At 35.9% G+C, this 72,089-nt stretch overlaps 3 pseudogenes; all 3 read right to left on the bottom strand.

Annotated features, from left to right (window-relative positions):
- Window positions 1-16,110: 16,110 nt before the first annotated feature.
- Window positions 16,111-16,977, bottom strand: LOC149139978 (serine/threonine-protein kinase PBL27 pseudogene; annotated as a pseudogene).
- A 3,739-nt stretch (window positions 16,978-20,716) lies between these two features.
- LOC149139979 (serine/threonine-protein kinase PBL27 pseudogene) lies at window positions 20,717-21,859 on the bottom strand (annotated as a pseudogene).
- A 3,303-nt stretch (window positions 21,860-25,162) lies between these two features.
- LOC149139980 (putative serine/threonine-protein kinase PBL7 pseudogene) lies at window positions 25,163-26,598 on the bottom strand (annotated as a pseudogene).
- Between the last annotated feature and the right edge of the window lie 45,491 nt (window positions 26,599-72,089).

The following is a 72,089-nucleotide window of genomic DNA, read 5'->3' on the forward strand; positions in this document are numbered from 1 at the left end:
CTTCTTCATATCTTCAATAATGTTATATCCAATATTATAAGATATGGTTTCATCCTGTTGTCGTTGCGACAACGACCCTCCAAATTTTTTTTCCTAGATATTTTTGGAGCCTACACTAACAATCGTTTCAATCCCCCTTGTGACGTCATATCATTTGATTTGTTATTTGTGTGTTTTCTCCTAGTGTTGCATCCTCCTAATTCAATGTTTCTCAAGCATTTTCACTTAACAATTAGAAGTATTTCAGTTAGTAATTTTATGGTTAGGTGAACTCATGGTTCTTCTTTACTTAGAAACTTGCGTTCTCTCCATGAACATACTAAAAACGAACACAAAAGCAGAAAAAAAAAAGAAAAAAAAAGGAGTAAGAAAATCACTTGCAAAAGAAAAAGCGCACTTTAAATTGACGAAGACATCCAATTGAGTTGAGCGTACTCCTTTAGGCTGGAGGAGTGTGCCCTCCTTAAGTGCACTCCTTCATGTTGAGAAAGTGTGCCCTACCTATGCACACTCATTTATGTCAAAGACTTGTGCCCTGTCTAGTTGCATTCGTGTGCTAACTTGTTTCATGAGGGTGCACTCCTAGAAAATAGGAGCCCTCTTAACTTCTCTTAACTAATCCTTTCATGTGATGACAAGTGGTATTCATGCATTAATCAATTTTGCATGTTAATTTCTTTAAATAAGCTCAGTTAATCATTATTTGCATAATCATTTCAACTAAATTTCATGTACAACTGGATAATCAGTAATCTCTTCATCAACCAGTACATCAAGTAAGTTTGCATGCTCAATATTTTCATTACTTTGCATGATTTCACTGCCAAATCTTGCTTTTCTTACTTCTACCTCTTGTGTTTTAGTTTGTTTGCTAGTGTTTACGATGAATATTCATGTTGCAAGTGTTAATCCACTGTCACATGCCAGAAACTCTTCACATTCTTAAAACCTTCCATCTTCCACCATGCATGCAACAACAATTATTAAGCCTTGCAAATCGTTCTCTTCCTCATCTGATCATCGAATTCTACTATTCAAACTTTTTTTTGAGCTTCTAATAGACAGAGTACACTTCTTGAGCTCGAAGCTCCATCACTATGCCCTTATTGATCAAGTTTCTTCCTGGGCATATCAGTGCATCGTGAAGGCACGAAGCATAATTCATTCAACCCTACAATGCACCCTCCTTTGCCTAAGCACATGGGTGCATTGTGAAGGTCCAGAGCCTTATTTACCTCATTCTTCATCCCTTCGGAGTGTGATAGTGTGTCCTCCTTGTATCCTTGAGTCCATGGGCGCATAGGGAAGACTGAAAGGCCCATTTTTAAACCCCTTCGACCCTTCAGGGTGTGATAGTGCACCTTGGTTATATTTTTCCCTTTCTTGAGCACATGAGTGCACTACAAAGCCCCGAATGACCATGCATGTTCCCTTTGTGCTTCAAAAGCGTTCCCTATTAGGTTGCGTGTCCATTTTCTCATGCATGCAAGTTATTTTTCATTATCGTTCAAATATTTTCCTGTTCAATCACATGTGAGGGCTCTGTGTACATAATTTACAAGTATTGTTGCATAGTAAGTGTTTTAAGTTTATCTTGTCGTTATGAGTGTGATTCCACAAAAAAGTTTTCATGCCACAAGTATTGTCACCCTACCATCATCTATTGGAGACCTGCCACCTCATAAAGTAGCCTCTAAAGAACATTCAAAAGTAAGCATTGATGAACCTATGGAAGTTACAAGGCCAAATGTTCCCATATATGAAATACTAAGTGCTTCATTGAAAAGACTACAGAGTCACATGGAGCAAGATATAGAACACATTCATGCAGGAGAAGTTTCTAAGGACTTAGAAGATGTGCATGCATACATCAATATTAATAAGTCCAGGATGCACATGATCACATGCATATTCCCAGTCATCCCATGTGCAGAAGCTACTAAATCGATCATCACACATATAGATGACTCTTACCTTGAGCTTTGTAGTGAGAGTGGTGGTTAGCTTCCCGTCTATTATGGTCAGGATATGGAGACATATTATAAGATGTTAAAGCCCAATGAATATGAAAATGACAACTTCTACATGAGATGGGCTACCCTCGACACAAGAAATGTTATGAAATCATGGTTTCGAGAGCCTGCCAAGTTCTGCCATCGCCCATCTATAGTCTATCCAACAAATATTCTCAGAGATGTCTATAAATACATGATAGCTATATATTTTTAGTTATATGGGCTTAAGAACACTGAGGTGTTCCAAGATAATTGGATATATATGCTCAATCTGGCAGTGACATGAGGTAGAGCTTTCAAGTGAGCAGATATATTATCATATGAATTGCAGCGTCAGGTGGGGCAGGCCAAAGCATCTTTACGAGAAAAAAAAGAACCATAATTTTACATGTCTACATTTCTCCTGGGGAATTTTCACATGGTATGTGTTCCCAAAATTATATTGGAAATCGACTCCTGAAGAGAACTCCCTAGTTTATTTCCACTGCAAGGGGTTATAAGAAGGAATCTTCAAAGTCACATACGATAGATTGGCCGAACACCTCTTTGTAGTCATTTTTCATATGATATTCGAGACCAATCTACCATGCATGACTGATCAAGTGAAGGATTCACTTCAAGATATCATAGTTTAGTTTGCGTCTCCTAAGGGTATATATGCAAAATGCTTTGTATGTCAAAAAACCCCTCATCTTATGCTACGATATGTGACTAACAAGGTGGTCATGCAGGTAGTGGAAAATTAGTTGGATAAGGGATTGTCAGAATTATTCATAGGAGGAAGAAATACCCTTGCCATATCTTTCCATTAAGGATCATATTGTATGAATTAAAGAGTCACACGGAAGCAACAACCAAGATAAAAGAGTTGGATCCCCTACTCTTCACCACCAAATACTTCCATGGATATGATCCCAAAAAATTTTTTAGGCAACATTATCAAAGGATTGGTCATAATACGGGGTATTCATTATTGTCCAAAGTCGAGGACGAAAAGATAAAGAACTGGTACAATTCCAGAATGAAGACACATATAGCCATGAAGACTAGTTCACCTCATGATCCACCATCCACTACAAGAAAAAAGGTCATTGGTGAGGGTCATGCCTGTGACAAACCTTTAAGGTTCATCACCAATGTCGCATATGGTGACGGTCTTTAAAAAAGTGTTGTTGTAAGTGTATATAGTGATGGTCCTTTAAGTTTTGTCACCAAATCCATTTTCAATGACACTTTTGGTGAGGGTCGTTAAAGGCCCGTCACTAATTCTCTCTTTGGTGACACTTTTGGTGAGGGTCGTTAAAGGACCATCACTAATTCTCTCTTTGGTGACACTTCTAGTGACGATCTTTTATTGACCGTCACTAATGATGTTTTTGTTACTTTTGGTGACGGTCAATAAATGTTCATCATCATTGATCATTCCAATGAGTTTTTGATGACGTTTCAGGCCTGTGATGAATTTTTGATGACACTCATGCCTGTGACAGACCTTTAAGGTCCATCACCAATGTCACATATGATGACAGTCTTTAAATAGTCGTTGTTGTAAGTGTATATAGTGATGGTCCTTTAAGGTTTGTCACCAAAACCATTTTCAATGACACTTTTGGTGAGGGTCGTTAAAGGACTGTCACTAATTCTCTCTTTGGTGACACTTTTGATGAGGGTCGTTAAAGGCCCATCACTAATTTTCTCTTCAGTGACACTTCTAGTGACGATATTTTGTTGACCCTCACCAATGATCCTTTTGGTTACTTTTGGTGACGGTCAAAAAATGTTCGTCATCATTGATCATTATAATGATTTTTTGATGACGCTATGTACCTGTTACTATATTTTTTGTCAAAAGATAACGATTTAAGACCATTGTTGTGGAGTCTTTTTCATTATGTGTCCAAGGTCATAGTGATTATAATAGTCAGTCAGTTTGTTAAGAAGTAATTAACGTGTATCATTTCCCTCAAGTCATAAGAATATAGTTTTCCTATGAGTAAACACATGATTAATCTCTATTAGGTTTATTATCTAGCAAATTTCCTTTAAATAAAGTTCCACTAGTGTGTGTAGGAACTATATTATTTCATACATAATCAAGCTCTATCAATTCTATTAATGAGAGAGACCTAGCACTCCTAAACACTCATGGCACACCTTAACATGCTTTGGAATAGTACACTAACATTCCTTGGCACCTCTCATGTCTTGGAACATCTTTGTACCTAAAACATCTTTCCATAAGTAGGACGCCCAAGCACATGTTAGCATGTCGTAGCATAGCATAGCACTCCCCTATCATGTGTTAGCATGCCCTGTAGTCCCTAGCATGCCCTGGAACACCTTGGCATAATATTTCATTGACAAACATTAACACTTGGCACACGTTGGAACTTGGTATGTATGGGAACATATTATTAGTGTGTCTAGCATGCCCCTTTTGAAAAAGATAAAGTATCGACTTATTAACCCTCTTATGTGTTCATTTCCTTGCATTTTAGCTTGGTTATTCCTTTCGTTGCCTTGAAACTCATTGATGCATATTGGCATACTCTAGCACCCTGCACATCCTAGCATGTCTTAGCACCTAGCATGCCTTGGCACTATTTGGAACATTTTAGTACACCCCGGAACTACCTAGAACAAATACTATTCAGTCCATAAGGTATTCCTATCATGTTCAGTCCATAAGGTATTCCCTTAAGACTGTGACAAATAAGCGTATAAGAATAGGGGTCATGACCCTTAGAGTGACGTTTATCTCTGCAATATAAACTACAGATCTGGAAGATGGTTTGTAGAAGTATGTGTGGAGATAATAGATCCAAACAAGGGTGGAACCTGAGTAGAAATTTGAGCAAAATAAATGTGCCATATGAGGAATGGATTGACATGAAAAGGAGTTGATTTTAGTGGAATTTCCATAGAGTCTTGGATAGAGATCTGAAGCATCCTATAAATAGTTAGTAAATGGACTATTAGTGGATGATTTGTGACCCTAATTCAGTCATCTACATATTGTTAGAAGGATGATAAGAGGAGTAGTTCAAATTTGTTCATAGATTGGACAACAAAGAAATTGGTACACAAGAATAGTGATTTTGAGAGGACTCAAATCACTATTAGGTGGAATATTTGAGGAGCCCTAGTTGAGGGTAGTGTTGTGGGCCTTAGATCAATAAAATAATTGACTGTGGTTGGGTAAATTGATGGCAGTCTAAGTACAGTTGGAGGGTTGTTAGGTGACTATCAAAGAAGAGCCCTAAGTCTTTTAATTCTTAAGAACAACAAGACTGGTAGAAGTGTAGGTGTATTGGGCCTAAGGACGTGCAAACTTTGAAGGACTAAAGTATCAGTCAAGTGGGCTAGCAACTAGCCATAGTTCACTGTATTGTAGAGGATTGAGTCAGTGAGAAGAAGGGAAACCTCCATAGCCCTAGACTTGTCATCTTGGAGCAACAGTATGGCAAAAGTGGGTAGACCAAATAGGTGTTCACAAATAGAGTTATGAACAATTGATCAAATACCCTAAGTGTTGCAGACCTTGAAGGAAAAAGGAGGTAACTAGAGGGATTTTTTTTTAGTTGAGGTCAGTAACTTAAAGGAGTTGAGTTCATTGATAGAGGTAGATTGAGGAGTTGCAGAATGGGAGGCAAGAGGACCTTCTAAATGTGTTCAGGACACGTGGACTAAAAGGGTTGTGTGTGGCCACCATCAACAAGTAGGTCAAGTGTTGTCTTGTTCAAGGTATATTGGTTGTCAAAGGACTAACACCAAGCCCTAGTTGTATTCCTTGTATCAATGTGATTGTAAAAGGCCACGATCCCTGGTATGAGAGCTCTAGCTTGTTCTATTATAGTTTATAATATAATGAAGAAGGGTTTGAAAATTTAAAAGAAAAATCATGTGCACTAGTTGATTCCATGATGTGTGAAGATTTCTTTTTCCAAATTAGATGTGTTGTGGCACTTGAGTGTGTTTGCATCAAAGATTCTAATACCAAAATGATATTCTCATGTGCTGTGGAAATTAAACATATTCCTTGTTCACCTAAGAACTACCTATAACTCATCTTAGTCTACTCATTTCCAATCTCAACTCATCCCACTTAACAAGTTACCAAGACAAGGCTCATCACATCCAACCATGGTTGTAAAACAACTAAGCAACACATTTTACATCGTGACATGTCATAGTACCCGGCCTGTCTTAGAATGTCTTGGCACTATGTGGCATGTGTTAGCATCCCCTACATTCCTTGGCATGATTTGAAACTCCCTAGAACACCCTAGCACTTCCTGGCATGCCTTAGTAGTTTAGCATATCTTGGAACTACCTAACATATAACCTTGTCACTCCCTCCTTAACACACCTAGAACTTGTTGACACTCCCTGTCACACACTCTTATTCATTCATTTACATGCATTTTGACCTAGTGCTTCCTTATGTTTCCCTAACACTCCCTAATACTCCCTAGCATGCATTGGCACACCCTGGCACCTGACACATCTTGGCATGTTGCCCTCGCACTATAGCATTCCTTGGAACTACCTATCATGCCTTGTCACTCTCTCCTTAGCACACCTAGATCTCACTTACACTCCTGGTCGCAAACTCTTATTCATTCTTTTCCATGCATTTTGACCTAGTTCTCCCTTGTGTTTCCTTAGCACTCCTTAATACTCCTTAGCACATATTGGTACACCCTAGCATCTAGAACATCTTGGATTGTTGCCCTTGCCTCTAGCATGCCTTAACGTTGCCTAGCATACCTTGTCACTCCCTCCTTAGCACACCTGGAACTCACTGAAAATTCCAATCACAAACTCTTATTTGTTCATTTACATGCATTTTGACGTAGTTCTTCCTTTTTTTTCCTTGGAACTCCTAGCTAACACTTCCTTGCACGCATTGGCACATCTTTGTCGCATGTTGCCCTAACACTCTAGAATTTCTTAACACTACCAAGCATGCCTTGTCACTCCTCCTTAGCACACTTGTAACTCATTGACACTCCCTATCACACACTATTATTCATTCATTTCCATGCATTATGACCTAGTGCTCCCTTGTGTTTCCCTAGCACTCCCTAGCACTCCTTGGCACACCTAGAACTCACTAACACTCACTGTCACACATTCTTATTCATTCATTTACATGCATTTGAAACTAGTGCTCCCTTGTGTTTCCCTAGCACTTCATAACACTCCTTGGCATGAATTCACATACCCTAGCACCTGGCACATCTTGGCATGTTTCCCTGACCTCTAACATGCCTTAGCACTGCCTAGCATACCTTGTCAACCCCTCCTTAGCACGCTTGGATCTCACTGACACTTCATGTCATAAGCTCTTAATCGTTCATTTTCATGCATTATTTTGACCTAGTGATCCCTTATATTTTTGTGGCATGCCCTCATTTCCATGCATTTTGACCTAGTGCTCACTTCTGTTTCTTTGGCACTCCCTAACACTCAGCATGCATTGGCACACCTTGGCACTTGGGATGTCTTTGTATGCTTCCCTACCACTCTAGCATGCCTTGGAACTGTTTAGCATATCTTTTCACTCCCTCCTTAGCACACTTGAAACTCATTGACACTTCATTTCCATCAATTTGAAACTAGTACTCCCTTGTGTTTCCCTAGCACCTGGACAAAACACTCCCTCACATGTGTTCATGCCACACCCGAGCGCTTGGAACATCTTGGAAGGCCTTAGCACTTGGCATGTCTTAGCATGCCTAACATGCATTGGATCTATCTAGCATGTGTTAATACTTCTTTTCATTCCCTAGCACACCTTGGCACTTCATAGTTGTAATGCCCTCATAGATAACCTTAATTTTTTTGTGGCTTGGGAACCCAACCAAGGCATTGGAAAAACAATTTTGTGCCCAAACCAAAGTCTCCCTTTGTTTTAAACTGCTTTGTCTAGCCCCTTATCGCAACCATGTTTTTGCCTCCTACAAGTCCTATTATGAACTTCTCCTCACACACTTCGTCCTTGGGACACCTAGAATTTGTTGACACTCCTTGACACACACTCTCATTCGTTCATTTCCATGCATTTTGACCTAGTTCTCCGTTGTGATGCCCTGGCACTCCCTAACACTCCTCACTATGCATTGACTCTGTCTCGCATATGTTAGCATGAATTTTAATTCCTTGGCATGCCCTAGCACTCCTTAGCTATCATGCCCTCACAACTACCCTTACTTTTTTTTGGGACTTGGGAACCTAACCAAGTCCTTCATTAACTACAACAGCGTGACCAAGTTACGATTACTACAATTAGACTATTCCTTGTTCACCTAAGAACTAGCTATAACTCATCTTAGGCTACTTATGTCCAATTTCAACTTATCCCACTTAACAAGTTGCAAGTTATTAAGTAAAGGCTCACGTCCAACAATGGCCATAAAACAATTGAACAACATAGTTTACATCTTTACATGCCATAGCATGATTTGCACATTTAACAATCCATTGGCACTACGTGGCACATGTTAACATTTCCTACATTCCTTGGCATGCTTTGGCACTCCCTAGCACACCCCACCACTCCCTGACATGCCTTGACACTTCCTAACATATAACCTTGTCACTCCCTCCTTAGCACACCTAATACTCATTGACACTCCCTATCACACATTCTTATCTATTCATTTCCATGCATTTTGAACCCGTTCTCCCTTGTGTTTCCATGGAAATCCCCAACACTCCCTGACACACATTGACACTCCATAGCTATCATGCCCTTATAGATAGCCTTGCATTTTTACAACTTTAAAACCCAACCAAGTCATTGACAAAACAATGTTGTGCCCAACCCTAAGTCTCCCTTTTCTTGAAATTGCTTTGTCTAACTCCTTGTTGCAACCACATACTAGCCTCTTATCATTCTTATTTTGAACTTCTCTTAGGACACTCAATCCTTGACACACTTGGAACTCATTGACACTCCTTAGAAAACACTCTTATTCATTCATTTCTATGCATTTTGACCTAGCACTCCCTTATGTATCCCTAGCATGCACTAACAGTCTTTGACACACCTTCTCACTCCCTGACATGCCCTATCCACTCCATAGCATGCCCTATAACTCCCTGGAACATATTGGCTCTTGGCACTTGGTGGAACCTGACAATTCTTGGCATGTGTTGGAATTCCCTGGAATGCCTTGCCATGGTTTAAGATAAAATTTATTTGAGATCAATTATTCGCAATTAAGAGAGAAGTAATAGAGGATGATTTGGCACTTAAGACACACCAGCATTTGGCCCTTGGCATGTATTGGCACTAGTGTTGGTATGCCTAGCATGCCCCTCTTGAAAAGGTAAGGTCCTGACTTATTAACCCTCTTATCTGTTAATTTCTTTGCATTTTAACTTGGAGTTCCCTTTTATTGAGTTGACACTCCTTGACACACGTTCGCATACCTTAACACCTGGCACATCTTATCATGCCTCAGCACATGGCATGTCCTGGCATGCCTTGGCACTATCTGGCACATGTTAGCACACCCTGACTCTTCTTGACATGCCCTAGCATTTCCTACCATGCCTTGGCACTGACCAACGTGCCTTGTCACTTCCTCCTTGGTATGCCTAACACTCGCTAACACTCCCCGAGACACCCTCTTATTCATTCATTTCCATTCATTTTGAATTGATGATTTATGTTTGATGGGGTGCATATATATAAAGAGTTCCTTTAAGAGAATAAAAAAATGATCATGCCATTACTGACATAAGTAATTCTGAAATTCTACTTGAATACCATTAGGAAACTACACAAGATATTTTAAGAATGACATTTTTAGGGTTTGTTTTATGGTGTGGGAATGGTAAGAAGTGAGTGGTCAATATTGTGATTTTATTTCTCATTAAAGTGATTTATGTTTGATGGGGTGCATATATATAAAGAGTTCCTTTAAGAGAATAAAAAAATGATCACGCCATTACTGACATAAGTAATTCTGAAATTCTACTTGAATACCATGAGGAAACTACACAAGATATTTTAAGAATGACATTTTTAGGGTTTGTTTTATGGTGTGAGAATGGTAAGAAGTGAGTGGTCAATATTGTTATTTTATTTCTCATTAAAGTGATTTATGTTTGATGGGGTGCATATATATAAAGAGTTCCTTTAAGAGAATAAAAAAATAATCACACCATTACTGACATAAGTAATTCTGAAATTCTACTTGAATACCATTAGGAAACTACACAAGATATTTTAAGAATGACATTTTTAGGGTTTGTTTTATGGTGTGGGAATGGTAAGAAGTGAGTGGTCAATATTGTGATTTTATTTCTCATTAAAGTGCTTATCCTTATGAGAGACTCATCTTGAGAAAATGACACCCTCTTCATGCTTACCCTAAAATTCCTAATCTTCTCAAAATAAAGGCCCACTTGCACAATGAGGGAAGGCATGTTGGTTTATGGTGTGTTGAGTGACCAGGTGAGAGTGTTAATGTACTATGATAGGGACTGAGCCATTTAATTTGTGTCATCTATGAATGACATGTTGTAGGTGTTTGTCATGGAACCACATGTCCATTAGAAATATTGTGTAAGAAATAGCCCAACATAATCAATACCCTGAGAGAAATTTGTGGAGAGGGATCAAAATAAATGATATTGGTGAGTCCACCAAAAAATATTTACTAGAGGGTGAAATCATGGTGATCAATGCCACACATGTAGTCTTTTGAGATAGTCATCTCTTTTTCTAAAAATTTATTTGGAGTGTACTAAATTGGTGGAATTCTCAAATTCATGACATTGTAAATTATGTAGGAAATTTGTTCTTTTGTTATAGAGGCTAAGGTTTTCAAGGAGAATATAGGGTTTGGAGGCTCTTAGGGGAAAAGAAGCATCAATTTCTAGCTCTTTGATATACCAAAGAGTTTTTGATAATAATATTTGGTCAAATCTTCCATGGCACTAACTAAGGAGGACAAATAGTACCCTTCGTTGTACTACTCAATTCCTTGGTATGCAATACTGATCTCCTCAAATGTTTTTCTTGATTTATTATAACAAGATGGTTGATAGGAATATGTTATGCTAGTTTCAAGTGTTCTTTAGGGTCTTACACTATCCTTAAGGACATGCAAAAGACAACTCTATCTACAAGTGATGTTTGTTGGGATACTACTTAAAGGCACACCAACAAAGGTTAAAAGGGTGTCCAAACAAGTGATGCTAACAAGATGGATGGTACGATTATGTTAGGTTGGTTTCAAGTGTTCCTACAGGGCTTCCAATTTTCCTAAGGATATGTGGAAGACAACTTCATATACAAGTGTTTTCTGATATGATACTACGCAAAGGGGTACTAGAAGATGTTAGAAATGTGTACAACCAAGTCATGTCACTTGTATTTTCTATGTGTATTCTTCCCCAACTGCTGGTTTACCTATTAAACAATAAGATCGTAATATTTAGAGACACCAAAACACATCCTTGCACCTTTTTTTCTCTAAACTAGGAGTGCATGCTAGCACAACAAAGTGCTATGATACCACTTGTGGTGTTCCTTGTTTGTTGAAATATAATAGTTAGAGAAAAATAGACATATATATAGTTGCAAGAAATAAACAAAACCAAAATTGGGAGATAAAAATAGTAAGAAAACCTTTATTAAAATTATGAATTGAGTAAAATGTTCAATTTTGTCCTAGAGGGGGCAACCCCAAACATAAATAGAGATCCAAATACAATAATATTCACATGGAAATTGCTTACATAGATTCTACTAATATATATATACTTTATAATTGACCAAAACCCTGACCACTTAGTGGAATTCTCTTAGTGAGGCCTCAACCACTAACTAGTGGACCTTCTTCAATGAGACCACCTACAATTATTGATTTGAAACTCTACTATCTCATGCTAATTATTCAATAAATCTCACCCTAATACATTGCATGATAGTCTTTCTCTTAATTAGGGGAGTTAGCGTGGGATCCTAAACACATTATAATGAACAAGTCAAAATTACCCAATGCATAAACAATATATATTCTTTATCTCTTCAACAAATATTGTGCATATGCTTCATGCTATTTATTACTTTGGTTAATAATCCAAATAATGAGAAAAAAATAGATAGCCAAACATAAGAACATCCACACACCACATTACACAACATAATAAGGTTTTCACTGGAGTGTGCTCATAGGTAGGAAAATCTAGGTCATATTGTGAGTTTGTCAATCCAATGATTAACAATCATTACGAACAATTCATTGGTCTTTAAATTGTTGTGGATATTCTATTAGAATATTTTATCACGTTAGTTCTTACATTGTTTTGAAATATTTTATTATGTAGTTCATTATCTTAGATCTTAGATTAAATATTACTAGTACATCACTCCAAATTATGGATATATTTGAAATCAAAATGGAAGAAACAAGCAAATAAACAAACCGTCCACACAAATGAATAGGATATATGACTTGGGAAACCTAATACGAGTAGCTAGAAGATGAGGCATATGCTCTAGTATCTCTTTTCCAATTATGAAATATAAGTACAAAGAAAGGGTCACTCACTCTGGAGTGGGCATGGACATTGTGGCATGAAAGATTAATACAAAAATATTATTCCTCTTATGTTATGCTCGATATCCCATTATTTGATGCCATCTTCAACTATGGAATAATAATAATGCCAAAAGAATGGAGCTCCTTCCTTTCCTAGTAACCTAGTATAGCACAACCTGTAATCATTCAACATCAAGGTCAAGGTTTTTACATGCTTCAATCTTCAATTAGTGTTTCTATTTTGGAACACCCCAACATGTGTGAGTAATGGGGATTGACATGGCATCCACGCATTGCCATGGTGGTCAATAAGGTAGGTCAAATTGCGAGAGACATAACTTTCACATACAAACTTCGTTTGAGGTGATTTTCACACGGTTAGAAAGCTTCCAATGTCTAGAGTAACATCAAAGGTATGGAAATATGTAATCAAAATGGACTCCCAATCGAATCTACAAGACCCAAAATCACTAATGTGGAACCTAAATCTAAAGTGGGCCCTACAAGTTTAGTAGCTCCATATGCATGTATGCATCTTCCATTCTTAGTTATATATCTATTACCAATCAACTCCAAATAAACCACAATTGTGGGGGAGAACCCAGGGAACTCCTTCTCAAAGATAAGTTATATAGTGGGGAAATAAATTCATTACAATTCATAGGATAGTAGTGAATATGCTTCAAATTCTAAATATTTTAGCAAAATACATTGATTGCAAGATACATTCTAAATCCAACCCAAAGGACATGTTAGGGAAAGTGATAAAGGACATACTTAACAATCTGATAGGTAGGAGGACATAAATAATTTGAAACATTAACTAATGAAATGATTCTTGAACTTACCTATGCATGGACCAAGTTGTTGGAGATGACCTCCACCTCATTGAAGATGGTTTTGTATTCATAAAGCCATAGAACACAAGGATCCAATTCCTATAGAAATGGGTTATGTCTTCCTCTCTATATGATATGCTCATTAGGACCATAGAATCTTCAACTACCAACCTGAAACTCTAAGTGGAGTACAACACTTAGTTAAATTCCTTGAATGAATTTGGTGTCATCCCATCACTTCACTAGTGTTTTAGGGGTCATTGGTTTCTCTATAATCTTAGGCTTTCATTGGTAGCTCATGGTGTCAATCCATTTAGAGAGCTCAAATCTACTTACTCAGTGTGACCTGCTTTTGTTATTAACAATAACATTCCTCCATGGATGTCAATAAAGAGGGAGCACATAATATTGGCAATGATTGTTCTACGTATTTGTTTAGAATACCTTGAAAGGCATCATTCATGAGCAAGTTAGTCAAAGATAAACATTGTAGACTTTTACAATATTGAACAATTTCTACAAACCCTTCAAGTAGAGGTTACTTATCACATGATCTAATTTTTTGGGATCAATAATACACAAGAATAGACAAGTGAGAAGAGATTAATTTAGTTTATTGTAGTAGTAACCAAAGTTACATTTGTCATTTGACAAAAGAAGTTAGTACATAGGTGAGCTTATGCCAACCCCTTAAAAATAGCCATACGACCTTCCTCTTTTGCAGCTCCTTGACCATAACGATCTAATTGAAAAACAGATAGTTCCATTAAAGAGTTGTAGGTTGAGGAAACCACTTCAAGCCCTTGAACTTGAAGATAATCCAATATTTACAATTGTTTACAGTAATAATTCCATTATAAACACTCCTCATCTAAGAGTTGGCTAGAGAGGGGGCATACTTTATCAATGCCAACCTTGTAAATGAACAACCTTTCCTACTCATTGGTTGGACTCTCCATCACTAGTTGAAGGATTATATGTGTCGTCAATCAAAGATGATATCTTAGCATGAGTTATTGACACTTGAACATACTTTCCATGGATCTCATGGAAAAAAGATGAAGAGATTCTTTGAATATTAGGAAACATGTGCTCATACTCTACTTAATTTGTAGGTGGTAGCACTTCAATTTTTTCCATTTACTAGGAAATCTCACCCAAAAAGTCAACTGTTGAAGAATCAATCCTATGCTAAATCACTCCTACCTTCTCATTGTTAAGATCTTTGTGAGCTTTCACCTATGACCCTTAAAGTTAGTGCCCTTTAGCACCTCGAATGGTGGAATAGGAGGTGTTGCAATAGGAGGTAAACTCCATTCCCCTTCACCTTTGTTGAGATCTCTAGATGCACCTACAATCTATAACCCTCCTTTGACTCAACACAAAATTTTGTTATTTTTTCACTTCCTTTACATACCCTCCCTATAGGGGCATCCTCATAGGAAGAGCTTGTGGTTGAAATATTACAACAACAAAATGGGGAGCACCATCTCTTTATAGGGTTTCAAGGGAGGGGTATTGGAAAATAACCATCTTATCCCCTATAGCCCTTAAGACCTTCTCAACACATTAATGAAATGACAGATTGATAACTAGACCCAAAGATAGATCCCAAAGTTCAAGGCCAAACCCAAATAGAAAGAATCACACCATTGATTAAGCATTGATATTGAGTTTTGGTAAAATCAAGGACCTCCTTTCAAGATCTTGACCTTGTTTTTATCATTCTTAAATGGAAGGTTTAAAACCCACATTAAAAAGGGGAGGTTTGCACCTTAGCCTTTGCAACCTTTGTCCAAGACGAATCTATCTAATGGACTAACTTGGATATGTCAGGTCTTGATTTCTAGAGTACACAATCAATGTTTTTGAGGTGAACTCTATAGCTCCAACTAAAATTTAGTCCTATTAAAGAGGAAACTTGAAAAATCCTATTATTTGGAGATATTTTCCTTTCCTTTTAATTGATTTACAACAAACCTCATGCCTCACCTTTCTCATCTTTCTCTTCCTATTTCCAACAAAAAAAAAATCATTAATCATATATCATAAACACTTTATATAAATAAATATTGCAATCATTAGCTTAGAGAGTATATTTATCCATGAAATCATCCAACAACCCGTTGCAGTCTAATATGGTTCTAATTGTCTCCTCAAAACACACCTTAGCAAACTCTTACAACTCTTGGCTTCTATATCGAATTAGTGTAACTACGGGGAGGGAAAGCCTGCCAAATATTATTGTTATTTTTATTTCAGGATGGCGCAAAATGGACAGGGTTGAATTATGTTGCTTCATTTGAAATCAACCATTACCTTCTAATTCTGCATGTGCACAATGTCTAACTATGAGGTAGGGTTTTTCCTCATTTCTTTCATTTTATTCAGGTTTTCTGTTGGGTGGGGGCAAGCCAGTCAAATATTATTGTTATTTTTATTTCGGGATAGCACAAAATGTACATGGTTGAACTCTGGTGTCTTCATCCGAAATCAGCCATTACGATTCTGCATGTGCACAATGTTTGACTATGAGGTAGGGTTTTTCTTCATTTCTTTCATTGTCTTCAGGTTTTCTGTTGGGTGGGGTCGTTGATTTCATGGGACCTCCTCTAAAATAGTTTTTTTCTTCATTTATTTCATTTTCTTCAAGTTTTCTATTGGGTGAGCTCGTTGATTTCATGGGACCTCCTATGGAGCCTCCTTTGCTAACCAGGAATTGTCAATAGCTTTTCTCCCTGTTATTAACTCTAATAAGACCACTCTGAAACTGTACACATCTAACTTGACAGTCAGCTGACCTGTCACAGCGTACTTTGGTGCACAATATCCATAAGTTCCCATTACTCATGTGGAAACGTTACTCTTATCTCCAACACATCCAAGATTGGCCAGCCCAAAATCTGTTAACTTTGGATGAAATCCCTCGTCCAGTAAAATATTAGAGGATTTAAAATCATGATATATGACTGGAGGGTTGGCTTTGTAATGGAAATATTCTAATCCTCTTGCAGCACCTGCAGCTATTTTCATTCTTGTGTTCCAATATAATGGCTCCTTATCGAGCGGGAGATCATGGAGATGGTTTTCCAATGATCCCAATTGCATGTACTCATATACCAAAAGCCTATGATCCCCATCAGTGCAATATCCAATAAGGTTAATAAGATTTGGGTAATGAAGAAGACTCAACATCAAAACATCAACAAGGAACTCCTTGTTTCCGTGCAATCCATTCTAGTCGAGTTGCTTGACATCCACAATCTGACCAGTGCTCTCAAGCCTCCCTTTATAAACTCTGCCAAAGCCTCCTTCACCCAATAGACACTCAGGTCGAAAATTATTTGTCACTGCAGCCAATTCTCAAAAAATGAATGTTTGCGCAGTAATATGTGGTTCCCCCATCTTGGGAGGTTCATCTTTCCTGTTCCCATGGGAGGACTTCAATCTCATTCTATCTGAAGAGGCTTTGGGAAGATGATTAGAAGATGCAGCAAGGTATTCCTGGTCATCTTTTCTCTTGATATCATTGAGTTCAAAACTTTTCAAGTGTTGCATGTGTTTTACATCCTTTGTAGATCCACAACATGGAAAAAAACTCATTTCTTTGCTCAGCTAACAGTTAATCTTAGTATGAGTAGAATCCAAGTTCAAGGGGAAACAAGAAAATTCAATAACAATTCAAAGGGAAAAAATAAATCCAATAATAGTTCAAGGGGAAAGAAAGCCTGCTACGTAGCGAGCAGAGCAGAGTGTGATACATTTTTTCCTTTTTGTTCTTGTTCTGTTCGTTTAAATCCTTTTGCTTAGTGTGGTCATGCGTAACTTTAAAAATGATACAAATATATATATATAAATAATATTCAATAACATATATATATATATATATATATATATATATATATATATATATATATATATATATATATATATATATATATATATATATATATATATATATACAAGGCAAGCCATAGCATGGAGGTCAACTGAACAAACAACAGCCAATACTTTTAGCATTCGGCTCCATCCATATAAAATGAAGCATCATGAGGATTTAGACTATCCATGACCATAAACTACATATCCTCTGAAGGTTTCCAGTGGTGCATATCCTTTGATATTTATTTGAATGAATAAATATCCCATAATGCAGGAGAGAAATGGGTGTAGGATTAGAGGAAGCATCATATGCCAATATTTCCTTAACATGCATTAAATAGAATTGACAAATTTGTGGGTGAACATTGGTTAGAGTGGTGACAAAACTAGGCAGAGGGGTAGCTAAGTGCATTAGGTTTGCAATATGGAAAACATAAATGGTAAAATGCTTAGGTGTAATTTTAACAGGAAAAATTGACATGCATAGAGAGGGCACAATTTTGGTGAGGGTGCCCACATTAAGGCCACAAAACTAATGGCTTTCACACATTTAAGTAGGCTAGAGAGGAACCTACAATGATAAGGCCACAAAATTGATAGGAAATATTTGAATAACTCGTGTGGATTTATTATATTCACAAGATGTACATATTAATACATAGTTTTATGACCCTTGGTTTTCATCTTCCAAGAGGTCACTTGGACTTCAATGACTATTGGAATTCCTCCCCACCAACCCTAACATATTAGGTGTCTAACAAACTTTTATACTAATGGATTCAACTTGCATCTACATGAAACACAAAGGAGAAACCCAAGAACCTTTTTCAAAACCCACTTAACTTTTTTAGAAACTTGGCAGTAATACCAAAAATGGTTGCAAACTACAAAATGATTTGACCATTTTACCAACAACTCTGTTAGAAATTGTTGGAAATTATTGTGTATAGACCCTTCTAAAATATGGCTCTTCTTTCTCACACTAACTATTAGACAAATCTTCTAGGATAGTGATGACTCTTTGAACTACAATCTTTCTTTGGCATGAAGAAAACATTAAAATTTACAAGCTCTAGATATAGAAACTATGAAATCAAGCACTATGTCTACACCATATATTTTGGAATAAAAATCAATTACAACATAATATAGTTGGAATACTTTTAGAGAATATGGTTTGCAATCTGTTATTTCACTCCTTTTTTTTCCGCATCTGGTGAAGCCACTTTTTTTTTGCAATCTGATATTTTTACAGAGGTATTAAATATCTATCTATCTATCTATCTATCTATATATATATATATATATATATATATATATATATATATATATATATATTAAACACATATTCATTGATTCAATGAATTTATCTTTGTTACCTCTTCTAAATTTCTTGCTATTCAACAAGATCGTTGTAGGTGCCTATACTCATTGAAGATCGTGCATATCAAAGATAGTTTCAAATTTTAGAATTTTTTGGGAAGTAGCTTTTTGAAACTAGCCTTTTTCAAAATTCTTGTATAGGAAACCACCCAAATTCTTGCATAGGAGGCTATTTTTGCATTCTGGGTTAAATTCAGTGTTTTGATGTATCTTTCCATGGTTTCTCAATTAGATGGAATAGTTCCTCTACCAATAATTATTGTGGAAGAAGGATAACTTCTCCTATTTAACAACATATAAGAAGGCTAGGTTGGATTTAAGAAATATCCCATAATTTGGTACCTCATAATATATGTGCATGGATGATCTTAAGCTATGGGGCTCAATGTCAAGATTGAAAAATAAAGGATGCTAAGAGTTCTGTCAAGTTTTGAGTGCAATATTTTACCGAAAATATTTCATAACAGTAGACTATCATGGTGAAACAAAATACAAAGTTGGTTGGTAATATGTAAACTTCAAAATCATGAGACCCTGCAGCATCAAGGAAAGCATAGGTCAAATTCAATGCATAGGTAGTATAAGCAAAGGTATAGAACATATATCATTGTTTATTTCAATAATTATCTTTTCCAAGTTGATCCCTTTGTAAATTATATATTTTCATGGAAGAATGGATAATCTCTCTAACTGAATGTGATAGAAGGAAGAATCACTTGGTATTGGTTTTTTAGAAATGAAATAGGATGAATGCTTGTGAATTTTGGTTTTATATGTGTTCTTATAGGGCTTAATGCTTGGTAATGTTAACATTCAATGCCCATTATGTTTCTTTAATTCTTTGCTTTGATAGCCTAGTTGTTTTGCAATGGCCCTGGGTAGTTGACATTGTCACAAGGCATGATGGAACCTAAAAATGGGTGCCCTTGGGCATGAATTGAGTTTACCAATTCTTTGGTTATTCATGAAGGTAGCAATTGCAATGATTTTTTTTCTAAAAATGTCAAGAAAGGTTGTCTTAAAGGGATTCCTTGAGGTAATAGAATCCTTCTTGATGAAACTCCTATGCACATAATTGTCTGTGTAATTTTTTGGTTGAGTTCTATCTAATTCGATTTTAAGGCTTGGGTATACGAACTTTGGAAACCATGTTTTGTTATAAGCATTTGTGAGCTAACAAAATATCTTTTTTTGTTTTCATTTAAAAAAGAATCTGACTATGCTGATATTATTTCTTGAGGATTTGTGAGCTAACAAAATATCTTTTTTTGTTTTTATTTAAAAAATAATCTGACTATGTTGATATTATTTCTTGAGGCCTTTACAAACCTCCTACTAACAATAAATGCTTTATAGTAACAATTTCCTTCCTATACACAGAGGACTGGGAAAACCTCAAAATCTCCCTTGAACCTCTCACTCTACTCACTCAAATTCCTAGCAAGACTGTATCATCTGAATTCTGTAAAGTCACTTTATAGTTTTCATGATTGAAACAAAAATTTTACACATGAAATACATAGTTTCTGATCAGAGTACAAAAACTGCAAGAATTTATGCAAAAGAAGATGAAAGATTTGGAAAAACTTAATAGTTCATGTGCAACTCCAACAGAGTCTCAGTGAAAATCATATGTCCCACTCCCACCAAGGGCATTGCTCCTTTTCCTTTCTCTTAAATTCTCACCCCGCGATTTGGCTTCAGCAATTACATGTTCACGATCTCGACCGTTAGCTAAGACTCGCTTCTTGTCTCTGTTAGGTCTCCTAATTTTTCCAAGGCTATGCCTCATCCTATCAGACTTGTCAGAATCTACAGAATCCCTACCACTAGCCTCCTGAGAACCTCGAGACTCATTTAAGGTATTCGAAGCCCTAACATGAGTAGTGTGACATTTAGGGGAAGTCTCTGCAAGGTGTAGTTCATGCTAGTTACTTCCATGTCTACTTACTTTATTAGTTTCTCTTTTTGATCCATCAGGATACTTCCTCTCCTTGTTCCTTTTCTCATGGGCAGGAGTCGATGGTGCATACTAATTATTTTGAACAAGATTCACTGCAAGATCATACATCTGGGATGCAAGGTAACCAAGAGCTGTTACTACATCACCGATCAGGGCTAAGTGGCAGCATGCTCCAAGAGACACATTGCTGCAACAACAAGTGTTTGATACATGCCTCTCATTGGATAGAGTCCCTTAAGCTTTGGATCAGCCATCTGTGCAAGTTTTTTGCGGTCCTTGAACAAAGGTCATGCCCAAGAACAAGATTTTTCTCCTTTGCTGACGGGGAATTGTCAATAGCTTTTCTCCCTATTATTAACTCTAACAAGACCACTCTGAAACTGTACACATCTGACTTGATAGTCAGCTGGCCTATCATAGCATACTCTGGTGCACAATATCCATAAGTTCCCATTACTCATGGGGAAACATGAGTCTTATCTCCAACAGGTCCGAGTTTGGTGAGCCCAAAATCCGATAACTTTGGATGACATCCCTCATCCAGTAAAATATTAGAGTATTTAAAATCACAATATATGACTGGAGGGTTGGATTTTTCATGTAAATATTCCAACCCTCTTGCAGCACCTGCAACTATTTTCATTCTTGTGTTCCAATATAATGGCTCCTTATCAGGCAAGAGATCATGGAGATGGTTTTCCAGTGATCCTAATTGCATGTACTCATATACCAAAAGCCTCTGCTCCCCATCAACACAATATCGAATAAGGTTAACAAGATTTGGGTGATGAAGAAGACTCAACATCAAAACCTCAACAAGGAACTCCCTATTTCCCTGCAATCCATTCCTGTTGAGTTTCTTGACAGCCATAATCTAACCAGTGTTCGCAATCCTCCCTTTATAAACTCTGCCAAAGCCTCCTTCACCCAACAGACAATCAGGCTGAAAATTATTCATCGCTACAGCCAATTCTCAAAAAAGAATTTTTGCATAGTAATATGTGCTTCCCCCATCTTGGTAGGTTCATCTTACGTGTTACCATGGGAGGACTTCGATCTCAATCTATCCGAAGAGGCTTTGGGAAGCTGATTAGAAGATGCAACAGGGTATTCCTGGTCATCTTTGCTCTTAATATGATTGAGTTTAAACCTTTTCAAGTGTTGCACATCCTTTAAATCCTTTGCAGATCCATAGCATGGAAAAAAACTCATTTCTCTGCTCAGCTAACGGTTAATCTCAGTATGAGCAGAATCCAAGTTCAAGGGGAAACATGAAAATTCAATAATAGTTCAAGGGGAAAAAAAGAAATAGAATAATAGTTCAAGGGGAAAGAAAGCAAGCTAGCAGATCAGAGTGATATCTCTGATCAGGTAAAATTTAATCTCAGTCTGAGCAGAATCCAGTAATAGTTCAAGGGGAAAGAAAGCCAGCCAGGCAGCAATAGAGTAGAGTGTGATATATTTTTGCCTTTCTGTTCTTTTCCTGTTCGTTTAAATCCTTTTGCTTAATGTGCTCATGCGTAACTTTAAAAAGGATACAAACATATATATAAATAATATTCAAACGAATGGCAAGCCATAGCATGGTGGTCAATCGAACAGACAACAGCCAATACTTTTAGCATTCAGCTCCATCTATATAAAATGAAGCACCGTGAGGATTTATACTATCCATGACCACAAACTGCGTATCCTCTGAAGGTTTCCAGTGGTGTGTATTTCCAGTGGCGCATATATTTTGATATTTATTTGAATGTATAAATATCCCATGATGCAGGAGAGAAATGGCTGTAGGATTGGAGGAAGCATAACGTGCATTAAATAGAACTGATAAACTTGTGGGTGAACATTGGTTAGAGTTGTGACAAAACTAAGCATAGGGGTAGCTAAGTGTGTTTGGGTTGCAATATGGAAAACTTAAATGGTAAAATTCTTAGGTGTAGTTTCAACAATAAAAATTGACATGCATAGAGAGGGCACAATTTTGGTGAGGGTTCTCACATTAAGGCCACAAAAATAATGGCATTCACACATTTAAGTAGGCTAGAGAGGAACCTACAATGATACTAGGTCAAACACACACAAAATTGATAGGAAATATTTGAATAACTCGTGTGGATTTATTATATTCACAAGATGTACATATTAATAGATAGTTTTTTGACCCTTGGTTTTCATCTTCCAAGAGGTCACTTGGACTTCAATGACTATTGGAATTCCTCCCCACCAACCCTAACAGATTAGGTGTCTAACAAAATTTTATACTAATGGATTCAAATTGCATCTACATGAAACACAAAGGAGGAATCCAACAACCTTTTACAGAACCCACTTAACTTTTTAAGAAACTCAATAGTAATACTAGAAATGGTTTCAAACTACAAAATTCTTTGACCATTTTACCAACAACTCATTAGAAATTGTTGGAAATTATTGTGTATAGACCTTTCTAAAATATGCCTCTTCTTTCTCACACTAACTATTAGACAAATCTTCTAAGATAGTGATGACTCTTTGAACTACAATCTTTCTTTGGCATGAAGAAAACATTAAAATTTACAGCTCTAGATATAGAAACTATGAACTCAAGCAATGTGTCTACACCATATATTTTGGAATAAAAATCACTTACAACATAAGATATTTGGAATACTTTTAGAGAATATGGTTTGCAATCTATTATTTCACTATTTTTTTCTGCATCTGATGAAGCCAATTTTTTTTGCAATCTGATATTTTTACTGAGGTATTAAAAATATATATTTTTTAAACTCATGGTCATTGATTCAATGAATTTATCTTCATTACCTCTTCTATATTTCTTTCTATTCAACAAGATCATTGTAGGTTCCTATACTCGTTGGAGATCGTGCATATCAAAGACATTCTCAAATTTCAGAATTTTTGGGGAAGTAGCTTTTTGAAACTAGCCTTTCTCAAAATTCTTGTATAGGAAACCACCCAAATTATTGCATAGGAGGCTACTTTTTCATTCTGGGTTAAATTCAGTGTTTTGATATATCTTTCCATGGTTTCTCAATTAGATGGAATAGTTCCTCTGCCAATAATTATTGTGGATGAAGGATGAATTCTCCTATTTAACATATAAAAAGGCTAGGTTAGATTTAAGAAATATCCCATAATTTGTCACCTCATAATATATGTGCATGGATGATCTGAAGCTATGGAGCTCAATGTCAATATTGAAAAATAAAGGATGCTAATAGTTCTGCCAATTTTTGAGTGCAATATTTTACCGAAAATATTTCATAATGATAGACTATCATGGTGAAACAAAATACAAAGTTGGTTGGTAATATGTAAACCTCAAAATCATGAGACGATGCAGCATCAAGGAAAGCATAGGTCAAATTCAATGCATAGGTAGTATAAGCAAAGGTATAGAGAATCTATCATTGTTTATTTCAATAATTATCTTTTCCAAGTTGATCTCTTTGTAAATTATATATTTTTGTGGAAGAATGGATAATCTCTCTAAATGAATGTGATAGAAGGAAGGATCACTTGGTGTTGGTTTTTTAGAAAGGACATGGGATGAATACCTATGAATTGGGGTTTTATATGTGTTCTGCTAGGGCTTAATGCTTGGTATTGTTGAAATTCAGTGCCTAGTATTTGTCTTTAATTCTTTTCTTTGATAGCCTAGTTGTTTTACAATGGCCCTGGGCAGTTGGCATTGTCACAAGGCATGATAGAACCTAGAAATGGGTGCCCTTGGGTATCAATTGAGTTTACCAATTCTTTGGTTATTCATGGAGGTAGCAATTGCAATGACTATTTCTCTAAAAATGTCAAGAAGGGTTGTATTAAAGGGATTCCTTTAGGTAATAGAATCCTTTCTGATGAAACTCCTATGCACATATTTGTTGGTGTTCATTTTTGTGTATGTGATAAGTTCAAGAAATGCACACTTTGTGTACTTTTTTGGTTGAGTTCTATCTAATTCAATTTTAAGGCTTGGGTATAGGAAATTTGGAAACCATGTTTGGTTGTAAGTATTTGTGGCTAACAAAATATCTTTTTCTGTTTTCATTTAAAAAAGAATCTGACTATGCTGATATTATTTCTTGAGGCCTTTACAAACCTCCTACTAACATAAATGCTTGATAGTAACAATTGCCTTCCTATACACAGAGGACCAGGAAAACCTCAAAATCTCCCTTCAACCTCTCACTCTACTCATTCAAATGCCAAGCAAGACTACATCATCTGAATTCTGTAAAGTCACTTTACAACTTTCATGATTGAAACGAAAATTCTACACATTAAATACACATTTCGAATTAGAGTATATAAACTGCAAGAATTTATGCCAAAGAAGATGAAAGATTTGCAAAAAATTAATAGTTCATGTGCGACACCAATAGAGTCTCAGTGAAAATAATATGTCCCACTCCCACCAAGGGCATTTCTCCTTTTCCTTCCTCTTAAATTCTCACCCCATGATTTGGCTTCAACAATCACGTGTTCATGATCTCGAATTACAGCTAAGACTCACTTTTTGTCTCTGTTGGGTCTCCCAATTTTTCTAAGGCTATGCCTCATCCCATTAGACTTGTCAGAATCTCCAGAATCCCTACCACTACCCTCCTGAAAACCTCGAGACTCATTTAAGGTATTTGAAGCCCTAATAGGAGCAGTGTGACATCTAGGGGAAGTCTCTGCAAGGCATAGTTCATTCTGGTTACTTCCATGTATACTTCCTTTATAAGTTACTCTTTTTGATCCATCAAGATACTTCATCTCCTTGTTCATTTTCTCATGGGCAGGAGTCGATGGTGCATATTGATTAGTTTGAACAAGATTCATTACAGGATCATACATCTGGGATGCAAGGTAACCAAGAGTTGTTACTACATCACCGATCAGGGGTTGAGTGGCAACGTCCTCTTGAAGACAAATTGCTTCCAAAACAAGTGCTTGATACATGCCTCTCACGGGATAAAGTGCCTTATGCTTTGGATCAGACATTTGTGAAGAAAATTTGTGGTCCTTGAACAAAGGTCGTGCCCAAGAACAAGATTTTTCTCCTTTGCTGACTAGGAATTTTCAATAGCTTTTCTCCCTGTTATTAACTCTAACAAGACCACTATGAAACTGTACACATCTGACTTGAAAGTTAGCTAGCCTGTCATAGCATACTTAGGTGCACAATATCCATAAGTTCCCATTACTTGTGTATAAATGTGAGTCTTATCTCCAATAGGTCCGAGTTTGGCCAGCCCAAAACCCGATAACTTTGGACAAAATCCCTCGTCTAGTAAAATATTAGAGGATTTAAAATCATGATATATGACTGGAGGGTTGGCTTTGTCATGAAAATATTTCAACCCTCTTACAACACCTGCATCTATTTTCATTCTTGTGTTCCAATGTAATGGCTCCTTATCAGGCGGGAGATCATGGAGATGGCTTTCCATCGATCCCAATTGCATGTACTCGTATACCAAAAGCCTCTAATCCCCATTAGTGCAATATCCAATAAGGTTAACAAGATTTAGGTGATGAAGAAGACTCAACATCAAAACCTCAACAAGGAACTCCCTGTCTCCTTGCAATTCATTCCTATCAAGTTGCTTGACAACCACAATCTGACCAATGCTCTCAAGCCTCCCTTTACAAACTTTTCCAAAGCCTCCTTCACCCAACAGACACTCAAGCTAAAAATTATTCGTCATTGCAGCCAATTCTTGAAAAATGAATGTTTGCGCAACAATATGTGGTTCCCACATCTTAGTAGGTTCATATTGCCTATTCCCATGGGAGGACTTCAATCTCAATCTATTCGAAGAGGCTTTGGGAAGTTGATTAGAAGATGCAGCAAGGTATTCCTGTTCATCTTTACTCTTAATATCATTGAGTTTGGACCTTTTCAAGTGTTTCGCGTCCTTTACATCCTTTGCATATCCACAACATGGAAAATGACGCATTTCTCTACTCAACTAAAAATTAATCTCAGTATGAGCAGAATCCATGTTCAAGGGGAAACAAGAAAATTCAATAACAATTCAAGGGGAAAAAAATAAATCCAATAACAATTCAAGGGGAAAGAAAGAAAGCTAGCAAATTAGAGTGATATCTCTGATCAGGTAAAAGTTAATCTCAGTCTGAGCAGAATCTAGTAACAGTTCAAGGGGAAAGAAAGCTAGCCAAGCAGCCAGCAGAGCAGAGTGTGATATACTTTTGCCTTTCTGTTCTTGTTTTGTTCGTTTAAATCCTTTTGCTTAGTGTGGTCATGCGTAACTTTAAAAAGGCTACAAACATATATTACTTTTCATACTTGGGTTAGAGATGTAAGAGCAGTGCTACTTTCTCTCTCTCCCTCTTGTTCAATATTCTTTGTACTTTATGTGTTTTTGTCTTAAGGTGATAGTGTTTCTTGGAGCATTCACCCGAAAACTTCATATATATAAAGAAGAAATGAAATATGTGGGGTGCATGGTGTATGGTTGGACCATGCTCTTCCATGATGGACTTGGACATTGGAGGTGGTTTACTATTTGTTGTTAGACCTTGTTTGGATGTTTGAAAGACATTCTTCCTCGAAGTGTTGGATAAGTATGGAGCTTGGTGACTTCATGTTGTTGATGCATGAAGGGAGTTTATGTGCTTGGAGTAGAGTTGGGTATTTCAGAGGAGGTTATTGAGCCCTAGATAGAATGGGGTTGCTTGGTTTCTTGCATGGAGGTTTACACTTGACATGTGGACTCTTGGGTTGAGGGAGTGGATATGTAGGTGTGGGAGTCCTTAAGGTGACACATGACCTTGGATATGAATTGTCCTTAAGGAGACACATGACCTTGGAGATGCATTGGAGCTTTGGACCTTTGGAGGATTGTTGGACCTTGGGGAGTAGTTCTCATGCCATGGAGGCCTTGCTTGTTAATCATTGTCACCTTTGAGCCTCACACATGTCACTTAGAGTAGAGTGCTTCACATGGGTGTACCTACTTCGGTCTAGCAAGTTTTCTTGTAGTGGACTAGGTCCACTTGTTATTGTAAAACCCCTTTACCTCTCATATAAATAGAGGAAGGAGTGAGTTGTTATTATAATTGATCATGCACTTGTGCATATTCCTTTTCATACTTGGGTTAGAGATGTAAGAGCAATGATACTTTCTCTCTCTCTCTCTCTCTTTTGTTCAATCTTCTTTGTACTTTATGTGTTTTTGTCTTAAGGTGCTAGTGTTTCTTGGAGCATTCACCCGAAAACTTCATATATATAAAGAAGAAATGAAACCCATGAACACAATCACAACCTATCATATAATTCTCCACGCTTTCAAAAACCATAGATAGGGAAAACCAAGAGAAACCCTAGCTCCACCAAAGATACTCCAACAATCAATCTTTTTGAATATCTTTTTGAAATATCTTTGGTGGAGCTAAGGTTTCTATTGGTTTTCTCTATCTATGATTTTGGAGATCTTAGAGCATTATATGATGAGCTGTGATTTTGTTCATGGATTTCAGTTCTTACACACATATGAAGTTCTCAACTGTCCAAAATTGTGTTATTTCAGATTTGACTTCTAGCTTACCACTGCCTAGCATACTTTGTCACTCCTATAAATTGTGTTATTTCAAAGATCTGACTTCCAGATTTTCATAAATACGATGTCCTCAGAAAGATAGTTGAACACTTCCATATTCATAGTTAGATCATATTCCAAGAATATATACATTTATTGTACGAATCAACAATTCCCTCACGAACAAAAATCACATCACAAGTGGCAATTGAACTTGGTTGGGGAGGATATTAATTTATCCTCTAAAGTCCCTGAGTTCTTTCTACTGTCAAATCGAATAGGAACTAGATAAAAATCGGATAAAAAAATTGGTTGACCAAAAAATACATAAATTATTCAAATTTAGGAAAAAAAAATATATATTAATGTGCATCCATATAAATCACAACCATTATACAAAAAAAAATTCCATTTAACTTGAGTTTTCCTAGAAACAGCTTTGGAGGTTTCCCAACATGAAATTCCTAAAGAACATTTTGTCTTGAAGCCAAGCGTGCACCATATCATAGTTAAAATCCAAAGTCTTTGGCACCATTAAACTTGACACTAGTCTGATAATCCTATCCCATACTAAGAGCATATTTGTGTTAAGAGAATTCACCGTGCATTTACATCCACATTTTTTATTAAGGGTGAAAGTGGTTATGTGCCACATAAATCTGTTTGAAGGACAAATACGCATATCATAAAACAGAGGCAAGCTTGAAATGCTTGTTCTATAGCTAGAAGTATTATTATGACATTGTTCACAACTTTTATGTACTTTGTTGAAGGACTTCAAAAGGATGTAAAAGTGATTTAGTGGGTCAAAATGTTCAATGATGGGTATTATTGTGAGATTATTTTCCCAGCATGCTCCTACTAAATTGAAAATGGGGTGTTTTTTTTTTTATTGTTTGGGCCAAATATTGTAGCAACAATACTAGTGCATTAACTATTCTAAAAGGTCACCAAAAAATACATAAATTATTCAAATTTAGGAAAAAACATACATGATAATGTGCATCCATATGAATCACAACCATTATACAAAAAAATTTCCATTTAACTTGAGCTTTCCTGGAAACAGATTTGGATGTTTCCCAACATGAAATTCCAAAAATATATGTTGTCTTGAAGCCAAGTATGCACCATATCATAGTTAAAATCTAAAGTCTTTGGCACCCTTAAACCTGGCACTAGTATGAGAATCCTATACCATACTAAGGGCATATTTGTGTTAAGAGAGTTCACCATGCATGTACAACCATATTTTTTCTTAAGGGTGAAAGTGGTTCTGTGCCACATAAGTCTGTTTGAAGGACAAATGTCCATATCATAAAACAAAGGCAAGCTTGAAATGCTTGTTCTATAGCTAGAAGTATTCTTATGACTTTGTTCACAACTTTTAAGTACTTTGTTGAAGGACTTTAAAAGGATTTAAAAGTGATTTAGTGGGTCAAAATGTTCAATGATGGGTATTATTGTGAAATTATTTTCCCAACATGCTCCTACTAAATTGAAAATGGGTTTTTTCTGTTTATTGTTTGGGCCAAATATTGTAACAGTGGCACTAGTGAATTAACTATGCTAAAAGGTCACTTTCTTGTTAATTTGACCATGAATATCTCTTTTACAAAGAAATATTTCTTAGCTTTATTTACATTAGTGGTTTGATAAGAACATTTCTACAGTCTCTTCACTGAATTTCTTAAATTTTTTACATTTATGCTTTTTGACAAAAAAGGGCTAACATTTTACCCTAGATAAGTAAGGATTGTTTAAATAACCTTCTGGCTTGGTTCCTTTTTGTTCCATATAAGCTTGGAAAAGTGTCATGAATTTACATTGAACAATGTAAGAAATCTAGTCTTTTTCAAAAAAAATCAAGCCAACTCTTTCATTTCGCAAATTACCTACCAGCTCTAGACATATTATTTGAAATTTCTATGCTGAAAGTGTTGGATTTAGGTAAGTGATGCAGAATGCACACCTACAGTTCTATTGTTCACCTATTAGACCAATGCAAATTATAGGCAAACTTGGAAGAGTTGGACGCGACTATTCCAACCATACTCTTATTGGCATGCAATACATATATTCATAACACATACCTACAATATCATTGTTCATCTATTCGACTAGTGCATATTGTAGGCAAACTGTTAAATGTTAGACTTCGTTGTCTCAAGTTCACACACCAACACGAAAGATGCAACGCATTGTGTGCATCCTTCGATATGTTTGAGATTTCAAGCTAACTATTTAAATAAATGCATGTATAAAACTTCTATATTAGCAAAATATCCGTCAATATTTTTTTGTAGCATTTTGCGTTGAATTCACAATAGTAGGCTAAAAAGTGTCATTTCAATGTATAGAAATTAGGATATATAAATGTGAGATATATACTCTACATCTTTGGGTTATCTCCTTTTCAAATCTGAGCTTTTTTAGGCTACATGTTAATTGTTTGAACTTTGAAGTTTGAAGAAATTCCTGAATGGGCTTCGTAAATACTTGAATGAATGGACTTCGTAAGGCAGTGGTACCATAAATTGTATTATTTTGAAGATTTGACTTCCATATTTTCACAAAATAAAATGTCCTCAATAAATACTTATAGGTATAGATACTTATGTTTAGGATTATATATGTGTTGGAGAAGTTCCTTTATGTTTTACTATAATCTTGATTTTGACAAGCTTTAGCTGACTTTTTTCATCAATTGTTCATAGAATATGCAAAAGATTTCATTATCAAAATGTGGCAAAAATTACATTTCTCCTTATTTCTTTTTTATTGTCCATGCCAAGATAATCATGCTACAGGAATGAGGTATCCTACAGTCTGTTTCAATTTGTGGATTTTTTTTCCCTCCCATATTTTTACAAGGATGTAGATTTCATTTTCATGTTGATGATTTTTGCATGTATCTTATCTAGCCCCAAATTATGGTAATGGATCGGATCTTGAGAAGTAGTCGTGGACACAGACTATCAGAGGTGAATTTTACAAACCATTTCCACCTAGTATCAGAAAAATTTTAATGTTCTTTGACATAAAGAAGAGTTATTTAACCACAGGGTTGAAAGGGCATCCTTATATCTTAGTTCTAAGTCATTTACTTGTGTTTCTTAGCTGTAATTCATATGTTTGATTTTGAGCTTTATCAAATCAATTATTTCACTAATCCAATATGCATGGCCTGTATTTCTCACCCAATGTTAGTTACTTGACATGGTTGATATAACATTCAATTCTAGGCCACTTTTATTTTAGGTCAGAGATTTTATTGATTAAAAGGATGTTCATATTTTGATTGGTTTACTTGGATCTTGATTTAAAAAAGTTTTGTAAATTCCACATGGATGTTATTTTTTAAGAGTGAGCTCTTTGTACCAGTTAGGTCAAATGAGTCTTAGAACATAGGTATACAACAAGCACATATTTGGCCTTTGTTGTGTATCTGTTATTCTTTATATCATTGATGGATAGTTGTTGATGATGTAAAACAAAGGATGGGAAGGTCCTGCAAATTCTCTTGACAAAACAAAATAAAATGGAGTGGTAGAATTTTGTTTTAAAGGGTGAGCCATAAATCAGTACTTGAAAGGTAGAACTTGAGAATAACAAGCTATATGATCTAGATCTAGAGACACAACAGACCGTGGAAAAATATGATGGTATTGATGAGTCTTCCTGGAAAATAAGCTCTAACTATTAGACCACTGCCCAAATTTCAGTTATCTGCAATGACAATAGTGACTAGCTTTATTTGTATAAATAACAACTTTGGCCATTGTCTTGTTCGTTTCCTATGAATGATTTTGATTTTCAAACTCCAACTAGTTTGTTGTTAAACTAATTAAAGCTTTGATGACAAACTTATAGTTTTCAAAGCTCTTTTCTAAATCTATTTTCTTGAGAAAATTTGTCTTTTTACTTTAGGTATTGTAGATTTCTACTGTGTAACATGATATGATATAATTGCCTGGATAAATAGGCAGGAGTGTTGTACAACATAGTCTTTTCTAAATCTAAAGAAATAGTATTTCCAAATATAAAGTTTATTAATTACGAACATCTTTTAGACTTCTTAGCTAAGTTATGATTATATTTTGATAGAGGATTTTGTATACGCTGATATAATGTTGTATTTTTTGTTTCTGTTAGGTAACAATGGTTAATAAGGAATGTGTTCATGAGCAGCATGCACACATCTTATTCTACTATCAACAGGAAACTCCATGGTTTTCAGGCATGGCAACAAAAACGTAGATGTCAGTGGGATATCCCAAGTCCATGTTGGATGAATAGATGTCATGTGGGATATCACAAGTCAAATTCAAATAAACAAAAGCAACTCAAGAATGAAGGTGAAGCTATTGATTTTTGTCCAAGTCAATTTTTTTTATTTGTTGGTTGCTATCATGTTTTGAGTGCGAACTTGTGAAATTCCAAATTGCATGTTGTTTTATGTGAAGGGGAAATATATCTATACATATCTATATATATAATTTTTTCTATTATCATATGTCATTCATGGTTTCTGAAAATCTGTGTTACATTTGCATAGAAGTTTAGATATCATTCAGATATCTAAACACCAAACAACAACAACATTGAGATATTTATTTCACTCAACCTATAACGTATTGCATCTATCTTCATTAATGCTCTTCTTCCATATGCTATCCACTTATGACATTTCCTTTGCAATATTTGATGCATTTTCCAATTATAGCTCATTTATAGGTTATAAATTCCTTTAGAGTTTCACTTCTAATTGAATATTCAATTGAACATATTGATTCTCTTATATATAACTATTTTTCCTTACACCCACTTTTCATAACTTCCATAACCATTAGGTAGGGGCCTGCAAATTCGATGTTGCTTTGCTTTTTTAGTAAAATATTGTCGAGACTTTAATTTATTGAAAGTTGTAGAATTTACAATTTATGAAGTTTCAAGGTCTAATTTTTAAAAGTTTGATTCTTTAAGGGTGCTAGCTCAATGAAAGTGCACCTGCTTTACAAGCAAAAGGTTGGTGGTTCGATTCCATCATTCCCTGATACCCATATGGAATAATGACAGTAATTTTTTGTGACAGAGGCTCTTTTGACCATCACCAAAGAGTTTTGGTGACATTTTTTGACCCTCGGCAAAATATGAAATGGTGATGGTCAACAAATGCCACCATATATACACATCAATAGTGACGACCCTCAAAGGTCCGTAACCATAAATCGTTGTTATTGATATGAAATGATAACAATCGATTTCTATCATTATAGTCATTATTCGTGATGTACCTTGAATGTCACCACAACACCTATACTTCTGGGAATGCAGCTTTTGGTGACAGTCAATGAATGTCACCATATATATGCACCAATAGTGACGGCCATGAAAAATCCATCACAATAAATCGTTGTTATTCATATGAAATGGTGACAGTCACTATCCGTCATTATAATCAATATTCGTGACAGACCTTGAATTTCACCATAACACCTATACTTTTGGCAACGCCACCTTTGGTGACATTCAATTTTTGGTGACCGAGACTATGGTCCATCACCATTGATCGTATGAAATGGTGGCGGTCGCTATCCGTCATTATATATCATTATTGGTGATGGAATTTGAATGTCACTACAGCACCTATACTTTTGGCGACGCAACCTTTGGTGACGTTTAGTTTTTGGTGATGGAGGTTATGGTTCATAACCATTACTCGTATGAAATTGTGATGGTCACTATCCATCATTATAAATCATTATTGGTGACGGACTTTGAATGTCACCACAACACCTATACTTTTGGTGATGTTCATTTTTTGGTGACAAAGGCTCTTTTGACTGTCACCAATGAGCTTATGGTGACATTTTTCGCCCCTCACCAATGTCCTTTTTCTTGTAGTGATTATTTGGTTGTCCTGAATTTGACATTTGATCATCATGAAAGAATTTAGAAATTTGTACAGCAAGTTGCATATTATTGGAAGTTTTAATTTCTACTTGTACTTGCTAATCTATAATCTGATTTTCTGAATTTAATTCACAGTGATTTTTCGATTTCAAGGCAGTTTTTTCTCCAAGTTTGTTGCTAGTATCTTCTTGCATTTGAATAGTAAAATTTTCCAAGCTTTGCAATTGAAATTCATTGACATGTGAAGGTGCATCCTGATCATTATTAACAATGTATGAAGTGTGCACTAAATGAACGAATTTATCGTACATAGTAGAGGCCACTTCATCATCATTAGTTTGTACCTCCATATTAGAATTCTCAATTATGTTAATAAAATTTGAAAAAGATTGAGAAAAACTTGAAATAATATCACATGGATTGTGAATGGAGGGAAGAGAGAAAATACATTCAAACCAATCTAATAATTAATCTTTCGAAGTTTTATGTTCAATTTTAAATCTCGAAGAATTTAAACGAAATTTAATGGTAAAATCAATAAAAGACTCATTTCTAAACCTTCGTATACTTTCAATTTAATCACATACCTGTTCATAGTCATAGCCGTCAAATTTACAAAATAACATTGTAATAAACTAATCCCAATTGTGAATTGAGGCAGTTGGAAGTGGTTGACACCAACTTCTGGATTTTCCCAAGAATGTAAGAGTAAAATTCCTGCATAAAATACCTTCATCAATTCCTTTAAAATCAGAGTTTGTAATTTTTTTAATAAATTGAAAGGCATAATCAAAAGCAAAAGCATTATTCTTACCATTAAACTTTACCTGAGACAAAAGTCTTACTACTTCTGGTGGAGTATTGGCAGATGCACGCCCATAAATACAAACTCCAAATTGGAAGTTTAAGAGGAGCCATCGTGATTGAAATAAAACTTTAAAATATAGAAACTACAGTATACAACAAGTTCCAGGCCTTCCTTCTAGGGCAAAAAATGTTGAAGGCTAAAATTCTCTGCCTACAACAATATAAGGGAGACCACCCAGTCTAGACCTTAAAGCAGCTCCTTTTCTGTTGAAATGGTGGTTTTGACTGGTTAAACTAGGTCTAGTTACCTTCTCTCTATCTCCAATGGCTTAAAGTATGACTTTCATCTACCAATAGAGAAGGGACATCAAATCATCCTTCTTGCTGATCAGTAAAGAAAGTGATCTTACGCTGATCTGGAGCTCAACCAAGCCACAACTAAGGTTTGCCTCTTTGGGAAGAGGACTTCTAGAAATATAAAATTAAATCGAAATGCAAAATTATCGTAAAATGCAAGAAAAAAGAAAGGTATCCTAATCCTATCTCAATTAGGCAAATATAGATATAACCCAACCGAGAGTATAATATTTAATTGATTGGGATTTAAATATGTATGGCTAATAAAGAATATCAAGCTGACGAAGTAGTTCAATTAACTGACATTATGAATGCCAAAACACATTATGTTCAAAGATTAGTTACATAAATAATGAATCAACAACATTTAGGAAGTAGTTCAGAAAATGATGATAATTACTAAATCAATAACTCGAATGATTAAATAATAATATAAGGAAATAGTTCACAGAATATTATTGTTTGTTAAATCAAAATTAAAAGACAAATTTTTGAGCAAATAGTTACTCAAAAATCAGAATTCAACCCACAAGAGCAGAGATAAATAATAACATATAATTGAGGCAAATTACTCACATTGACAATAGTGCACAAATATGAATAAAATGACACATTTTTGTCATCATAAAATGAAACCAGTATTTAAAAAAATAGTATTATAAATACCAATTTATTAAATATGTTTCTCTGGCTCTGGTCTCCAACAGTCCTTTACAATGCTTTGAACTTTTGTTGTTAAAACAAGAGTTGCAATAGTGCAAGCTCTGCCCATCATACATAATTCAGAATGCAAAAGAAAAATTCCCAATAATCCCCCAGATATGAGATTTTATCTCATCTCATGAACAACTCTAAATCCTTATTACAATAGTGCTTTTACGAATTCCAGAATTGCAGAGAAGAGAAGCCCCTAATACATTCTACAATCCATTATTTATAATTTTACAAAAAAAATCTCAATAGGAAAGTTGTTGGAGAGTAGTTCTGTTCAATCAATTTTCATTAGCCCAAAATCATATTCTTCTATTGTTGGAGCATTCTCATTGACAAAAATTTTCTTCTCCTCATCTCTTCAATTGTTTCCCTGCAAAAAATCAATCAAAAATTAATTAAATTGCAAATTAAAATCAAAATACTAAATCTGGAATATAAAACATATTCAATCAAAACTTAATTACATAATTAAATAAAAAGAAATTCGATCTTTCTATTGATATTTGTGAAGATCTAATTGGTCAAAGTGAACATGGACGAATGGATATGCACTCAACAGAAGCCGTGGGCAAATGAAAATGCAGAAAATTAAACTTCAGAAAATTATTTTTATTTAAAAATTTGGAGCTTGATCTTCTACTAAATTTTAGACCCATTAAATGATCACATCTACTAAAAATACCACTTCATAAATATTCTCCGTGATTTTATCTATCCAAAAAGCCATTTTAGGCCTCATTTGACCAAGTTAAACTCAACTTATGAGCTTCTAAATTTGAGGAGTGAAAATTGTTAGAATTCTGAAAAATCTGTTGCCTAAACTAAACATTAGGTTTTTTTAATTAAAATATAATCCTAAATAAAATTACAATTATTACTTAATTAATACTAATTTAATTGTAATTATATTATTAAACTTAATTAATTACAAATTAATTTTCACATGATTTAAATATTTTTTAATTAAAACTTAAAACTAATTTAAAAGTTAATTAAAAATAATTATATTATATTAATATTATAATTAAATTATATTAAAATTATAATATTATATTATAATTAAAATATAATTAAATTATATTATTATTATAATACCTATATTTTAGGTACCATATTAATCAAAACTTCAAACAAATCAAATAACATAATATGTGACACTTTATTACATATGGTGAGGAGGATGGAGTTAGTGAAGTGGAGTGATAAGGTGGAGGGTGAGGTGAGGTGAGGTGAGTGTGACATAAGCAAGAGGATGGAGCAGGAGTTATAAGGTGAACTAGGGAAAAAAATGTATTAAAAACAAATAGCCAGTGTATAAAACTTATCGCAAATCACAAAATTTTAAACGAGCGTATAATAATTTTGCGATATCACAAGTTTTATATCAAATCAGGATTTTTATTTCAGGATTTTATTTCAGGGTTTTGAATCGAGATTTTTATTTTGGGATTTTGGAAAGGAAGATGTTATGTGAAGTGGGGCCGACATAGAATTAAAAATTCTACAAAATACATCCACTTTGCAATTTTGAGATTTCGAGTTTAACAATTTGTTTTAAAATAAGAAATTGGAATAAATTACCTGAGATCCCGAAAATGTGTTTTTAACCATTCTACAATTAGACTGGGTCATTTTGTAGAACCATTAGTGAAAAATGAAAAAATTAATAAAAATTAACTAAGGATTAATGTTTACAATGAATTACCATTTTAATTGCAAAAATTAAAATACTATACATTTTGTACATTTTTTGACCCATGCAACAAAATGATCAAACTTCAAAGGAGTGTCATTTACAAATAGGTTGACCAAATGATGCGATACAAGTATCGATGGAAATTTTGCTAAAAATCGAATTCAATAAAACAATCAAAATAGAAATCCGGCGAAAATGAAAAAATGGAAAAATTGTAGGATAGTTGAGTAAATGAGAATCATAAAAGGTGTTTAGCCAAAAATTAATGTAAAGGGTCCCCATTATTTGAAGTGAATAAGTAAAAAATGAGGGTGTTCGGTTTTCCTTAAAACATGAGCCAAGACATTGGAGATGGTCTTCATTCATTCATAACTCATTTTTCATGCATTAGAGTGTGATCAAGAGGAGTGCACCATTTCTCTCTCTTAGATCTTATTAATGTACTCTCTCTCTCTCTCTCTCTCTCTCTCTCTCTCTGTGGAATTGCTATGGTTTCTTAATATTCTTTTGTTAAACTATGAATTCCTAGAAAATCAAAAAGTTTGAGACCACATAATTCTAAGTGTTATCCTTATCTATTGATGAGGCAACATCATTATCCATAAATGGGTAGCTAATAAGACCTAGGTCTAGAAGAGGTCAAATGCATGTACTATAAACTAACATCTTGAGATGAATACAAATAAGTAAAGAATGGCTAAAATATTTTTCTACCAAAATTTCTTGTTGCCTTTGTTTTTTTTCTAATTCTTAAAATTGTATCATCTTATGGTCTAAAGGATGCAATAGTACCATGGTGAAGAAAGGTTGATAATATCAAAACTATTTAGTCTTAAGGGCATGATATATATTTCATGGTAGTGTTATATGAAAGAGAATAACAAAATACATATCGATAGTCAATGGAAATAAAGAGAACGTAATTTTTTTCTTTTGTAATTCTTCATTTTTCTCTATTATAAATTTTGATATGTTTTGTTGCCTATTATGAATCAATGCTAGAAATATTGTTATGATGATCTGTGCTTTGATTTTTCATGCCACTATGTTCAAAGCAAAGAGGAAGTGTTCATCTAATATTATAAAGGGAACATTATGAAATGGATAGAGAGTTCATTTGCTTATGGTAATGCTAAAATTGTCATTCAATTAGCCACTCTCATGGGTTTGTTAAAAATATATGATTATACCTAAATCATGATATATTTTGTACAAAGTATGAAGCTATATATTCTATACCTTAGATAAAACAATAAAATTTCTTATATGCATGGACATTTTTTTCTCTATACCAAAATGTACTGATGATATTTTTTTGTTTGCACAATGTGGTTTCGTAGATATGTTGCTTGATGGCTCAATGACTTCATAGGAAATGCTACCCACCAAAATGGGTAACCCTATAGGAGAAACATTTCTTATATAATTGGAAACCAACAAATCAACCACATAGGCAACAACCCCTGACAACCACCACTAACTGATGATATACCAGTATATCTGTTAGTTTATGTAGCTCAGACAAGTTTTTTAGTCTCAAGTGGTGTTAATGAAGCTAAGAACATACGAGGATCGAATTTTTTTCCCGTGGAAAAAATGTAATTTTCATTGAGGTATAAAAATTACATGCTGTATATGCTTAAGCATATGCTGTTAAACATACGAGAATTAATTATCTCCAAGCCCATTTTATTTTATAAAGGGAAAATTTCTTAATAAGATTTAATCAGCTAGTGTTAATTATTTTCCTAACTTAGGGAAACGGGTTAATTAATCAATATTAATTGAGACAAGTCGATTTCTCTCTAACAACTCCTAGAAAAGTGACTTGATGGGGTCAAGATGATCTCAGCACATCGATTGTGATTAGATCATGGTCATTGGTTCATCAACGAGAGATTATAAGAGGAAATAAATGGGGATATTGGAGAAATAATTCGAGTGAGAAAGGGCGCAATGATAGCATGGGGAGACACTAGCAGAGAGGGTTCATCAATGATTGAGATCAATTTTCCAAAGAGAATTTATTCATAGTAATTTCTAGTCTATGAGAAGAGTCTTTAGCGAAAATCACATCTGAATTCATATTGCCGACGCATTTTGAACCCACAAGTGTGGTTCATCCTCAGGATGAGTTGAAGAACCAGATCAAGGCTGCATGTTAAATAGGGAGAGCAGTTCATCCAATGACTATATTTGATTGGGAAAATGATTAAATTGATTGGGCAACTAGATTGGACTGCTTGCTGCTAAGTAACGGCTACATTTGACTGGGTAACAGGACCAAGGGTTAAGAAAGGCAAAATTAATAAGTTAATTAAATTTTATTATTATTATTTTATTATTTTATTTATTTTTTATTTTTAATGCAAACGGCTAGTTAATTAGTTTAAGGTTATTTGACTAATTAAATAGCCATTTGCATTAAATAAAAATAATAATAATAATAATAATAAAATTTAATTAACTTATTAATTTTTCCTTTCTTAACCCTTGTTATTGTTACCCAGTCAAATGTAGCCGTTACTTAGCAACAAGTGGTCCAATCTAGTTGCCCAGTGTATTTAACTGTCTTCCTAGTCAAACATAGCCGTTGGATGAACTGCTCTCCCTATTTAACATGCAACCTTGATCTAGTTCTTCAACTCGTCCTGAGGATGAACCACACTCGTTGGTTCGAAACGCGTAGGAAATATGAATTTGGCTGTGATTTTCGCTGAAGACTCTTCTCATAAACCTATTATGGATCATAGAAGCCTTAATTTAAAAATTTCTAGTTTCTCAATGACAAAGGGAAATCGAATTATTCTACAAAGGTCAAGTTTCTCCAGGTGATGCAAATTGAAAGAGAGAGGTCGATATGTTGGAGGGAGAGTGAATTTTCTAGAGTGATCAATTTGCAAGATAAAAGTCAAAATTTCCAAAGAGATCAATTTTCTAGTGGAGGTCGAATTATTTTTCCAAGTAGTGTGAGTTTCTAGTGGAGGCCAAGTTATTATTTAGGCCACACATGTGGGTTGATTATGGGCCATACAGGAGGGTTGAATTGATTCAGAGGGTCCAAATAGTTTCCAAGAGGTTGAATTTGCTTACAGAAGTGAAATAAATAATTTTTCAATGCTTTGCTAATTTATGACAAACAATTTATGTATTATTTTGATTACATATTTGTTGAATATTAATAACACCCTTATCTATAGAACTAGTTTTCTCCACCTTTAGGTTTTTCTAGGGACAATTTATCCAAAAATATTGGTGTCCATTTTATGTGTGATGTTTTCTTAGTTCCCGTGGTTTATTTAATTGGTGAAATTTGCAATTATGTTTTATTCAATATTTGCACTAAATTAATTTTATAGGAAAAATAATCTAAAATATAGGAGAATAATAGCCAAATTAACTGCAATAGAATTTTCACATGGTATTAGAGCAGATCTGAGGGCAGAAGAAGCTCAACGCAGGGTACAAGAAGAGAAGACTAAGGTCTATAAAAACTTAGATCGATTTCTTTATATTTATATGGGGTTTGCTTATATTTCCCAAGTGTTATAAAAATGGATTCAGATGGGTTGAGAGATCAGGACAGATTGGATGGTGCATCTAACTTTGGCATCTGGAAGATTAGTGTTAGAAAATTATATATTACAGAGCAATGGAACACATAAAATATTGCATAAATATAAACACGGAAAATGCATAAAACAAGAGAGACACAAATATACATGGTTCACCCAATTTGGGCTACATCCATGAAGAAACAACCAGTCCTTCCTTTTATATTATCCAACAAAATGAAGAAATACAACCTACAAGAGATCCACTGTAATTCCCTCTTTGCTCTCACACAATCTCCTATCTCTTTCTCGTTCAGAATACACATATATATCGCCACAATACAATTCCCTCATATATAGTGAGGGGTTTCCTTCTAGGGAAAAAAAACCTAAATTAAACATAACTTCTATAGTCAGATTTCCGCATAATGAATGGCTCAGATTGACTATGAAATTACAATATTTTACAAGGAAATTTTACATCTATTTTTAGCTTTGGGGGCACTGCCCCCGATCCCTCGCCAATAGGGGGCTCCTAAATATCATTATCTCCCCCCTGGACCCCCCTTGTAGCACAAATAATGGGCAGCATTGCCGCCCCATTACAAACTGGGGTCTAATGCAATGATACCTGTGAATAAAGAAGATAATCAGGCTCCACACCCAGCAATCTCCCACTTGGATATTGATTATAGAAACTCCACTACTGCTTCATTTTATGGACAATGACTCCACTTTGGACATGGATGTTTTCTCATATTTATCATCATACTTGAAGACTAATTGAGACTGAGCAAAATATTAGTCTCTCCCTGGTTATAACTTTTGTTAACATATCTGCAAGATTCTAGCTAGTGTGTATCTTTTCCAGCTTCAACTGTCCATCTTCCAACATTGATCGTATGAAATGGTACTTGAGCTGGATATGTTTAGACTTTGAATGAAATGCAGATTTATCTGCAAGATGTATGGCACTCTAGTTGTCATTGTATAACCTGCCCAAATCCTACTTCTTACCTAATTCATCCAGAAACCTTTGTAACCAAATCATTTCTTTACTAGCCTCAATAGCAGCAACATACTCTGCTTCCATCATTGAGAGTGCAATAAAACTTTACATTTTTGAAATCTAACTAATAGTGGTTCCACCTACAATAAACACACAACCTGTGGTGCTCCTCTTGTTATCTCTATCACCCACCATATCTGCATCAACATATCCCTGTAAAGAAATTTTTGAACCACCAAATCATAATGCTTGATTTGTGGTACCTCTAAAATACCTAAGAATCCACATCACCGCCATCCAATGTTATTTTCCTAGATTGTTCATGTACCTTATTACAACTCCCACTGCATGTGCAATATCAGGCCTTGTGTAGACCATTTCATACATTAAGCTTCCAACTGCTAATGCATATGAAACTTTAGACATATAAGCCATTTCTTCCTGAGTCTTCGGGCACACCTCCTTAGTTAGTTTTAAATGGCTAATCAAAGGTATACTAACTGGTTTTTCATTCTACATAATAAATATTTTCAAGACCTTTTGTATGTACTCACTCTAAGACAATGTTAATTTTCGATTCTTCCTACCTCTAGTTATTCTCATACTAAAGATTTGTTTTGCAACACCCAAATCCTTCATTGAAAATGATTTTTCCAATTTTCTTTTGAGAACATTTATTTCTTGCATGTTAGAATGTGCAACAAGCATGTCATCTACATAAAATAACAATATAATATAGCTGCCATCATTTTTCCTTTTGAGATAAACACAATGATCAGAGTGACCTCTAGTATAACCTTGTTCAAACATAAACCTATCAAATTTTAGATACCATTGCCTTGGAACTTGTTTTAAGCCATACAAGCTCTTCTTCAACTTGCACACTAGTTTCTCGTTCCCTTTTACCTCATATCCTTGTTGCTGCTGCATATATATTTCTTCCTCCAAATCCCCATGGAGAAAGGTTGTCTTTACATCTAACTGCTCAAGATGAAAATATTCAGTTGCTACTAGACTTAAAATAGTTCTGATTGAAGTCATTTTAACAACAAGAGAAAATATCTCATCAAAGTCTATACCCTTTTCAAGTGAAAACCCCTTCACCACAAGTCTAGCTTTATACCTTTTTCTACCTCCATCTTTTTCCTTCAACCTATAAACCCATTTTTTCTTGCAATGTTGTTTTACATGCAAGCAACCTGACTAAGTCCCAAGTCCGGTTATGTACTAAGGAGTCCATCTCTTTTTTCATGGTTTGTTCCCACTTCTTCCTAGTTTCTACCTCCACTGCTTCTTCATAGCATTATATTTAACCAAAATATGTCAACAATATATAATATAATGAAGGAGAGTACTATTCAGGGGGTCTACTTATCCTGGTAGAACTTCTAACACCACTTTCAGGTGTTTGAGGTGCTTGTTGATGTTGTGGTTGTAGCTGTTGTTCTGTTTGTTGATCATTATGACTTTTAGATTCACTTTTTCTGTGATCTCATCAAGCATTGTGTATTCTCTGTTTTCTTTTTCCTATTTCTTTTCCTACATCTGATCCTTATACAAAACCTTTTCATTGAATATGACATCTCTGCTCCTAATGATTTTGTGTTTTTCATAATCATAAAAGCGATAGCCAAAATCATTAACGCCATATCCAATAAAGGTACATTTCTTTGATTTTTCCACAAGATTTGTTTTATTTTCTTTATTAATGTGGACAAAGGCTTCATAACCAAAAGTCTTTAAAAATGAGTAGTTTACCTTTTTACCTGTCCATGCCTCCTCTGGAATACCACCATCCAAGGAACTTGAAGGCCCTCTGTTTATTAGATAAACAACAGTATCTACATCATCTATCCAAAAATTTAAAGGATAACCTGCATGCAATCTCATGCACCTTGGACGCTCCATGATTGTCCTATTCATCCTTTTTGACACACCATTTTTTTATGGTTTTCCTGGAACTGTCTTATCTCTACAAATTCCATTCTTTGAATAGTACCTATCAAACTCTTTGCTGTAATATTCACCTCCATTGTCTGATCTGAGACACTTCAACCTTTTTCTCGTCTCATTTTCAACCAAAGGTTTCCATTTCTTGAAAGTATCAAATACATCAGATTTATTTTGAATACAATAAATCCATGTTTTTTTGGTTGCATCATCAATAAAAGTAACATAATAATGAGAGCCACTGAGAGATGATACCTGAGAAGGTACCTACACATCTGTATGCACAAACTCTAATTTTTCACTCTTCTTTTCCTTCCCAAATCTGAGGAATCTGACTCTCTTCTGTTTTCCATAAACACAATTCTCATAGAATTCCAAATCAACATGCTTCAAACCTGGCAACAAGTTTCTTGAGTTAAGAATTTGCATCCCCTTCTCACTCATGCGCCCGAGCCTATGATGCCACAATGTTGTATCTTCTCCTTGTAGAGGTTAAAGAATTAACATAATTAGAAATACCATTGCATAAATACAATGTACCAACCTTTTCTCATTTTGCTATTACGAGGGATCCTTTAATGACCTTCCATGTTTTATCTGTAAAAGTAGTTACACAACCTTCACCTCCCAACTGCCCTGTTGAAATTAGATTTTTATTCAGATTTGGAACATGTATTACCTCCTTCAATAGTCATTTATTTCCATTCTACTATTTTATGAAAATTGTACCCATTCCAATGATTTTACAGGGTTTATCATCACCTAATTGAACCTGTCCAAAATCTCCTTGAACATAATCATGAAAATGTTTCCTATCAAGTGTGGCATGGAATGAGGCCCCTGAATCTACCACCTAGGCATCAATACCATTTTCTAACAAAAGAATCAAATCATCTTGAAACACATCACCTGTCACATTCGCTTCATGATTATTTTCTTGTTGCGCGTCTCCTTCTTTTCCCTTTTGAGACTTGCAATCTTTCTTCAAGTGTAATTTCTTCTCACATTTCCTGCACACTATCCCCTATTTAGACTTAGATATGCCTTTCCTTGACTTGCTGTGATATCCTGGGCTCTTTCCTCTTTCCATTTTTCTTCCCCTAGTCTCTGCAGTCAAAGAATTACTTTATGTCTCACCAAAGCTTTTCCATCGCATTTCCTCGCTAAGTATTGCACCGACAACATCATCGAATTTTAAAGTACTAGATCCAGAGATAGAGTTACTAATGGATATAACTAAACCATTCCAACTTTCTGGAAATGAGCACAGAAATAACAGATCCCTAACTTCATCATCAAAATTTACCCCTACCGAACTTAACAGACTGGTAATTGTATTAAATTCATTTAAATGATCAGCGACAGATCCGCCTTCTGACATCTTCATATTAAATAAATGCTTCATAAGAAATACCTTATTTGAGGCTGAGGATTTTTCATATAATTTGGCTAATGCCAACATTAAACCCTATGTTATCATTTCCTTTGAAATATTAAAGGTTACTGGCACCACTAGGCATAGCCGTATTGTTCCAAGTGCCTTTCTATCGAGAATATCCCATTCTATGTCTGTCATACTTGGTTACTTCTTTGTCTTTCCGCTCAATGGTAGGTATAGATATTTCTAATACAAGATCTTCTATCTACATCTTCCACAGTTGGTGGTTTTGGTCGTTAAATTTTTTGACCCTAAACCTACCATCTTCCACCATTTCTCCCACTCGAACCAGGAACCCTTCTCTCCCGCAATTTTATCACACAAATAGAGCTTCGACTCTGATGCCAGTTGTTAGAAAATTATAGATTACAGAGCAATGAAACACATAAAATATTGCAGAAATATAAACACAGAAAACACATAAAATAAGAGAAGCACAAATATATGTGGATCACCCAATTTGGGCTACATCCATGAAGAAATAGACAGTCCTTCCCTTTATATTATCCAGAAAATGAAGAGATACAACCTACAACAGATCTGTTGTAATTCCCTCTTCGCTCTCACATAATCACCTCTCTCTTTCTCACTCAGAATACACATCTACATCACCACAATACAATTTCCTCATATATAGCAAGGGTTTCCTTCTAGGGGAAAAAATCCTAAATTAAACATAACTTCTACAGTGAGATTTCCGCCTAATGAACGGCCCAAATTGACTACAAAATTACAACATTTTACAAGGCAATTTTACATCTATTTTTAGCTTCATGGGCGTTGCCCCTAATCCCTTGCCAGGGGGGGGCTCCTAAAGATCGTTGTCCCCTCCCCCCCGGACCCCCCTTGCAGTGCAAATAACGGACGACATTGCTGCTCCATTACAAACTGGGGTCCAATGCCGTGATACCTCTAAATAAAGAAGATAATCAGGATCCACATCCAAGAGTTAGGATTTTACTATTGCTAGAAGAGAAAGGTCTTAGGGAACATGCAACCAGTGTTGTAGTCGTGCTGGCATATGCAGAACAACTTCTTTCATACAAGAAGGATGATGCCAAGGTGATGCGGATAATCCTAAATGGGTTCAAGGATCATATTGTTCCACATATCATATATTTTGATACAATAAAAAAATATGTGGGATGCCATCCTAAATTTGTTTCAAAATGTTATCGTGAACTAGAAGCGGATTCTCAGAGAAATTAAGAAATAACCATATGAACAAGGGTGAAGGCATAGTTATTTACCTCATTAGGGTACGACTTGTTAAGGACAAAGTTAGTAGTCATTAGAGAGAAACTAGAAGATAATGAGATTGTGGGAACAACCTTGAATGGGTTCTCAAAGCGGTGGGATGTATTCATTCAAGTGATTAATGGACGAGATACCATACTGATATGGGATCATTTAAGGAGAAATTTCACTCAAGAGGAGCTTAGGTTGAGTCTTATTAGTGGCAGTAGCAGTAAGGCCTAGAAAAGTGAGGAAGAATAGGAAAATGTGGCTCTAGCAGGAAAGGGAAAAATAAAGAAGGGTTCTAGCAAAGGACCTAAACCCAATGGAGAGAAGAAGAAGAGGGACCTTTCAAAGGTCAAGTGTTATGGCTATCAAGAGTTTGGCCACTATGTCAACATTTTTTGTTAGAGGAAGAAAGATGACAAGAAAGGCAAGAAGCAGACAAGAAGTTTGGCTAGTGTAGACAAGCTTTCTAGCAGGATGGAACAAGAGTTCATACTCATAGATTTTTTTACTAACTTGACCTCACAAGGTGTTTGGTATATAAATAGTGGGGTGTCATTTCACATGACAGGAGTTAGGGAGTAATTCTCTAGCTGCAAGGAAGAGGACATCATATTCCAGATCGAGATGGGGAACAAGTCCAAGTGTAATCTAGTTGGGAGGGGGATTGTTCTATTTCAGAGGGAGTCTAGCAAGTTGATTCCCATCCATGATGTGTTTCGTGTGTCTGCAGTGGGGATGAACTTGATTTTGATATCTATTCTTCAGGATAAGGGGTACAATGTACTCTTTAAATGACAATAGGTGTTGATAACACACTAAGAGTGGAAGTCATCGATAGTAATTGTAGTACGGAGAAACATATTTTACATGTTGCAATTGGATACTCCAAAGGCACTAGTGAGAAACAATGATCTGAGAGATCATGGAGAGTTATGGCATAGGAGGATGGGCCATATTCATCACAAGGAACTTAGATTGATTCAAGAGACAATGCTAAGTGTTCCAGAGGTGAGCACAAGGCACAATGATGTGTGTAAGGGGTGTGTATTGGAAAATTTTCTAAGAAAATGTTTCTAAGGAGTGACACTAGATCCAAAGGTGTTCCTGATGTTGTACATTCTGATATAAGTGGTCCAATTTTGAAAAATCCTCTTAGAGGGTATGAGTACTTTGTTACCTTTATTAATGACTACTTTAGGAAGGCTTGGGTATACTTCTCTAAAACCCAAGATGAGGTATCCAATCGCTTCCAAGAGTTCAAACCTCTTGTGGAGAATGTGATAGGCAGGAAGGTGAAGGTTCTTTGATCAGATAATGGAGGCAAGTACATAGGGAGGGGATCAAGAGAGAGTGGATGGTTCCTTACAACTCGCAGCAAAATGGGGTTTCTAAAAGAAAGAATCATTCAATATCAAACGCAATGAGGGCCATATTGTATGAATAGGATATGCACGTTACTTATGGGAAGAGGCATGCAATGCAAATGTATATATTCATAACAAGGATCCACACAAGGTGATGGGAAAGATGACACCAGAGGAAGCGTTTAATAGGAAGAAGCTAGATGTCAACCACTTCGGGATATTTGGCAACATAGCATATTGTCACATTCTAGGGGATACATGTTTGAAGCTAGATCAAACTACAGAGAAGGGCTACTTTGTAGGGTACAATGAGACTTCTAAAGGATATCAAATATTCATTCCAAGGGCCGGGAATATTATTGTTAGGAGAGATGCCAAATTTATGGAGGAAAAGGCATATTGGAGGTCCAAATATTTTCTAGGAACAACATATCAGAGTGAATAGCCAATAGAAGCTCTAAGGGTAGAACAATATTTTCAAGGACAAGATAGTATGAGTATAATTATGAGTATGAACACAATATTAGGTATAGGAGTTATTGGGAGTTCACAAAGTATGGAGCAACAGATGTAACATATATGAGAAATGCATCAGGAGCATGTGGAAGTCCAAATTTCACACTTGACGGTTGGTAAGAGGAACTGAGAGGTTCAACAGACACTTAGGGATGCTCAGGAGTTTGTGGGGACTCCTAGGATGAGCAGGAGAGAACGAAGACAACCAGACATGAACACTAGATACATGGAATTAGTGAGTCAGATCATGGATAATGAGCCTTCAAGTAATCAGGAGGTCGCACATCAGCAGGTGTGGTGGGATGTGATGGTTGAGGAGTACAAATCAATCATGCATAATGATGTTTGGCAGGTGGTGCCTAGACTAGTAGACAGGGTAGTGGTCAGATCAAATTGGATCAATAAGATCAAGCATGGTGTAGATGGTAGCATCAAGAAATACATAGAAAGGTTTGTGGCCAAGGGGTTCTCTTAGAGGGAGGGAATAGACTATGAGGAGACATTTTCTCCAATGCCCAGGTATACTTGATTAGAGAAATTTTGAGGTCTAAAATGGGCCTCAAAAGAAAAATGTACAACCAATATTCACTTTATAAGAACCAATAGGATTCAATATGATGATGTCAACCATGGGGGATGATTCACCATTTTTGGAGTAAAAAAGTAAAAATATTAAAAAAAAAAAAAACTACTTTTTCAACTCGTATTTTCAACTTATCTCACTATAATTTTACTCAAATTCCAAGCGATATCACTCGTTGGATGCGGAATTTAATTCCTCATCCAAGGAATACCAATGTTTCATACTTTTTATGGACCCTACTACACGAAAAATGAGAAATACATGAAAAAAATGTGATTGCAATAACAATTTTTCATGTATTTCTCATTTTTCGTGTAGCAGGGTCCATCAAAAGTATTAAACATGGGTACTCCTTGGATTAGGAATTAAATACTACATCCAATGAGTGCTCCTTCTCAAAAATTGAGTAGAATTGTAGGAAGATATGTTAAAAATGCGAGTTGAAAAATTAGTTTTTTCTTTTTTCCCTCTAAAATTTGATAATATAATGTAATCTTATTTTATAATATTCCTTTGGAGGCCCTATTTATACCTCAAAAATTCTCTAATGCTATCAGGGTCATGATCTCACTAGCAGTGCAGATGGGATGGTAGATTCATCAGATGGATGTCAAAACAACATTCCACAATGGCAAGTTGGAGGAGGAAGTGTACGTTTCAAAACCAAAGGGATTTGTAGCACACAATAGTGAGACCCACGTTTGAAGATTAAAGAGAGAGTTTTATGGGCTCAATCAAGCTCCTAGGGCATGATATCAATGCATAGACAAATGCTTGTAGGGGATAGACTTCATGAAGAGTGAGGCAAATGCAAACCTCTACCATTTGATGGTTCGGGGTGAGGTACTCATTCTTGTCCTATATGTGGACAACGTATTCTTAACAAGTTCATTTGGGCTCATAGAATAATGGAAGAGAGACCTACCAATGTATTTCAAGATGAAATACTTGGGGCTTATGCGCTTCTTTCTAGGCATGGAGGTGTGGCAGAAAGATGGGGATATTTTCCTTGGGAAAGGGAAGTACTCCATTGATATTGTGAGGAGAATCAAGATGGAAGGTAGTTACTCAATGATAACCAATTGGAGGAAGGTAGTTACATCTAGGGAGAAGGAAGTGGACCCTAATTTATATAGGTAGTTGATTGGATCTCTTATGTATTTGGTCAATACCAGGCAAGATATACCATTTGTGGTAAACTCTCTTAGTCAATTCATGGTTGAATCAAAGTGGGTGCACTAGATAACAATGAAGCATGTGTTGCAATTTGCGAGGTACAATTAAGTATGGGATCAGATATAATCAAGTTGATGGTATCAATTTGATGGGATATATTGATGCAGACTGGGATGGTAGTACAGTGGACAGGAAAAGCACTTCAGGGTGTTTCTTCAGCATGGGATTGGGAGTTGTCTCTTGGTACAACAGGAAGAAAAAGTTTGTGGAACTGAGTTTTGCACAAGTAGAGTATATAACATCAAGCATGGTGACATGCAATGTCATTTGGCTTCGAAAGCTGTTAGTATACTTGTTTTGCCAGAGAATAGAGATGACAATGATACACTGCAATAACCGAAGTTGCATTAGAATATTTGAGAATCTAGTGTTTCATGACAAGTCCAAACATATTGACATTAGGTATAATTTCAATTAATTTTTCAACTCAGTGATAAATTCCAACTATGGGATGAGATTCCTCTTTCTGAGAGGACCAATTTTGACTATTTAAGCACTTAATTTGGACAAGGGAAATCATATTTTTGAATTAAAACCAACATGTGCATATTTGATGAGGTCGACACTAAAGAAAATTGGACACCCTTGGAAGGATATAAATACAGGTTTGAGATGGTTTGTCGAAATTTCACGTGTACGGGTCTGCGATTGCAAGGTCTGAAGCTCACACATGTGCTAGGGTTTTGCTTTCCAACCGCAGGCATGACACAGGTAGTTTTTCAGCCACAACCGCAAGCATGACACAGGTAGTTTTTTAGCCACAACTGCAGGCATGAAAGCCTATGCATATAGTTGAATGGTTTCAGTTGCATGCACGACACTCTCTTCATGCGTTTTGGACCTAGGGTTTGGTATTTTAGTTGACCAGAGTTTTCGTTAGTTGATCGCAGACAGTGACAATTGATCACAGGCTTCTGAATCAGGGTTTTGGATTATTAGAATTGCTTGGTTCATCTCATGGATATTATTTAGTTGATTTTGCTGGATAGTTGTATGAATGAAGATATGGATCATTGTCCTCTCTTTAGTTAAATCATTCAATGACAATCTAATAATAAGAAGAATTCGAAAGGATTTTCCCCATAGTGGTTTTTTCCTTGGTCTCCAACCAATATTGATGTCTCTATGTGTGAATGTTTTTATTCTATTTTTCCTTTATGTTCCACTTGATTGATGATGATATTATCCTTTCTATATAGTTGCATATGTTGTTGAATAATGATGTAAATATGAATAATGTTATGATGCTATGGAGTGAATTTAATATGTAAATAATGAAATGCAATTATAAAAGAAAAGAACAATACAACCCTAAGAAATTCTAACATGGTATCAAAGTTGGGCTGAACAAAATTCATTAAAGATCACCCCTATGAAAACACCTTTGATGGAAGAAATATAAGATGGAGGATACCTAAAATAATACTAGGGTTTTAATGAAACCATAGGAAATTTGGTTATCATGGTTTTATTTATATTATGAGGTTAGGGTTTGTGAGAAACCATGGTTTATGGATAAGGTTTGAGATATGCAATCTATAAACCCTAGCATGATCAATGTGGAGATGTTCAAACACTTGTGACAAATTTGATGTAGCCCTAGATGGGATAGTCTCAATTAGGCCTTGGTTATTGATGAAGTTGATGAATATATTGAAGGAAAAAATGTTATATGGTCAATCACACTCTTGACTATCGAAGGATGGTTCAAGAGGGATATGATCACCTCTCATTGAAAATAAGTATTTTTCGATTTATGTTACTTATTTATGTCTTTAGTTTTGTTTAAGATTTATTTAATTGATTAGTACTTATACTTCCTTCATGTATATTTGAGTATTTGGATACATATAACCTCTTGATGAGATGTGATAAGTGGATCCTTCTTTATGATCATCTGAGATGCAGGAAAATATGGCTAGTGTAGGAAGAGAATAACTATAGCTTCTTATGACAAGGAAATTGACAAAATACAATAGTTATCTATGTCAAATAAGAAGGTGCACGAGTATTTGAATACTACAAGGCATATATAATGTGTTGTTTCATTGTTATGTTTCAGTTGCAATATTGGATGGCAAGCTAGGCTATAAGGTATGATGAGAATGTATCGTTCACAAATGGCTCATGCATGCATATGAAAGTGAGTTTAATTCATGGTACTTATGATGATATGGTGCACTTGGTATTGGAAAAGTATCTTACATTCTATTAATTCAAGGTAAAGTCACTTGTAAACATTGATTTTTGATATGTTGATATACTTGATATTTGGCAAAGCATCTCACATATTAGACATGATGGATTTCAAAAGAAGGATATTTCATTGTTTTTTATATATGGTAGCTTGATTTGATTATTAATAATTGTGATAAGCATGATAACCATGATGATAAAAGTGTAACAATAAGATTGATATTTAGGATCTTCTTGTTGACCTTGGTTAGCTTAATAATTATGACATGCTGCAAAGTTGGATGCATAAACTTGATGTTTAATTAAAAAGAAGTTATAATATTTGAAGTATGATGATACACTTGTCAACTTCCCTAGTCATATGACTCTAACTCTTGATGAAAATTTGATGTCATGTTTTTATGTGATGATGAAGTAGCTGGGGCTAACATGTTATGACCAAGATGAATATATGATATAGTTTGACATTATGATCTAACATATTTGTTGATGCATGAAAATATTATAGACAGGTTTATGACTTGAATGACGATGACTAAAGTGGCTTCCCATTCAGATGGATAATCTCTCCATAAGACCCCTACACTTATTATCATTTATATGTATAGAAGATTATTTATTGTTGAAGTTTTCTAACATACATAGAAAAATATCTGATGATGTTGGTCTGCAAGAAGATCTAGTCTAAGAAGAGAGGGTTTCTATTAGTTTAAGCCCCAACTACATGAAACAAGGCTTAAGAGTAAGGTTATATGTCTACAACCACACAAAAGAAAGCCTATGGGTGCGGTTATTCTTTTATGTCATAAAATTTGAAGCTTTATGCATAAAATCGGGAATGCACTAGGAACATGACAATCCTATACATATGGAGTAGACAACAAAAATTTTTATGGGAAAGGAAGTTTGAATGTTTGACTTACTATAGACAAAGTGAATGCTAAACTTTTGTTTGTAGGTGACTGGAATATGCATATCAATATGTCATTTTGGTTTAACCATTGAAGTTAGTGTATGACAATCTTTGATAACAATTGCAAGGGTTTGACAAGATTCGGCTTATTGACTTAACTTAGTTGGCTTGGATGATTGATGATGCATTAGAAATTTGACATGATGCTTGATGGTTCATAGATATGTTTTTGGTTATGGATTGATTAAATTCACAGTGATAAAAAAAATTAGGGTTTTGATTTGATAACTGATGTTTTTCCTTGATGACAATGTTATGTGGACATAGTGACTTTTAGAGACTAATATTGGTATTCAATAATTATTTTGTATTGGCTTCATTGGCTTTGTCACATTGGTTGAATTATAAACAATTGTGATTCAATATGCAATATCCTCAAAGTGAATGGATGGAACTTATATGATTTATTCTTAGTATAAGCATGAAACTTATATGACTTGTCTCCGATATATGCATTCTTATTTAGTGGTAGAAATTATTCATGCTATGATTGTAAGGATGGCCTAATGAAATTTGATATAGATTAATAACAACTTGTTGACATGACTTGATATTTGGATGCAAGCTCCACCTGACACATGGCCCTTTGGAGTTTGTCACATGGATATTGGTAGAAACTTGTATGAATTTGATATTAGTTTTGATCTAGAATCTAAGGCTTGAAAATATGACTTAGTTGATTTTATTGCACAATGTTGAATTGTGCGAGGCTGAATATATTGGTTTTATCAAATTTTATGTTTGCAAAAAGAATTTTATGAAGCAAGATCCTTGAGCCTTGTGTGTTCGGTGAAGCTAGGAAGATGCGTTGATTAAAACCTCCACTTCAAAAGGGGTCCAAGGTATGACTTTGATTTTGGTTTTATATGTTGATGGTCTATTCTTGACAGATAATGAGCCTCAGATGATCAAATTAATAGGGAGTTGGCCTTTAAAGTTTGAAATGAAGAATCATGGCATGATGAATTACTTTATGAAGTATGGAAAAGAAAAATTGTATCACGAAGCTATTAAAGGAAATGGAAATGTGAATCCTTGGACATTCCGATTATATTTCAAGAAATTATGAAAAGATATTATTGAACCTGACTTGGCAACCAATAGTTTCTTGAAGCATTGATGATCTATATGAACACTTGTGTGTGTGTGTGTGTGTTTTGCATAAAACCTGATCGAGTTGCTTCATACACATTGAATTTTCATCGAGTAACCTTCAAAATATTTGCATGAGATGATCAATTTTTGGTCTAACATATTCTTCCTATGACATGTGACTTCATGGATGTACTGATGCTATTTGGGATGGTTATTTATGAGATGAGAATATATGGTTAATGCCTTAGTATAAAATATGCCATGATATTTTTGGATGGGAAGTCCATAGCTTTAAGCACGACTGAGGTTGAGTATGATGTTTCTGGCATGATTAGTTGTGAGGTAGGTTTAGGAAGTTCTTTGGAGAGTTGTTTGAGAAGGTGATGGATATGACAAGGATACATTGTGATAATAATAATTGGGATCTGACTGGTAGAGAATCATGTATATAGCTAGGACTTAGATATCTTCAGTTAGTGTTTTTGTATGAGACAAGCTTAGGCTTGTGGTTGCTGCCTCCATGAGAAGGAGGATGAATAAGGTATCCCTTTTGTGATATATATTTTGTTCTAATACAATATTTGATTTGATTCCATGCATGAATAGGAGATTTTTTCTATTACAACATGATGATTAAGCCGATACCAGATATGAGAATGATGATATGTTTCTGATCTACAGAGAGTAAGACTGATCAATAACACTAAGAAAACTCTTCCCCCTTGTCTCATCTCCTAGGGTGAGGAATTGAGATAGAGGGATCTTAGGGTTAAGGGATATTTGGACAATAGGGTCGTAGATTTTGCTCCCCTATCTGTCACCCATGGGGTTGAAGATGTTAGCTCCCCTATCTTGGTCTATGTAGAGTATACCTAAGTTGGCATCATACCCACAAGTTCAGCTTGTTGGGAATACCACTCATGTCTGGCCAATGGGTTGAGAGAGTGCTTGGGGGTGTGTGATCCTTACCTTCGGTAAGTTGGGTATCTCACCCAAGATGATTATGATGTGGGTTTTCTACCATGACTATTGTGTGAAAATTTCATCTATCACAACAACTGGAAATTATTTTTCTAATTGTTAATTTATTTTTTGTTTGCTATGAAAAATATCAAATAATTCACTCTCTAGTTTTCACAAATAAACTGCGGAATAAAATATCATTGGAAACTAAGAAAATCTAGCACACACATAAAATTTACACAGTTATTTTTTGGACAAATGTCCCCGGAAAAACCCAACCTGGGAAAACCGGTGTAGGAGCTGAGGGTTTTATTATTATGCATCAGTGAGAAATTTTGATTACACTAATCTAGATGTCAAAATCTAGCTATCCTGTAGAGAAAATACTGGAAAAAATATCCTGGAGTGAAATTACCCTCACTCAGAGAAATTTCGACACTGGACTACATCTAAAAAGAAATTTGTCCAACTAGGTATGTGCTAGCTCTCTATCACACTGAAGTTTCCAAACACAAGTGCTTCCTAAATTGAATGACAATCTAACCGTCCTGCCTATTGTTGGTTGGTAAATCATCTCTCTGGCACTTTGGAATGTTTTTCTGGCCTCTAGAATTGAAAACGTCATCCCTCTTCAGCAAATCGAATTGCCTTCTTGAGGCTCTGCGCTTCCTCTATGCAACCTCCTAGGGAAATCTCGGCCTCTCTATAAATGCACTTTCTAGATCTGGAAAAATTCATCCACTATCATTGTCCCTACCCCTCACTGTCTTTGCTTTGATCTCTGGCTCTCTGATAACTCATTTCTTTTTGGAAATCGATCTTTCAAGGAGATTGAACTACTCAAATGTGTTCTCCAAGTGACCATCAAATTCTTCTTATAATATTTTGTTGGAGCACCAATGACCAAGATTAAAACTTAATAAAGGGGCAAAGATCATATCAAAGTTTATCCATATGAGTTCCTAGAGAATTATCACCTTGACTTAATTGATTTTGATTAATTAACCAGTTTTCATAAGTTTAGACTTAGGAAACATTAAAAATAGGTTAATAATCTAATTAAGTCATATCTAGGTGGAATTTCTAGAAAATATTTTTGGGTTATGGAGATATCGTGTATTCTAGCCTCTCCATCAAGTTTTGTGACTAGAACACATCCGATGCTACACAAAATAACACTCCCCCTTAGCAAGGACTATGTTCTAGAGCTGCACACTCTATCTTTGTACCATACTCTATCACGATGTTGATGTTTAGCCACTGTGACTGCCTGTCACTGCCCACCAACTACTGCGCAACTCGGATGCTACAACTGTGTTGTTGTTGACATTGTCGTATTGTTGCCAACTCTGCATCTACACTGCAACTACCTTTCATTTGTTGTTACTGCAATTGCAACTACGAATCAACCAAAATACTGAATCAACTGTGTTCAACATGATGCATCTATCTCTCGAGTCCTGGCCTCTACTAGCCTCTGCAATATAATTGAAGAATCTATGTTGTTGTTGGCTTTGAACTGTGCCATTTTGCATTGATACTAACTCTACAATGCACTCTTTAGTATCTGACTACTACTGGTCTACGATTGTCACTTTGGTTTTGACTGCATCAAATACCAATGATCCATCCTGCTACATAATACTATAGGATCCCGTAGTCAAGTGATGATCAATGACATGGACTCCTCAAGGATCCTGTCTATCTCTATAGCTCTCTAGAGCTAACACACCAAATCACCCGACCTCATTCCTGGAGGTATATCTGCAAACGTAGAAAACTATTCCTCTATCCTAGAAGAAAGCTTGTTTATTTCCGAGGATGTTGCCTACTAGTCCTGCTTCTCCTTCTTTCTAAGAGGACACTACTTGTTGTAGTGATCAAACTAAACACACTTGAAGTACTTGAACTTTTACAGATCCTTCTTCTTCTTCTTTCCCCCCTATGCCTGACTAGGACCCTTAGTTATTAGGGCCACATTCTCTTCCTCACTCTTCATGCCCTTGTTTTTGCTACCACTGATGGTGCTCTTCAACAGAGCCCGCATGGATTCCTCCTATTGTAGATCTGATCACATCTTGTCCCACCTTGGCAAGGTATCTCTCCCTAATATTCTTTGGAAAAATACCTACCAATCCTCTGAGACACTATTTTGTGCCAATTGTACAATCTATGTGGGTTGAGGTGCTAACCCAACAGCTACCAGTTAATCTTGTACTTCCTGATTCTGAATGATAAAGACATCTATGCTCTCTCCCTTTTGCATCCTGGTACTCCTCATCTTCTCCTAGAGGTACATCTTATGTTTCTTGGAAGAACTCTAAAATATCTCAAACAAGGCATCCCACATCTCCTTGGTCATCTCTTTATCTGCAACATGTGATACTAGATAATCTCGCACACAATCTAGAATCATCCTCTTATCTTTTTCCATTTCCTTTTTGTACTCCATGAGTTGATCGACATCCTGAGGTGCTTCTAACACCCTCTTTGAATAATTCTTCAAACCATATTCATCTAGAAGGAATAACATCCTTGCATTCCAGATGAAATAGTTGGATGCTCCCTCCAATCTATCTTGGTCTCTCAGCCCTGTTGTGGCCATCTCTGATCTGATATGGAAACTCCCTCTTCCTTTGCTAGATTTTTTCTCTGCTACTCACACTCCCTCCTAGAATTGACATTTCTGCTAGCTCACACTGCCACCTACAACTAGGAAAATTAGATTCCTTGGCTAGAAACCATCTGAGAGAAATCTCCCTTTGTGTGTGAAATTTATATTCTCCTCCACATGGATTCTTCTGCTCTAAACTTCTACAAAACCTTATGCGTTCAACCAAGGAATCTGCTTAGTGAAAATCTGAGTTGTTGCTGCTCCCTCTGACTGCTAGAATCACTAAATTGCATAACTCAACTTTTCTGCCCACCTGCAACTGAAAAATTGAACCCTTCCCCAAACAATTCGACCTGACTGTTTAGGTATTGCGCAACCTCTGAGAATTTTGGCCTGCTGCTTTTTCTGAATAGTGAAATTCCCTTCTCCACTTCTGAGCTTCCTAGCTGATCACTCACACTCTTATACCATATGAAAAATGCATCTATCACAACAACTAGAAATTATTTTTCTAATTGTTAATTTATTTGTTGTCTGCTACAAAAAATATCAAATAAATCACACTATGATTTTAACAAATAAACCACACAAGAAAATATCTCTAGAAATTCAGAAAATCTAGTACACACACATAAAACTTACACAGTTATTTTTGGACAAATGTCCTCGGAAAAATCTAACTTGGGAAAACTGGTGCAACAGATGAGGGTTTTATTATTATGAAGTAATGAGAAATTTTGAGTACAATAATCTGGATGCCAAACTCTAGCTATCCTTTAGAGAAAATACTTCCAAAAATATCTAGAGGGAAATTACACTCACTCCTGGCAATTCCGACACTATACTACCTCTGAAAAGCAAGTTGTCCAACTGGGCCTGGGCTAGCTCTATGTCACACTGGAGCTTCCAAGCACACATGCTACCTGAATTAACTACCAATCTAGTCATCCTTCCTGATTTTGGCTGCGAAAATGTCTCTCCGACACTCTGGAACCTTTGTTTGACCTCCAAAATTGAAAATGTTAGCCCTCTTTAGTAAATCAAACTTCCTACTTGCGGCTCTATGCGATCTCCTAGAGAAATCTTGACCTCTCTACAAATGCACTCGCTGGATATGGAAAACTTCCTCCAGCCTCATTGTCCCTACCCCTCACTACTGCTTCGATCTCTGGCTCTCCAGCAACTTTGTTTCTCTCTAGAAATCGATCTGCCAAGGAAATCAAACTACTTAAGTGTGTTCTCCAAGTTTCCATCGACTTCTTATAATCTTCTATTGGAGCACCAACAACCAATATTAAAACTTAATCAAGGGCCAAGATCATATCCGAGTCAACCCATGTGATTTTATAGAGAATTATCACCTTGACTTAATTAATTTTGATTAATTAACCATTTTTCCTAAGTTTAGACTTAGGAACATTAGAAAATAGGTTAATAGTCTAATTAATTAATCTCTAGGTGTAATTTCCAAAAACAATTTCTGGTTTATGGATATCTCATGTATTCTAGCCTCTGCACCAAGCTTCATTACTAGAACACATCCTATGCTACAAAAAATAACATCTTGAGGGTCATTGTTGGGAAGCTTAGTGGGCAATAGGATGGGTTGAGATTTTCTCCCATATATCACCTATTTCTCAATTATAGGTTGAAGATGTTTTTCTCCCCTATGAAATTCTGGGTTAAGATGTGCTCCTTGATGTGGTTCCAGGTGGTAGCATTGGGCTCCCCGCTAGTAGAGACTCTGGGTTAGGATGTGCTCCCTAATGTAGTTTTAGATTGTGATGTGCTCCTTGATGTAGTTTCAGATTGAGATATGCTCTCTGACATGATAGAGCATGGTAACTTAGGCTCCCCTCCAATGTCAAATTCTTCTTCATTTAGATTCAATAATGTTCAGCATATGAGCATGGAAAACCAAGAGATAAGAAGAGATGAGCAGAGAAACAGTGATGGCATTTTACTTGAGATTGGATATGATTTGATGATAAGATTCTTGCGATGATTACATGATGCAGTTGGAATTTTTCCCTAGCTGAGAGGGAGTGCTAACTTAGTAGCTTAGTGACAAATTCCAACCATGGGATGAGATTCCTTTTTTCGAGAGGACCAATTTCAACTATTGAAGAGCTCAATTTCGACAAGGGAAAGTGTATTTTTGAATTGAAGCCCGCATATGCATATTTGATTAGGTCAGCCCTAAAGAAAATTGGACACCCTTGGAAGGCTATAAATAAAAGCAAACTCAACCTCATTTTGAAATCATCATGAGACATTATTCTATTCTTCTTTCTTTTGTTTGGTTCGCGTAGGTTTGAGATGGTTCATGGAAAATTCACTTGTACAAGTCCGAGATTGCAAGGTACGAAGCTCATATCTGTTAGAAAATCAGAAAAGCAAAAAGATTTTCTTTAAGTTGATAATTACTGGTGATATTCTTATGTTCTTATTAACTTTCTTGAGTTCTTCTTTTATCTTAGTTCATCAAGAAATTACCAAAACCATAACGTGAAGATCAGAGACACTAGATGTAGGTGGACAGCTAGGGAAAAACCTGTATCTAGGGGAAAACCTAGTTCACAACTCTTCCTTTAATAGTTTCATGAGATTATCCAAGACTCCTTGACCTAGAAACAAACTTCCTCCAATCACCAAGTCAAATCTTCCTTTCTTCTACATATGATAGTCTTCCAGCAATAACTTCAACGTGGCACTTCGATCTAGCAGCAACAAACTTTTGACTTCCCCAGCAACAAAAATTCGACCCAACAGAACTTCAACCTAGCAAATTTAGAACTTTGACCTTTCAAGCAGCATAATTTCGATAGAGTAAATCCACATGTGTGAGAGATAGACAACCTAGAAACTTTGACCTTCCATCATTTCTTCTCATTCTTTTGTAACTTTGCACTTTTTCTGCTGCTTATTATTTTATATCGAACTTGTGAGATAGATGCACCAAATGAATCAAAATACTACACACACACACATATATACACCCTATTATGTGGTTCAAATTACCCTTATTTAGGCCAACTTGATCAAGAAAGGGTTGACTTGGTGTGGAGGTGACAAATGACTTATTTTACTTAATATTAATTCTTTTTAAATGATTCAAAAGCCCAATAAGGGTCTCTTTAAATGGAAAATGACTCTAATGACTCAAGACAAAACCTAGAATTCCTCAATGGGGACTTTAACCTAAAAAATTATGACCCAAGCATGAAACCCATGCTTTAACAAGTCATAACAATAATAATAATAAATTTCTTTTTCTTTCTTTTGATAAATACATTTCATTATGACTCAAATACAATTATGAAGACTGAACCTAGTGACATTCCTCAACGCTCCCTCTTAACTAGGGAGGTATTCATATATACAAGTACATGGAAGACCTCAAAACACATGATTGATGAAGACTTTAGGCACTTACGGTGCTACAGACTAGATTCCTGACCAGGGCAATCTATCCAGGTGGGACTAAGATGGACTAAAGCTTTTAGCCTCTCTAGGTACCATTAGGCTTAATTTATAACAAGCAACCCAGGGAACTAGGTGTGTAATGTATGGTCAAAACTCTATGACCAACACCACCCTCCCTAATTCAGGAACTATACATCAACACGTGGGTCGACCAGATGTCCTCCCAGGCATACACAATTCCTTAACACATCAAATATATCCCGATCAAATAGATCGGTAACATCGAGCATGCTTCCAAAAATTCAAGAGATTTACCTGAACAATCAAAACCCCTGTTTGGTAATTTAATTGATGTTAAATTACTTAAATGAATTATCAACCAGGGCTAGTAAAGAGATGAAATGTATGTGCACTGTATGTGCTAGGAGTTTTTGTCACTCATGCAATTCCTAAGTTAATTTGAGATATCTAAATGCACATGTTTCTCTACAACTATGTAAGTAAATAAATCACTCATAAAAATGGAACCAATTCTATTTCTCTTACTTAAAATAATGATCACACACTTCTTAAAAGAAACTTCACACTTAAAATAAAATCACACTCACACTTTGCTTGAAATAAGATCACTCACACACTTTCTTTAAAATGAAATCATTCTTGCTTATAAATAAAATCACACTTGCTTAAATGAAAGTCACACTTTCATTCAAATGGGATCACTCTTGTTTATAAAAAAAATTACACCTACAATAAAATCACACTATAAATGAATATGCTTCAACAAAAAGAAAGATTAGCTCTGCAAATGAAAATCCTATCTATATCACTACAATGTAAGGCTATTATACTCTGTCCATGTGCACTAGAAATCTCTCTTCTCCTGAACAATGAAATGATTAGATAACCTGTTGCAAAAAAATCTTAAACCTATATCTAGCAATCAAAACTTAAATCATTAAATGAACTGATAGAAATCTATAGGAAACATAAAATGAATTTCTAACTGTAAACAAAAGGAAAACCTTACTATCTCGAGGGGGCCCTCCTACAAGAAGTAGGTAGCACTATAACACTTTCACGAGATGATCAACCACACATTGAGATCACACAACAAGAAAATGGAACGAAACAGAGTTTGTATAACAAAACAAAGTTTTTACAAATAAAATTCAAGTCTATCTCAGTTATGCCGAGAGGCATATTTATAAAACCCTTACGTAATAAATATTCTAGAGAATTACACCTATGCTAATCATTGTTAGCTACAATTAACTATAAAATATAAGATATCTTGATCTTCTCATGATTTGCTATCAACGCAGAAAATCATGAGGCAAAAAATATGCATCTTGCTCATTTGATTCGCCTTTTACAATGGTTGAATTATATTTTGACCGAGCTGCTAGAGTGCCTTCTTTATCCATCCAACTTCTGCAAATAGGAACAAATCATTTTCCCAACTAATTTCAAACTACCCATATGCCCTATTTCTTGGCTGAAGCTCCATAACCTATTGAACCTTGGACTTAGTTTCATAATTGTTGTAATTCAGTAGCTCAGGTAGATATTAAGTTAAATAATAAATACAAATGATATTTATGAAATAGAATATGATTATGTACCTACTATGCTATCAAACTTGTGAATTGATACCCAAACTGTAGTTATGAAGGTTAAAAAGGGAGGAATGGACTGAAAAAGAGATGTCAAGAAGAAGCAATTTTGGGGTTCAACATTCCCCCACATGAAAGACATTGGATGTCCTCATGCAAATTTCAAAATTTGTGAGTCCTTCCTATTGATGAGCCTCCTCAAATACCTAATCAAGTACATCCAAGTTATTCCTCCTTTATTTCTTAGCAGTGACTTCCATCCTCAGTTTCTTCATCAAAATTTTGTGTTGCAGGCCTATAATCTTCCTCTTAAGAAATTTGTTTTGAGCTGTCAATTTCTTGTTTTTATTATACCAAAAACCAAGATGTAGCAGAATGTTGTCATTATGGAATTTGTGGATTTCATTCTATTCCTTTACTATTTCATTGTCCTACTTCATATGTCTATTCAGTATTTCCAATTCATAAATTTATTGCTTGAGGGTGTCTTCAACTTGAAGTTCTCCTGAAATATTAGAATGGATTGCTTCATTTTATCCTTGGTTTGAGGATGATGCAATAACTTTACCTATAGCTCTTCTTTCCAAAGATTCTATATAGTCATAAATTTCCTGCTACACAGGATCAATCTCTGGAGTTCTTCTAACTGGACTGGCAACTGGTGATGGAATAGGTGATGATGGAACTATTGGTGATGGAATTGTTGATGATGAAACTCTAGGTTCCATTTCTTCTTTCTCTAAATCAAAAAATTATGGGGATTGTCAAGCCTATTCATGCACTACTTTATTGAGCCTTGCACTTCTTATGGTAGATGATGGTTTAGATGGTGATTTAGTAGTAAGAGATTGCTTCTTAACTTTTCCCTGCTCTGTTCTCTTTTTAGATGAACTTTCTTCTTTAGTGCTAGCTATCTTTATTTTAAGATTTTTCTTTTTAAGATTCACTAACATATCTATAAGAGGAGTCTCATCCTCTGAATGTTTCTCTTGTTGTGGAGGTGAGTTATCTTCTATGGGCAACTTCCTTCTACTTTTCTTTGTCTTACCACTAGACTCTTCTATTTCTTCTTCCTTGAAATGATTTCTAACTAAGAAATCTTCCCAATTGTCTCCTATGTTTCTTAGATGTGCTTCAATCAAGATTTTCACTAGGCCATGATGGTATAGAGCGTTATCTATAGATTTTATTTTTCTTTGAACATTACCAACCATCTTTCTTAAACTTCGAAGTAGGAAATATGATAGGTTAATTTCATTTCCATCTAGAAAATTCATCATTAATCGTGCATGATAAAAGAACATGTTACCGAATATTCCTTCACAAGTTATAAAATTTTGAATGATTAGCAACAAATTCCTCCATTTACTCTTCAAATCCATGACTGGTATTCCCTTTTTAAACATAGAAATGTCCATACCTGGATTCTTGAGAAAAACTCTCCATTCTTTTTCTTCAATTCTTCTGTTCTTAAACCATCTCTCTCCAATTCTTGGCAATCTTGTGGCTCCTGCTACAAAAGAATTTGTTAACACCAGCTTCACATCCCCAATTTCTGCTTCAATGCCATCATATGCCCTAGCGAAATATTTTGTTACCTCCTTCTCATGCCCATCGAATTTCTCCACAAATTCTAGCCACCTTGCCTACTGCAACAATTGTTTGACTTGTGGGTATCCCTCAAGAAATCTAATCCCATTCGGCTCTGACCTTACAATGACTCCCATGGTAGAGAAGTCTAAACCATAATTTATCTTTTAACAAGGTTGAGTGGAAGAAATTTGAGTATGTACTGAATTAGGATTTAGGTGAGGGTGGTTTTGGCAATAAAACATGGTTGAGTGAAATGGAAGTGTTTCAGCATGAAGAGGAATGATGAATGGAGAGGAGAGGGAGATTTTTGAATTATATCACGGTTAAACCCCAACTTGGTTGACAAGACACTGATATTTTCGTTAAAACCAAAGTCGTGTGAGAATAATTAAGGGTAATCATTATTTAGTATGGCAATAGCAATGGTTACTCATCATTTATTTCATAATTCAAATGTTCTACCTTTATTATATAACTTAATATTTACATACCTTTGATCCTTTGTCTTACTGATTTTGATTTTTCTTTTGTAGGTTGTCAAGTTTCTCTAGTTGTAATCTTCATTGAATTTTCTTTTGCCATAATCTTCATCTTCCCTAGTCGCAATTTGCCAAGTCAGCTACAGAATTCTATTAGAGCTGCAGATTGTTGACAATTCTGTAGCTGCTTTATTTTTGAAAATAGAAAAGAGGGTTAAAAAGAAAATGGGACTAGAATAGGGAAAATAAAATCTAAGCTGCCAAGAACTCTTGGTTTTCAACCTAGATTTTCTGTATAAACATGCCAACAATGTTGGTTTTCATGTTTATACAATTATTTTTATTTATTTATTTATTTATTTAATTTTTTTTTTGTATTTTGAAAAAGAAAGTAGGAGGCTAAGTTGGAGAGGAATAAAAATATTCCTTGACCAACTTCAAATCAAGATTATCTTGCAGATTTCTTATAAATTCCTCCCATGTTAATGTTTTATGATATATTTGTAATCTATGACCATTTACAAGGCATGTTACTTTTTCTTCATCAATGGTTCTAATTCTAACTACATTATCAAAGACAGTTTCAATCTCATAAGGACCAAGCTAATGAGCTTGAAATTTTCTTGAAAATCTTTAAATTTTGAATAAAAAATCAATGGCAAATCACCAGGCTGAAATTTCATTTCTTTAATGAACTTATCATGCCACCGGATCATTTTTGTTGGACTATATTGGTTCTATGAATAACATCTTGTCTTATCTCATCAAGTTCATTCAATTGCTCCATTCTTTGTCTTTGGGCTTCTAGTAGATCAAGACCCAATTTGAATGTTCTTTTAAAGTCTTTATCTGGAACTTAATAGGAAACATGACTTTCTTTCCATAAACAAGTTCATAAGGAGTGTCATGTTGTATTTCTCCATGTGGTACAGTATGCCCATAAAGCTTCTGGAAACTTTTCTGCCCAATCCCTTCTATGCAGATGCACAGCCTTGGTAATAATTGCTTCAATTACTTTATTGGTAGATTCAACTTGTCCATTGGCTTGTGGATGATATGGAGTTGACTTCATATGCTTGATTGTGTACTCCTCCATTATCTTTTGTAACAACGTGGATGTAAATTGAGTGCCTTGATCTTTCACAATTTCCCTTGGGACACCAAAACGAGTGAAATAATCCTAAAAAATAAATGAAACTACAACATTTTCAGTAGAAAATGGAAGTGCTTTAGATTCTACCCATTTTGTGACATAATATGTACAAACAAGAATATACATTTTTGTCTTGATGGTGGATTGATTGGACAAAAAAGTCTAAAGCCCATTTCTCAAAAGGTTCAACAACTACCTGAGGTTGTATAGGCATTTCATCTGAATGAACAAGTTTCCCCATTCTTTGACAACCGTCACACCTCTTAGTATATTCCTTGGAATCCTTAAAAGGATAAGGCCAATAATATCCTAAGAGAAGGACTTTATAAGAAGTTATTTTATCAATGAAGTGTCTTGCACATGGTTCATCATGAAAATCCTTTAATATTTCTGGTACTTCGTCTTCTCTAAAACACCTGATCCAAGTGGATATTGGTGGTCACCCACCTATTCCACTTGGACCCCAACACTGTCTCTTTCAGTTTTTCGGTTTCTTTAATTGTAGCACAGTTTACTATTTTTTGGTAGTTCTTCGGGTCCTGAACTTCTCAAGCTGTTTTGAGGCCTTAAACGACAATTTTAGAAAAAACAGAGAGACCACAAATGTCCTAAGTTATTTTATTGGCTTGTTTTTGGCCTCCTCTTCAAGATATTCAAAACAAGCTATTATGATAGCCAAACAGAGATTGTATGCCAAAGTTACAACCCCTAGAAGTTGAAGTACCAATTTACCCAAACAGGGCTCACAGTTTTGGAGTTTCATCTCCCAAGGTTAGGTTTTTGGATGTTTAGGGTTTTCCATTGTTTATCAATAATTAATAGGCCTTTGAGCCTCATTGTAACACAGTTCAAAGGCATGTAGCCACCACATCTCTTCTCAGAGATAAGATTCCATTGCTTGAGATATCTTATTTCCATATTGTTTATAAGCATAGTTGAATATTTTTCTATTAATGAAATGAAGTGGTTTTATACTACATCTTTGTATTTATGATTATATTTGTAAGTTGTTTCATTCTTGTTTAAGTTCGGATCAGTGGAATCATAGCGGTCTACTCTCTCTCTGTTTTTCTTTGCATGTCCCCAATGAAGTCAGGGTATAAGGAGTTAGGGCATGATTTGGTTGAACCATTGCAAGATCAACCTCGCAAAACCCGAGGACCTCCCATGGGAGAAGAAAAGAAAGATGAGGGGGAGGATATCCTTTCAAAATGTTGCTCGACGAAGCCCTCAAGCGATAGAGGGACGCGATGATAGATAAATTTGCCCAGATCCTTCGACGGCTACCCAGAAGCAATGCATCTTCATCCAACAACCACTCTGGAGGTGCCACTCCTTTTAAGGTACAAGTTAACTTTGATATTCCCATATTTGAAGGCCTGATAGATGCAAACGTCGTAGATAAATGGTTAAATATATTGAAAGGATATTTTTTAGTTCATGACTTTTCCAATCGGGAAAATATTACTTTTTCACTTCTCAAAGTCACCCCACATGTTACGGATTGGTGGGAAACCTACTGTGAACAAAAGGATGAGAGTGAACCCTCATTGTTTTCAGTCACACCCACTTGGGATTCTTTCTGAAATGCCATCAAGGAACAATATTACCCTATCGAGAGCTATGAAGATAAATATGTAAAGTGGACCATGCTACGGTAGGGAAGGGACCAAGATGTGTTGGAGTTCACAAAAATTTTCCATACCCTTCGCACGAAGCTGGGTATCAAGGATATCGAGCGGTATTTGGTGCTCAAGTACTATAGTTGTCTACACAAGTACATCCGAGACAAGATGCAGTTCTTGGACATTTCCTAGCTCTATATGGCGTACCGGTACGTTGTCAAGATTGAGCAGAAGTTTAAACAGAAGAAACGTGACTTTGGATCTACAAATCCAAAGCAAGGAAAAGGTGCCCCCAAACCATAGAACAAAGGTCCAAGCCAAGGGGGGGCTACCCAAGACAGCCTGCCAAAGCTGCAAGAAAATAACAACACCACGAAGACAAAGAAGGACATGGGAAAATGGTGTGAGTTCCATAAGATCTCCACTCACAATACAAGTGGTGTCGGGCCAAGAAATCACTGGTGGCCGAGACGAAGGCTTTTGAATCAAACACATGTTCTGACTCCGAATCAGGACTTGATAAGGGAACTAACAAAGGGAAGCAGATCATTGATGCAGAGCTTAGTGCCATTGTGGTCACCACCAAGATCCAAAAGATTGAGCATGAAGATTCAGAGGAGGGGAGATGCCTATTCCATTCACAAATGTGGGTGAAGGGTTCTCCACTGCAGTTCATTATCGACAGTAGGAACCAAAAGAACCTCATTTCAGCAGAGGTCGTGAAGCGACTGGGCTAAAAGACTACAACACATCCACAACCGTACACCATCGAGTGGCTTCACCAAGGATGAGATCTTTGCGTCACCCAATAGTGTCGCCTTCCCTACAGCATCAAGCCCTTCACGGATGAGGTATTGTGTGATGTTTCTCCTCCTGAAGTTTTTGATGTATTTTTAAGATAACCATACTTGTTGAAGTGGCATGTTGTATATGAGTCTAGACCTCGCTATAGGATATCAGAGGTAGTCCCGCCAACAAGTTCTATAGGATATCATAGGTATTCTCCCTACCACCATATCTTTTATCAATGCAAAGAAATGCAGTACGATCATTTCACTGACCAGAAAATTTGTTTTCCTTATGATTCGCCCTCAGGTCAAGAAGAAGGTTGTGGCCACCGTTTCCAGGTAGGGCTCCTCTACATAGCAGCAGTAGATGGACAAGGTTGTGGAGGAGTACAGGGATATTTTCACCTCACCTACAGGGGTACCTCTGCACTGTCAGGTAAAGCACTCCATTGATCTAACCCCAGGTGCGCCACTACCCAATGGACTGATCTATCGGCTCTCTATTCTAGAGAACGATGAGATTAGGAGGAAGATTTAGGAACTATTGCAGAAAGGGCACATCAGGCCAAGCTAATCACCCTATGGGGGCCCGATTGTATTGGTACAGAAGAAGGATGGGACCTGGAGGCTTTGTATTGACTACCGGGCATTGAACAAGATCACTGTCTGGAATAGGTACCCAATCTCGCGGATTGATGACCTTCTTGACCAGCTCAAGGGGGCCAAATATTTCAGCAAGATTAAATTATATTCAAGTTATCACCAGGTTCCTATCAAACCCTCGAATTTGTGGAAGATTGCCTTAAAATCCAAGGAGGGCCTTTTCAAATGGTTGGTCATGTCATTCAGATTGACAAATGCCCCTGCAACCTTCATGATATTGATGGACGACATCTTGCGACCCTTCACCAATGCATTCGTGGTGGTGTATTTAGATGACATCTTGATCTTCAGCCAGAGTTGGGATGAGCACCCCCACCATATTCGACAAGTCCTTCAAACCCCGTGACAACACACACTGTGTGCTAACTTGGAGAAATGCACTTTTGGCCTAACCCAGGTTCAATAGCTAGGGTACATAATTGATGAGCGGGGTGTACATGTGGACCCATCTAAGATACAAGTTATTCAGGATTGTCCAGCCCCAACCACTCTAATAGAGATCTGCAGCTTTTTGGTTCTTGCCAACTTCTACTGTAGGTTCATGTTGGCCTTTAAGTCAAGTCACTAAGGGCGGAGAAAAAGTAAAGTTTTTTTGGTCTGAAACCCAACAGCAAGTGTTCTACGAGTTGAAGAATCGCCTTTATTCCGCACCAGTGCTCACATTACCAGACTTGCAACAACCATTTGAGATTGAGATAGATTCCTCCAACTATGTTATTGGTGTGATTCTTACTCAACATGGGAATCTAGTGTCTTACCACAATGAGATACTTTTAGACACAGTTCGAAAGTACCCCACTTACAACAAAGAAATGTATTCCATTGTGCAGGTCTATCGTCAATGGTAGCATTACATTCTGTGGAAGCAAATGGTCATCCACATAGACCAGCAACCTCTACAGTTCATACAAACATAAGGGAAGTTGCAAAACGATCGCCATCAGAAATGGCCATCCTACCTGCAACAATTCCATTTGAACATTAAGTATAAGAAGGGTAGCACCAATAATGTTGTTGATTTCCTCAGCCGACCACCATTCATGGCACTAATCACTGTGCTCGACTCCTGTGGGCATGAGACATCGGGGTGGCCGCATCTTTACAAGAGAGATCTAGAATTCGGAAGCATATACAAGGCATTCCTGGAAGTGAAGAAAGTTCAAAATTTTCACCTTCAGGATGCACTATTATGCCACCTGGGACACATCTGTGTTCCTTCAAGCGAGCGTGCCAAGATGATTTGGGAGGCACACTACAGTCGAGTCATTGGACATTTCAGAGTAGAGAAAACAATGGTGGTATTGCAGAAGTACTTTTATTGGCTAAAACTTTGTCAGGATGTTGGGAAGTACATTAGATCCTACACCGCCCACGCCATTGCCAAACCAACCATCAAGAAGCAAGGCCAGTATACTCCTTTACCTACTCCTAGTCGAACTTGGGAATATGTCTCCATGGATTACATGTTGGGCCTTCCTTCTACTAAGCACATCAACGATTGTGTTTTCGTGGTCATTGATAGATTTTCTAAAATCGCCATCATGGCGGCCTGCAAGAAGAGTATCACAGTAGAGGCCACTGCTAATCTCTTCTTTGAGAGAGTGTGGGTACACTTTGGGATCCCATAGCCCATTGTCTTAGATCGGGACAACAGATTCCTGAGTGTATTTTGGTCAAGTCTCTGGTTGATGCTAGATACAAAACTTACTAGGTCCACGACTTTCCATCCCCAAACTAGTGGCCAAACAAATGTTGTCAACAACATGATCATACACATTCTACGCATGTACAACTTGAAGCATCCATGCACATGGCATGAAAGCCTCCCCTACATCCAGAGCAACTACAACATAGCTCTCCATAGCTCAACGGGCGAAAGTCCCTTTCAGGTAGGGCTTGGATTTCAGCGATTATGTCCCATTGCTGTGGCCATACCATTTGCAGCTACTCAGGTAGATTCGGCTCATATCCAGTTCGAAGCCGACAGGGCTAACATATTCATTGAGCACATTCAATACATCCACCAACAAGTCCATGATATATTGGACAGAGCCAGTAAGTACAAGCAGCACCATGATCAACATTGGGTTCCACAGAAGTTCTAGGTGGATGACAAAGTTTGGCTACATTTATAGAAGGAGCACCTCACTGGACCCCACTGCAAGATTCACCCGCTCCGATATGGGCCATACACCATCACCAAGGCTATAGGGAACAATTTTTTCGAGCTTAGCATTCCACTATTCCTTGGTCTTCACCTAGTGTTCAACGTAGACTACCTTCAACCATACTTTCCACCATTGTTGGACATATCCAACGT

This window comes from Pinus tabuliformis, chromosome X, assembly GCF_031772625.1.
Source record: "Pinus tabuliformis cultivar Carrire ecotype Pingquan chromosome X, CPIR1, whole genome shotgun sequence".
Classification (NCBI taxonomy): Eukaryota; Viridiplantae; Streptophyta; class Pinopsida; order Pinales; family Pinaceae; genus Pinus; species Pinus tabuliformis.